Source organism: Schistocerca gregaria, chromosome 7, assembly GCF_023897955.1.
Source record: "Schistocerca gregaria isolate iqSchGreg1 chromosome 7, iqSchGreg1.2, whole genome shotgun sequence".
In the NCBI taxonomy this organism is placed as follows: Eukaryota; Metazoa; Arthropoda; class Insecta; order Orthoptera; family Acrididae; genus Schistocerca; species Schistocerca gregaria.
Genome location: NC_064926.1, coordinates 508,380,374 through 508,452,462, shown reverse-complemented (window position 1 = coordinate 508,452,462; position 72,089 = coordinate 508,380,374). Strand labels below are relative to the sequence as shown.

General features: G+C 43.0%; 1 protein-coding gene across 1 annotated transcript; it reads right to left on the bottom strand.

Moving 5' to 3' along the window:
• Window positions 1–26,757: 26,757 nt before the first annotated feature.
• Window positions 26,758–35,910, bottom strand: LOC126282452 (uncharacterized). The gene is made up of 2 exons (XM_049982108.1): window positions 35,545–35,910; window positions 26,758–27,048 (listed from the first exon to the last, which is right to left on the bottom strand). The coding sequence occupies exons 1-2, from the start codon at window positions 35,908–35,910 to the stop codon at window positions 26,758–26,760; spliced, it is 657 nt and encodes a 218-aa protein (XP_049838065.1).
• Between the last annotated feature and the right edge of the window lie 36,179 nt (window positions 35,911–72,089).

Sequence of the window (72,089 nt, the reverse complement as noted above, 5' to 3'; positions counted from 1 at the left end):
ACGTGGGCTATTTTGAAAGGATAACAATGTAGGATGTTTCGTAGGATTTTATGCACTGTTCTCGCAGCCATGTCCAACGTTTGGGCAGTTCCACGCGCAGTGCATTTTTGCACACCACTGCTCGACCTTCCTCAAGCGCTGTTGCCACATCTTTGGAAGACTCCGTATCAGCTGCTCTTCCTCCTTTGCCACGTTGCGCTTCAAATAACCCGCCTTTTCTAATTTTGTATTCATTTTCTCCAGATCCTTATCAGACACCGGACCAATGCCTTTTTTTCCATATCCTTGAGTTTCCGGCTCTTCTGCACGATGACTGATGGAAAGTCATCGCTCTTGCTTAATAACTGTACCAGCAGCGCGCGATCCTTCATGCAGACCGCCATTTTCGATGTCTCGAACGCAAACTGAGGAGCAGACGAGTGTCGCGTGTCTGTTGGTGTGCATATTCTGACGCTAGCAGCGCCACATATTGGTCAAATTTTCGCTAATTTTTATTTTATTTTATGACGTTCCCCACCCACCCACCCCCTCACCCCCGTCAATAATAAGCTGTTCAATTTTTTACGTCATTCTGAGAAGTAGTTCCCTTTCTACAGCGGTTCGAAACTGGAATTGGAATTATGGACATCCTGCATACAGCGTGTCAGTAACGAGGAATGGTGTAGTTCATGGTGTAGTTCATATCTAAATAGTTCCGAAAGAAGTAGAGTGATACACGTGTATATTGTTACTGAACACAGTTACAAGGCCACTTTGTCGTAAAAGCAACAGGTGCAGAAGTCAAATTCAGAACAACTAATCCGAACGTCACATTCCCAGTCCACGACTTTGAACAAAACAATAACTACTTCATTCTTTGGGCGAGGGTGACAGCTTTGAATTTATAGCACGACGAACTGAAAAGGCATCGGACAACTCTACGATCATTTTCCATTCAGTCAACTACGAACTACCTACGAATTTCCATTTCCTCAAGTGCAAGGGCACTGGTGCACTTCTTATCGTGGAGTAATCGTGAGCAAGCAATGCAGAGATAATCTAACCACTTTACCGAAGCCTTACCATGGCATGTGGCTGAAATGGACTCACCCACTTCTCCCAACAGGCAGGTTTTTTTCCCAAGTCGGAACAATGGACAAGACTCACTAACTTCAGAACATGACTGCAAAATGACGAATTCCATTAGAAACAGACCCTGTCTAGTATCTTGCAACCGCGAAAGTTTCCCGTTGGACGAAACAAATTGACTCTCGAAAGATGAGAAATCACATAGAGGTATGGCGCAAAGAGATTGCTCACGGCGCTTATATGGTTTAAACGAAGCTGAAAATAGCATATACACATAAGGTGCAGGAAATATAAATGTCGCGATCTGCTAAAAACAAAATATAATGGGCAGAAAAGAAAATGCACAACTGAAAAGGCAACTTTCAATATCCCTATCAAAAGTTATGGTTTGGTGGAAAAAGATTGCTCCAACAGTTCGTGTTGTATTACTTGCTCACCACACTCCTATCTACACAACATATAAATGCTCTTGTTATAACTGTTGAGGATTTTCAGAACTACAACGTCGATTAATCCGTGAGCTCACGTACCTTGATAAACGCAACGCTACTTCATCAGATGAAAAGGTCATTTCAAGACAAACCTCTCCACCATCCACTAGCAGTCAGTCGCAGCGCTGAGGTCTCAGCTGCCCAGTCGCTGTTTGTGCTGATGCACAGCTCCATAGAGAATTGCTTCGTACATGAAACACATTACCGTACAAGATACGCAGGGAGTTTAATAAGTAATGCAACAAACATGTTTTTCTCGCCCTATTTCTGTTGATAAAATGCAGTATTTGCTGTAGGACATAGTGGAATATTTCCGCTTCAGTCCCTGTAGTTAGACTCTGTGTTGTTCCGATAGATGACGGCGCTTTACGCAGCCTTCAAAACAGCGTCTGTACGTAGGTTCGTTCCAATTAGAGATCTTTCAGTAAATTTCTTTTGGGGAAAACCAGGGCATCGTGGATATTCATACACACTTGTAAAATGTCTGTGGAGACCTGGCAGTGAACAAAATCACGGTAAGTCGTAGGGCGACGAGTCTGTCATCACCGCAACAACGTCGCGCAGACCTGTCCGATCTTACGCGTGCCTTCCGACTGTACAGAGCTGTGACCCCTGCAGTGTTGGAACGTGAGGACACTCTCATCGAGATACTCGACGGATCACAAACAAACACCTTGCTGCTCAATTGGACATCTCTGTAGGTAATGCTGACATTATTGTCCACCAGCTTGAGTACTCAAAGGTATGTGCTCGATGGTTTCGTCGCCGCCTGTCGGAAGACCACAAAGAGCACCATGGACCATCTGCGCGGAATTGCTTGCACGTTACGACACTGCTCGTGACATTTTTTTGTCGAACATCGTAACAGGCAATGAAACGTGGGTTCATCACTTCGAACCGGAAACAGAGCGGCAACCCGTAGAGTGCCGCCGCTCCATCTCTCCTCCGAAGAAAAAGTTCAGAACCGCACCCTCAGCCGGTAAAGTCATACTGAGTGTCTTTGGAAACTGTGAAGGGGTTTTCTGTTTGACCTCCTCCCTCATGGTGAAACAATCAACTATGAAGTGGATTGTGCTACCCTCAGGAAATTAAAGAGTTGACTTCAGCGTGTTCGTCGCCTCAGTAATGCAAACGAATTTCTTCTTCTCCATGACAACGCAAGGACTCACGCCATTCTGCGCACCCGAAAGGAGCCCTCAAAACTTCGTTAGACTGTTATTCCTCACACACCCTACAGCCCTGATTTTCAACTTCCCGGCTTCTATCTGCTTGGCCCAATCAAGGTTGCACTCCCCGGGAAGCAGTACGTGGATGACAGAAAGGTTACTGGTGCAGCAAGACGGTGGCTCCGACATCGACCACTAGCGTGGTACCTAGTGGGCACATCTGACCTGCCAGTAAGGTGGCGTAAGGCCGACGCATTGAAAGGGGATTATGTTGATAAAAAGGGCTTTGTAGCTAAAAGAGTGACGATAATATTGCGAACTGGAGTCCCGAATGAAACCAAACTGATGTCGGGAAAAGAAAGGGTTGCATTACATACTAAATACTCATAACGGCGTTACAACGGAATGTTCATACCTGAGCATTGAAGGCAAGGGGACAGTACTTGCTAAAGAGGGGTGGCAGTATGTCGAAACATTCACAGTGGAGTGTCGAGAGGAAGGAAGCTATATTCGCTGAATACGAGGATTGCCCAGAAAGAAATGCACCACATTTCTTTTTCTCAGCCGAAAACAATGCTACAAGTGCGAAACGTTAAGCCTAGTTTACACGACGACATTGGGTTGCGCCACTCGTTGCGTGAAACGAGTTGCACGCAAATGCTTTCATATTTGACTGTAAACACGGCTACAATAATATACACTTCAGTGTCGTCGTTTTTTGGGTCCCCGACTCGTGTGTGAAATGAAAGTTTTGGCCGCTGGACGTCGCACGAGTTGTGATGGAGCTTAAGCTTACTGCATCGAATAGCTGCATAAGGGAAAAAAAAGAAACAAAACGTGTTTCGGTTCGTCACTGGATGAAGAAAAGACGTCAGTTCAGTGACTCAGCCTTTTGCTGAAATAATTTATAACGGAAGACCCAAAAAGTTCTTTTAATTATCTTAGAATGTCGGCAGAACTGTTCACGTTTCTTCCAAATACAGTTAATTATGCGATAAGTAGTAAAGGTACTCTAACGTATGAAGCACTGACACCAGAACTGAAATCACACATTATATTGTGCGTACATTACAATCGAGAACACTCGGGGTGCTATAAGATGAGATTTTAATTGGTGATGCCGCTTTTTCATTAACACCATTAATTATTAATTAACGGTGATAATTATTAACATTAACAGCAATAATTATTCAAATCAGGCGGCATTAAGAAGAGAATTGTTTGTAGACTACTCTCTTGAAGATAGATCTGTACGGTATCAATATTTCAAAATTCTAACATATGTGGATGGGGATCACTGCTGCAGCGTTTTAAATAGGTGAATATTGAATTAAAAATGCAGCTTCTTGGTTTGTATAGCTCCTCCTTTCTACATGTAACGTTCCCTCTTTCTGTTTATTTAGGTTTGATTTGTTTGATTGTTATTCTTTATTTCTATTATTCGGAATCTTTTTTTTTATTAAATTGAGCCTGAAACTTACGTATTAAATACTTCGCGTGAAGTACGATTTGCAGCATAAACAAAAATTAATTTCGGAAATGTAATCCACTGAATATTAAAAGTAAAGCTTTTGAACAACGTGCGTGACTGACCAGATACATTCAGAGGGTACGTACATTCGCGTGCGAGTGGTTGCGGTCTGATGAGAAATTTTCATTGTGAAATAATTTCGTCGTAACACATTCGGAGATTGCGAACGTACATTCAGAGTAGAGGCACGTACGTTCTATCATTCCCCGTGGCCTGGGTAAAAGAATGGCAATTATTTAAATCTAAGAGTATTTCTTTTTCATCGGACTAGTATTTTTATAAGAAAAAGAAGATTGCAGGTTCTGAATATCTCGGCAAAACGAATCGGAAGTAATTTTAGCGGCCACGAAAGGAAAGTAGAGAGCACAATCACGTACCTCTATTGTTGAGCAGCGCCGTTTTGAAGATCTTCGGTTCCATCTAAAACCCGCCTTCTCTGCTTAACATAAATACTCCATAGGCATGGGAATAAGGCTTGTTGTGCGATGAAAATAATATAAAACACATCTTGCGTCTTTTAACTCATTCATTTACCACACACACACACACTAGTAATTAGACAGTACGACATCCCACCAGCCCATCAGAACAAAAAGTAGTCGTTCATACAAGAAATAAAAAACGAAGGGCGAAATTATTTCTATGTCTCTCAAAGATAAAAAGTTTACCAGATATTTCTCTGGTGTGTCACTGGAACAATTTTTCAGCACCTCTGCGATTAAATCACAATATTTTCAGTTCCTTTACATCCAATATTCCTTAACAAAGAGTCGGCCAACTCGTACGATGGGATGTCAGTCTTGTAGACGAGAGAATTGCCGCAGCTAGAATTACATTTGCTTTTATTTTTCTGAATTTGAATGTATATGCGTTCCTAACTCAATAAATTTTGCTCTACAACTCATATATTGTCAAACCATCTATGCTCTGATCGTACATGACGGTCTCCGCAGCAGCAATATGTTGCTTATTTTTGTAATCAGCATCACTGAAATTCCACAAACACCTATGCAAAGCATAGATATTCAAAAAGCGAACATTATTCTTAGTTCCCCACTTCACACTTCAGTTTTTCTACACTCTACTAACACACATAATATCAAAACTGGCCGGTAGCGTAGTTGCCTGCAACTTAGCGTCGTCGTGTAAACTAGGCTACGTATCTGAAGTCTCCTGAGTGAGCGCAGCCAAGTTTCCGTCACTTCCGACAGATAGTGTAGCTGCACGACAGTTTCATAATGGCGTCTGACGGTGATGTGCGTTACAAGCGAAGTGCCGTCATTGAATTTCTCACAGCAGAGAAAGAAACTGTGTAGAATATTCACAAACGGTCGTGCAAAGTCCATGGAGCATCTGCTGTCAACAGAAATACAATTAGTCGCTGGGCAGGGAGGGTGACGTCATCAAAAGGCAGCTCGTCGGAGCTTCACGATTTGCAGCGGTCGGGGAGACCATCAAATGGTTCAAATCGCTCTGAGCACTATGGGACTTAACATCTGAGGTCATCAGTCCCCTAGATCTTAGAACTACTTAAACCTAGCGAACCTAAGGACATCACACACATCCATGCCCGAGGAAGGATTCGAACCTGCGACCGTAGCGGTCGAACGTCTCCAGACTGAAGTGCCTAGAACCGCTCTGCCACTCCGGCCGGCCGGGAAGGGGGGGGGGGGGGGGAGAGAGGCAGACCATCCACGGCTGTCACACCTGACATGTTGCAGCGAACTGATGTTGTCAGTATTGGTACACGCCCTTGTCTCGCTCTGGAGAAGGACATTGAACGGGATGGAGATTACGTGGAAAAAAAGAGCGTGTGTGGATAAAACACCATTCTTTCGTGTAATGAGAATTATGTTCAATAAAGAATTGTTGAAGAAAGAAACTGTGCATTAATTTCTGGGCAACCCTTATGACAGTGTCTTACTGCTAAGTAGAACGAACGCATTATTTCACATACACTGATAAAGTCTTTTAGAACTTTTTCGGTTTTGGCCTGGATATAATATTTATTCAAAACTTGTAAATGAAATGATCGAAATCCGCAGTGCAAACATAGAACACATTAAATGCGGGAGAGGTGACTGTTCAAAGATACGTGATCTTGCTCCTCGTTAAAAAACTAGATGATCTGTTCGTGTGATGTATCACACCGAGTCCTTTCTTATTTATTCACCATACGGAATTCAGCTGATGTTAATGACTATGGCTTATAAACATATACGGTGCGTGTTTCTCGACATGTTCCCTGGATTTAGCGGAAATGTAACCGGATTCAGTGTATAGTAGTCAGACCAGTTATAGGGACAACTTCTGGTCAGTAACGTGAGAATTATTTCCTTAGACATTACATGCTTACTTAGATCAGTCCGGCGCGATCCACTTGCAGAAAATAAGAATAGCTTAGCAGACTGTGTGGTTTCCCACTGAGAGCAAAGCAAAAGGCGTACACGGAGCGAAATTGAGAAACACCAGTGTATATTTGTCAAAATGAAAAATAAGTTCACTGACTGGAAATTAAATATTACGCTCTGCTCGAAAGCAACATATTGTAAGATTCAAGGAACAAGAATCGTATTACGAAGTTCAGAGCGCAATTAACCCCTCTCCACTTCGTCACTGACAATCTGCTATTAATTTTTTTCTCAACTAGTTTCGCGCATAGTTTCCCAATGACGCCACTTTATCATATTGCATTATAAACTCTCTCTGAAAACCAGTGAACTTTTTGTGCAATGCTTCACGCAACAAAACAGACTCACAGGTATTATCTGATAAATGAGGGTCAGGTTCGCGGTAAAAGCTTGATGTAGCTCACTCGCACTGCCGCACAAACTAGCATCGGATTGCCGGTGAACAGCAGGGTCACCAACTTAGATATATCACTGAACTATAAGAAATTGTTGGCCGTACCGCACCCTTTCGGAAGAAATTATCGATGATACTCGACTGAATACCCTGTCGGTGTCCTTTTTCAGCTTCTTGATAGCATATTCGGACAACACATACTTATCGCGGATCTTCATCTGAACCTTAGGGCTATAGTTTCTCAATAAAATATTTTCACAACAGCTAGCTTTGATCTCCTGAGGGAAATATCTGATATCTGCCAGCGCCGCACGGGATAGCCGTGCGGTCTTAGGCGTCTTATCACGGTTCGCGCTGCTCCCCCCGTCAGAGGTTCGAGTCATTCTTCGGGTATGGGTGTGTATGTTGTCCTTAGCGTAAGTTAATGTTAGATTAAGTAGTGCGTAAGCCTAGCGACGAACGACCCCAGCAGTTAGATCCCATTGGAACTTACCACAAATTTCCAAATATTTGCAAGTGAATGCTAGATGCGGCCATGGCGGTGTCATTCAGGATTACCGATGCCACCTAACCCATATGCCGACTTTAATTTGAGACAGAACTTGATTTCTCAGTGTGTGGTTTGCTACAGCACAGACATCTATTTTATTTAAGCGTATGGGTAACATTCCCGACATTCATGGTTATGCCCCGTTATGGCTAACGTAAGATCACTGAGCAAAAACTAGCCATGCTGATACGAATTTCTGGTGTCTGTTAATAGATTCTAACAAGGTAAACTGGAAGGTTATCTGCATCTCGAGCACCGACTACATCTCCATCTACATACTTCACTGATTCCAAAGGGAGGACGGAATCCACTTTCACCTGAAAATTACGAGCAGCGTAGTAGTTCAGAGAATACGGAATTCGGATCGGCGCTGTTCTATTAAAGCAGGTCACTGCTTTGTGTGTGGCAGAGGGTAATTCCTCTTGTACCAGTTATTATGCTCTTTGGTCTTTTCCCTTTCGCTTTCCGCGCGGGGTAGCCGCTTGGTCTAGGCCATCTTGTCACGGTCTGGGCAGCTCCACCTGTCGCCGGTTCGAGTCCTCTCTCGGGCATGGCGGTGTGTGTGTGTTTTTTGTCCTTAGTGTAAGTTAGATTAAGTAGTACGCAAGCATAGGGACCGATGACCTCAGAAGTTTGGTCCCATAAGACCTTACCACAAATTTCCAAATTCCATTTCGATTCTCGTGTGGCGTGAGAATAATATTAGCTGCCTCTTTGCGTGCTGTAATTTGATATTGACCTCACGATGCCTACCGGGGCGATGCTTAGAAGTGTGTAGTACATTCCTAGAGTCATCATTTAAATCCTGTTCTTGACGTTTTTCAAGTAACCCCTTCGGGATAAGTCACGTCTGTCTTCAAAAGCCTGTCAATTCAGTTTCTTTCACTTTTTCTGTGACACTCTTCCACAAATCACACAAATATGTGACCATTCGCTCTGCCCTCCTCTGAATACGTTCAACATGCCCGGTGAGTCCTATTTGGTACGTGTCCTACACAATTGAGCAGTGTTTTTGAGTGGGTCGCACCAGAGATCTGTAAACTATCTCCTTTGTAGGCAGATTGCATTTCCCCAGTATTCTATCAATCAAACGAAGTATACCATCTGCTTTACCCACGACTATGCCTTTGTTACTACTCCATTTCATACATCTACAAAATGTTGCACGCCGGTATTTGTATCAGTCGACCGATTCAAACTGTGACGCATTGATGTCACAGCCATGGGATACTACATATTTTCGTTTTGCGAAATATACAATTTTCATTCCTACACTATTTTAATTCCTAAACTCCAAGGAGGTGCTATTAGTCTGTTATTTAGCTCATTGGACAATCTATTAGCCATCCACCCCCCTTAAAAAGAATACCTTTGAAACTATGAGACGCTGTAGACAATGTAGAATTGTTACCAGTCGGTCATGTGGCCGTTATTATCGCTGTCAGAAGGTTCAGCTTTACTTCCATCACTCGCATCTGCAAAAAGGCGGTAACGTGACCCGTCGCCGAGGAAGGTCATAGGATTGACGTTGTGTGTATGTGTCAATAGGTTGTATCGAATCAGCGCAGTAAGAAGGCTCGTCGTGGGGAAGTGACAGAGGAGGACGTGCTCATAGCCGTACCGTGACTGACGGTGTCCGATTTGTCGGCGATTAAACGTGGCCTCTTCACCGTGCCAGCAAGGAATTGTTAACTGAAACTCGTTAGGAGGAGATTTGACCAATGGAGGACAAAGAACGCGCTTAACTGCACATCTAATCATTTGTTGTAATTTTCTGAACCACATAATTAACGTTGGACCATGGCCAAGCAGAGTAGTAAATTTCATTAAACAGCAGCTATCTGACGACTTGCCGTCAACATTAGAGACTTGCGGAAGGACTGTTAAAAATTATGATGGGGAGAGGTACAGTTTCCAATCACTGATCTCGTGGCTTATCAGCAACACCAGAAAACGTAGATCGGAAAAAAAATCTGCAGCAAAAGAACATAAAACATTTAAATTAGTAGGTCACGTCGCAATAATGAGAATAGCAAATTCTATTGTGAGTCGCTCTTAGCTCGAACTTTCCTAATAACGAATTGTCAAATAAATAAAGAGAAAAGAAAATTAAGATGTGCAAGGCCTGTCAACCACACAGGCATATATAGTGCTTCCGTGATGATGTTACAAATTTTCAAGGATGATGAAGAAGGGTAAGGGACCTCGGTCCGGAAGCGACTGCGCCGAAAGTTATGAGCGACAATTGTTCTGCTACTTCTGACAGTGGAATACACATCAGTGGAAATCAGTACGAAGGTATGGATATTTGTAGAAAACCTAATATTATGGACTGGAATAATATTGTGCACAGAGTACATGCAGTACTATACCGACATATACAATCAAATGACATCTCATTTGATGTTAGTAGTACAATGTATAACCAGATATCGACGCTTCGATGTTAGAGAGTGGAACTTTGTATAAACCTAGTCGGCTCTTCGTGGAGTTAGTGTGTGCGTGTGCGACTCTGCTGCAGACAGGAGACAGACGACATTAGTGACAGTGGCCGTCGTGTATATAAACAATGACTATGACAACGCCACGCGGAAAACAGCTGAAGTCAAAAAGCAAAAATCATTGCGTACGTGGAAATGGCATGAGTGGTGAAAATAAAAGACGGCTAGAGCTAACCATGAAGACCTGTGTGCGTTACACCTGCAACATTCGTCGATATGATCATGTTAGTGCTTCATACATCCAGATAGGGTGGCTGCTTCACCGACTCCTCGTCCCGCAAGCACGCCAGTACCTTTCTTCAGAGATTAAACACCTTTCATACCATCATAATCGCAACACGAGGTCAGTCTTATTTGGTATCCTAACTGTGCCCACTTACAAAACAAAAACTTATGCAAACTCCTTCTCAGTTGCCGCTGTCCGCCTCTGGAACAAACTGCCCCTTACCTTGCGCATAATTCAATCCCCTTCTGCTTTTAACAAAGAGTTGAAGCATTTCCTACTATCATCCTCATAATGTTTTCCACTAAATTAATGTACAAGGCCAAACCTCTCCTCTGTCAAATAGCAAAGCTAGTTTCTCCTATCCTGCTCCTTTCTCTTCTTCCTCTTCGTCTATCTCTATTAGCCACGCAATCTCCTTTTTCTTTATGTTTCCTTAATTATGTTTCATCATGTCTCTATTCTTCTCCTCCCTTCACCATCAGTCTCCCTCCTTCTCCGTGTTGCTAGCACTTCGATCCAAAAAGTGTCTCCATCATAATGTCTAATTATAACAGTACTTATCATCTATGAATATAAACTCCATATGTATGTATTTTTCCAAGTGTGCCTTTGTAATTGTTTTTTTCCACTTTTATTTGTACTAGATGTAATTTAACATGCTTACTAAAACATATGAACGTAAAATAACTAGAATGCCTGGTTAGATGTAATAGAGGGCCTGATGGCCCTAATCTTACCAGGTTAAATAAATCAACAAATAAAATAAAAAAAATAAAAAATGGGACTCTAATCGTCAAATCGCTAAGAATTTGAACTGTTCAAGTACAATGATTATAATTTCGTTAGTTTGGGAACGCGATATGGACTGAACGTAAAATGTGGGCTAAACAGAAAATTATTTGAAGTATCGAAAGCAGAAAGCGAGTGGAAAAAACCATTTTCTTCTCAATTTGTTTGTGTTTTACATTTGTCATAACTGCCAAACGTGTACGATAAATTTTGTCAAATGAAACGTCTTGCATTCAAGAAATTACTGCAGAGGTCTGTAAGACCCAAACATAAGCAGGCTAGATTGGAGTTTGCTGAAAAACGTATGTCACGGACTTTAGAATGGGATAAAGTGATCCTCTCTGATGTCGAGAAGTTTAATTTAAATGTGCCAGATGGACTGAAATATTATTGGCATGATCTGAGAACAGAGGAGCAAGTAAGAATGAGTAGAAATTTTGGTGGTGGAAGATTTATGATTTGGGCAACATTCTACGCTGAAGGTAAATCAGGCATTGCTTTTCAGAGCGCTACAATGAACTCTAATATGTACGTTGAGATGCTAGAGACAGAACTGGTTAGAATGTATGAGTACCTAGGAACGAAAGTCTAATGTTTCACCAAAATAATGCATTTGTGCATGCTTTTGCTACAACCAGAAAGTGGTTTGAAGATATCAATACCTTGGCCCGGTCTGCACCTAGCCCGGATATGAACCACCTGGGAAACCTATGGGAAATCTTTGCAAGACTTGTTTATCACTATGAAAGGCAGTTTGAGGTCGCATGTGAGCTTAAAAGTGCTATACGAGAGGAATGTCGACAGTTTCACTGCAAGAACTACAGACCCTAACGAAATCAATGCCGAAGAGATTATTTGAGGTAATTAACAACAACGGAGGATGTAAAAAGTACTAACAATGCTATAACGCAACACGACACTTAGTGCTTTTATACCAATTCCACAGAGGAACTGAAAACGCCTTATTTTGGTACCGTGTTATGAGGTAAATTATTTAGTTCCATCACGATTGCTTATGTCTTCTATGTGAGTGATATATGTGAGTCGAAAGATGTTAAGAAAATCGTTCTGATAGCTACTACTTTCATAACAAATTCGATATGCTACAGATATTATACCATGCTGATTTCCACTGCTGTATGCTGTATATGCGGGTACTGTTATTCTATAGTCTGTAAGGCAGGTAACTTTTAGAGGTGGTTGTATGGACCAAAACAAGAAAAATTGTGCGGTAAATATGAGCTCTAAAATTCATGTCTTATGATCTGTGAGAACTTGGTCATCTTCGCTAGTGTGTAACCCATCTATTCAACTGAACAAGTGCCCATAGCTCTCAGGGTCTTAAGGTACGAAGTTTAAACCCCACATTTACTGGACATTTTTTCTTGTTTTGGTCTATATCTCTGAAAGTTGCCTATCCAGCGATCTTAGCAACAACAGTACCGGTACACACAGTGGTACAAGAAAGATTTTCGCTCTTAACTTTCGACTCGGCCGTTTCCGGAGCAGGGTCTTTCATCTCAAACTGATAGTCTAGTGACGCATTTTAGAATCAGATGAAGGATTGTGCACCAGAGACCACCATAAGCAGTATCCTCCATTTTCTACAGTTTTTGTTGGACATGAGGCTGTGTTTATTGCAGAATTTGTGTATAACTCGCGGTCTACACATTCAAGTGCAGTGTAATATTAAATTAAAGCATTTCGTGGTCATGTTACAAACTTTCAAGGAAGATGAAGTTCGGTAAATGTATCAATCTAAGGTAACGGGCCATGGTCCGGAAGCGTGTGAGTCGAAAGTTGCTAGGGAAATCGTTTTGACAGCTCTGGCAGTGGAATAAATGTAACCCCAGTACTGTTGCTGCTACGAGTATAGGGTAGGCAACTATGGGAGGTGGTGTAATGGTCCCAGACAAGAAAAAAATGTACAGTAGCCATGGGTAAAGTGCATAGCTTAAGGGCTATGGGCACCTTTTTTTCAGTAGAAGGGATATGCTTCACAGTATTGAAGACGAACAAGTGCTCTTAACTGTTAAGGTGTTCATTTTAAGTTCATGTCTACTTTTGATCCATGCTACCGCTTCTGGAACTTGTCTGTCGTAAAATCTTAAGAAGTAGAATACCGGTACACGTATCCCATTGTCAGAAGTATTACAACGATTTTCCTTATAACTTTCGACTCGGCTGCTTACAGACCGTATCTTTCCATATCATCCCTGAAAGTTTGTAAGATCAAAACGGAATCACTGTGAACACATTGGTGCAGCTTAGACGTATTTAGCCGGTCATACTCCGTTCTGTACCTTTAAACAGAAGGTCTTCATAAATGGAACATGTGATACGTGCAAATGGAATGATTTTCTACAGTGTCTTAACAATTTTACTTGCCTTCAAAAATGGTCATTTGTATTAGTTTCCTAGAGCTTCCGTTTCAAAGTGTATTTAGCTTGTAATTCGATTTTGATAATACTTCTGCTTAATTTGGTTTCATTTACTGATTTATGATGTTAAGCAACGTAATAATATAAAAAATAGACCATTAAATACAATGATTACCAGATTTTCTAACTGAAACGCTTTCAAATTTCAATCGAGGTTAAAGTCTGTAAAGCGTACCAGGTACACGTTCTGAAAGCAGGAAACTGACATCCCAAGCACATTTCGATAACGGTAGAGTGTCTGTATGAGAGAAAATACCGATCGTGGAAGTTGAAAACCCACGTCGATTGATTCTGAAGCTCTGTTTCCCCAGGATGCCGTCTACTTCCCAGCCATCAGGAGAAATGCAGTCAATTGGATTAAAGGAATGGTAGCTTGAATGACAATTATGTCAGTCTGATTAGAAAAAATGAGTTATACTTGTATGAGGCTTAGTCCTAAATTGCCAAGGGTCCTGCCGGACTTGTACGCGATTAGACCTCAGTACCTGAACAACTTATCAACTACTTTTGATGAAAAATGTTTACTTGGTCACATCACGAAATCTGTAGTTTTTAGATCAGTGTGATACATTTTTATGGACGGTACTTATACAAGCTGATCTTCCATTTTTAAAGAAACGTTGGTGATAAACATACGTACCGTTATTTTATACTTTCTTAGCAACTAAGTCCCTTGACACTGCCCTTCAGCATCTAACTAGTCATTTTCTAGTAAATTTTTTCTCCGAGGTCTCCTTACGTCGACTTTGAACTGGCTATTAATTCTGTTGCTCTCGCTATTTTGCCAGATACATCCCTCAAATAACGTCGTTTCCACCTGGGTCAGACATGGTTAAGCAAAATACAATCTTCGAGTTATGTAAACTAATACATTATCCAGTGTGACATCTCATACTTCCCGTAGACTTTTTTGTGGTTCCTTTACTCTCACCTGGCGCGGTAGACGACTATTTCGTAAGTGATATCATGGCTAGACGATGAAGTAGCTCGTCAGTTTTCAGGTTATGTGCTGAAACAGTACATCAGGCCCGAATGTAAATTTCCACCATTACTATGGGCAGAATTCTCCTCTTCTCTGACACGATCGACGAATGCAAGAGAATGTTTTTATTCGAAGCTGAACGGTATGTTCTGTCATTCGCATCCCATCATGTTTCAATTATTGGAAGCCATCAGTGAGACAGAAACAACCACTTACGTAAAAATGAACAGTGTGAATTTGGAATACATTAGACAAAATACGAAACACTAGAAGAAGGATTTTTTACGACAGAGTATGATCCAGTTTAGACTGAGAGAAATAAGCGGACCACAGTATGTCAGTGCTCTAGCTTACACATTTCTGCCGTCGTTAAAAACAGAAAATGATGCTGTACACGAGAAAGTAGCAAACGATTTTGCGGTATGTGTTACAACACTCGGTATTCAAATTTTTAGACACGCCCACCAAGCCGTAGCGCATTTGGTGAGCAGTACTCATTTATGCTTAAGTCATAAGGAGCAGGTCCGTCACTGAACTCGGATATCTCAGTGCCGATGGTGGTATGCAACTCGGGTATCTGATAAATACCACGGGCGTGCAATTAGCCCGCACCGTTCTTGACGGTGTTGCCATTTCTTCCACAAATTCATGATGAGTGCTCTGTAGGCGCTTTCGCCTTCCAATACCACGAACGCCATGTTCAAATGTCTGCACGTGTGCGTCCCTGTGTTGACAAGCACCAGCCACCTTGTCACAAGTGACCCGATGGTTGCACAGCCAATATTTGTGACGCACCACGAAGGAACTATCCCAATAGGTTGGAAATCGGTAGAAGTGATGCACATATACAGACAAACAAATGTTACAGAAAAACTGGATGATTCATTTAGGAGATATAAGAAAATGGAGCTACCACGATAACCGAACTATAATTGTAGGAGCATTGTCCCCTAAGATAGCACGTGCTACACTGCTGGCCATTAAAATTGCTACACCACGACGATGACGTGCTACAGAAGCGAAATTAAACCGACAGGAAGAAGATGCTGTGATAAGCAAATGATTAGCTATTCAGAGCATGCACACAATGTTGGCGCTGGTGGCGACACCTACAACGTGCTGACATGAGGAAAGTTTTCAACCAATTTCTCATACACACACAGCAGTTTACCGGCGTTCCCTGGTGAAACGTTGTTGTGATTCCTTGTGTAAGGAGGAGCAATATAGCGACGTTGCTGTTCACGTTGGCCGAGATCCAATGACTATTAGCAGAACATGGAATAGGTGGGTTCAGAAGGGTAATACGGAATGCCGTGCTGGATCCCAACGGTCTCGTATCACTAGCAGTCGAGATGACAGGCATCTTATCCGCATGGCTGTAACGGATCGTGCACCCACGTCTCGATCCCTGAGTCAACAGATGAAGACGTTTGCAAGACAACAACCATCTGCACGAACAGTCCGGCGACGTTTGCAGCAGCATGGACCATCAGCTCGGAGATCATGGCTGCGGTTATCCCTGACGCTGCATCACAGACAGGAGCGCCTGCGATGATGTACTCAACGACGAACCCGGGTGCACCAATGGCAAAACGTCATTTTTTCGGATGAATCCAGGTTCTGTTTACAGCATCATGATGGTCGCATCCTTGGTTGGCGACATCGCGGTGAACGCACATTGGAAGCGTGTATTCGTCATCGCCATACTGGCGTATCACTCAGCGTGATGATATGGAGTGCCACTGGTTACACGTCTCGGTCACCTCTTCTTCGCATGGACGGCACTTTGAACAATGGACGTTACATTTCAGATGTGTTACGACCATGGCTCTACCCAGCGGAATAACATGTCGCTACTCAACTACTGTTAGAAACACTCGGAGCAGAGTCTGGAAAGCTTTTGTACTTTGGAGTACTTAGTGACCGCATAAACTAAACATTTTAGCGGAGCGGTCAGATACGGGTGTGGTCTCAGTGACGGCCCAAAAGCTACCCTCTGTATGGAGCGCACAGACCCCTAAGCGGGCAACCCCTCCACCGTATCTTTACCTGCGCGCCGATGAGTAATCGGGCAGTCTCTTAATTTAGAAGCTAGATGAGAGAATATGAAATGTGAGAGAGAAAATCGTTTTCTCAAATATTGTCCTGAACTATCTTCTTTAGGTAATTACTAAACTACATTTTTCTTAACCTGAGGACTAAGATGAATAGAGACGATTTTGTCTCGATGACGATAAATCACAGTCATACAGGTGCTCTCCGCAAAGATATGAATCCCGCTCGCTTTCTTGCTACCGGAAAGGTATTCCTGGTCTGGATTTCTTATAAAAGCTACTAAAAGCTTTGTACTTTCCGGTGCACTTGGCACCCCCCACTATTTCCGGCCACGTCAACCAGTGTGCTACATGTGATGCGAGGCTTCTACCCAGATCGTTACAAAGTACGCCTGCCCAATGTCACCGGAGTACTCTCGTTTACATTTTTTCGAACAATGAAGCATATAAAGCAATTCATGTCGGCTTATGGAAGGGGGGGGGGGGGGAGTGAATAGTTTCTGTTTAACTGTGCATTTATTATTATAAATATTATTCCTGAAATTTGTAAATTAAATTGAAAGTGAAAAAATAGAGGAGGCTACGTTACATAGTCCTTCGTCGTGGGCAAGCGTGTAGAAATCAGATAATCCAGTAAATAACTATCATCCACGAGGAAGGTCCTATTGTGATTGAACGGGGCCGTGATACGAGCGACAGTGACTGGATGGTGCAGTATTTGAGGGACCACCATCAGTCACGGAATCTGTGGGATGACTTGCTCAGAATGCCATATCGGTGTATCGTTCCAAAAAGCAGCGTCCGCTTCCGTTTGTGACACTGGTCTGACCTACGCCGCCTTCATGTGAGCGCAATGTCAACGAATTTTAAAAACAAGTTACAAAACATCCAAATGCAACTTCTAGCTTCGTAGCAGTCATAATGGGCATACGCAGGGCGTGGGCGAAATGGTTTACTTCTGGACCTAAATAGACATTAATATACCTTGCCCACTGGAACATGTCCATCCTGTGTAGAATCTGGCGTCGCATCAGTGCACGTATTTGTTGTTACAACCGAAGATATGTGACCGCTTTAGTACGTTTAATATGACCATGGACCATAAACGTTTGATCGAGTGTGCTTCATGATGGGCACTTTGTTTCCCAGGGCCAACGCCCTGCTCATATCCATATACTTCGCCTTCCGCAGATTAGTGATACTGCCCGCAGCAGTATAGTACTGTTGGAGCCATTGAGCCCTGCACTGGTAAGGAATACAATTTCATCGGCATATGAACATCTGAACCTCGCGGTCCCATCACAAACCCCTTACAATCGTCGGCGAATACCATGCACGGCTTGCTCGAGGGCTGTTGCAAATAAAACGGCGGACAAGGGGCATTCCTGCATCACGGAACGCTCGATAGAAATGGGTCCCGATCGATAAATGTTCACTGTCACCATCGAATGTGCTCCGTGACTCAAGCGCAGGACTACATCGACAAACACGCGAGGGAAGCCCATGCGCTCCATGACCGCATGCAGAAAACCATGATCGACGAGGTCGAATGCGTCGTCGAAATTCACCCCTCGGAGGCAGCAGGCGGACATCTGTCCGATTACGTCCCTATACGATGGGAACGCCCAGTGAACATTGCACTTTACACCACAGCACGTAGGATCGGCATGGACTGAATCCTTAACTATGAGTTCCACCCGGGTACGGAGGATGGATGTATACTGAATTGCCAAAGAAACGGGCACACATGCCTAATATCGAGTAGGGCCCCCGCGAGCACACAGAAGTGCCGCAACACGACGCGTCAAGGACTCGACTAATGTCTGAAGTAGTGCTGGAGGGAACTGACACCATGAATCCTGCAGGATTGCCCATAAATCCGTAGAGTACGAGCAGGTGGAGATCTCTTCTGAACAGCACGTTGCAAGGCGTCCCTGATATGCTCAGTACTGTTCATGGTTTGGGAGTCTGATGGCCAGCTGAAGTGTTTAAACTCAGAACTCTGTAGCAATTCTTGACGTGCGGGGTGTCGCATTGTCCTGCTGGAATTTTCCAAGTCCGTCGCAATGCACAGTGGATGCAGGTGATCAGGCAGGATGCTTATTTACGTGTCACCTGTGACAGTCGTATCTACACGTATCAGGAGTCCCATATCACTCCACCTGAACGCGCCCCACACCAATACAGAGCCTCCACCAGCTTGAACAGTCCCTTGCTGATATGCAGCTTCCGTGGGTTCATAAGGTTGCCGCCATACCCGTATATGTCCATCTGCTCCTTACAATTTGAAACGAGGCTCGTCCGACGAGGCTACATGTTTCCAGCCACCAACAGTACAATGTCGGTGTCGACGGGCCCAGGCGAGGCGTAAAACTTTGTGTCGCGCAGTCATCAAGGGTACACGAGTGGGCCTTCGGCTATGAAAGCCCATAGCCATGATGTTTCGTTGAATGGTTCGCACGCTGACACATGTTGATGGCCCAGCATTGAAACCTGCAGCAATTTGCGGAAGGGTTGCACTTGTGTCACGTTGAACGATTCTCTTCATTCATCGTTGGTCCCGTTATTGCAAAATCTTTTACCAGCCGCAGCTTTGTCGGAGATTTGATGTTTTACCGGATTCCTTATATTCACGGTACACACGTGGAATGGTTGTACGGGAAAATCCCCACTTCATCGCTACCTCGGAGCTGCTGTGTCCCATCGCTCGTGCACCGACTATAACACCACGCTGAAACTCACGTAAATCTTGATAAACTGCCATTGCTTCAGCAGTAACCGATCTAACAACTGCGCCAGACACTTATTGTCTTATATAAGTGTTTCCCACTGCAGCGCCGTATCTGCCTGTTGTCTGTATTCGAATGCGCATGCTTATGCCAGTTTCTTTGGCGCTTGAGTGTAAAAGCTTGTAGTCGGCGTTTAACAAACACTGGAGTTGGTAGACCTGCGGCCGCTGCCCACCGCCAGGTTTAGGTAGAGGGATTACGATGCCTTCCGTAAATTCGTTGACGACTTCGAAGGTGGACGTTGTAAGTTCTTCATACGTTCAGATCCATGCTGCTCGCATCATACCCGAGAAAGAGCACAAAATCTCAACAGGGAGCCCTCAGTACCAGGTGATTTGTTCAAGGCACAACTCTTCAAGACCATATCCAGTTCGTCCCGGGTAATGTCCTCAATAAGCGCGTCGTCGCCTTGCACATCTACAGCACCCCGGCATAGTGTCTTACACAGCTGTGCGGACTACCCTCGACCAATCCCCTCCGTAATACTAGCTACACTCCACACCTCGGCTTATCTTGATTATAGTCTTAAATCGTCAGTATTGCTGACGGTGTCCGATATTGGAATAGCACCGCAGCTTTGGGGAAATCCTGCCTGTACATCAGGTGTATGTGACTTATTGATCTGACGGAGTTACATTTTCCTAGAGATATACTGAGTCTCAACTTTATCTTCAGTTCAAAAAGAGGAAAAAGAAGATGGGTTGGGATGTGGTCTGAAGTTGGTGTTAGAGAGGGCACTAGAGTAGTCCACGCGGTAACGATAGCTACAGTGCCGTGGTGCTGTAATATATAACACTTATACCTAGCATGCCCGGGTTCAAGTCCTAGGCTTGACACAAATATTAATTCATAACTTCAGCTTCTATCCTTATCGAAGATAAAGTAGAGCCTCAGTATGTCTCCAGGCAAATGTGATTATATCAGATGGAAAGTAATTATGTTGCTCATAAATGTCAACATTATGCTTCATTACTGTGCAATGTGCACTCTGTCAATTCTATCTCTTTGGATTATGTTCTAAATTAATGGTGCAATGGGTTCTTCGATACATGATGAAAATTACATTACAGACTGCATTACCGAAATCGGATTAGGAAACAGGGGAGGTGAGGATATGATGGAAATTTGGAAATTTTTGGTAATTTCCTGTGGAACCAAATCGCTGAGGTCATGGGACCCTGTGCTTACACACTGCTTAGTGTAACTTAAACTTACGTTAAGGGCAACACAGACACATCCATGCGCGAGGGAGGACACGAACCTCCTACGGGGGCAGCCCCACGAACCGTGGCAAGGCGCTTAAGACGGCGCGGCTATTACGCGTGGCTGGAAAAAATGTGTTTACTACATGACGCCTTCTTTAAAATGCAGATGATGGGAGTTTAAGAGTCGAGGAGCATGAAAGAGAAGCAGTGGTTGAGAAGGGAGTGAGACAGGGTTGTAGCATATCCCCGATGTTATTCAGTCTGTATATTGAGCAAACAGTAAAGGAAACAAAAGAAAAATTGGAGTAGGTATTAAAATCCAGGGAGAAGAAATAAAAACTTCGAGGTTCGCCGGTGACATAGTAATTCTGTTAGAGACAGCAAAGGACTTGGAAGAGCAGTTGAACGTAATGGACAGTGTCTTGAAAGAAGCGCATAAGATGAACATCAGCAAAAGAAAACGAGGATAATGGAATGTAGTCGAATTAAATCGGGTGATGCTCAGGGAATTAGATTGGGAAATGAGACACTTAAAGTAGTAAAGGAGTTTTGCTATTTGGAGAGAAAAATAACTGATGATGGTCGAAGTAGAGAGGGTTTAAAATGTAGACTGGCTACTGCAAGGAAAGCGGTTCTGAAGAAGAGAAATTTGTTAATACCGAGTATAGATTAAAAACCTCCCCCATGAACCATGGACCTTGCCGTTGGTGCGGAGGCTTGCGTGCCTCAGCGATACAGATGGCCGTACCGTAGGTGCAACCACAACGGAGGGGTATCAGTTGAGAGGCCAGACAAACGTGTGGTTCCTGAAGAGGGGCAGCAGCCTTTTCAGTAGTTGCAGGGGCAACAGTCTGGATGATTGACTGATCTGGCCTTGCAACATTAACCAAAACGGCCTTGCTGTGCTGGTACTGCGAACGGCTGAAAGCAAGGGGAAACTACAGCCGTAATTTTTCCCGAGGACATGCAGCTTGACTGTATGATTAAATGATGATGGCATCCTCTTGGGTAAAATATTCCCGAGGTAAAATAGTCCCCCATTCGGATCTCCGGGCGGGGACTACTCAGGAGGATGTCGTTATCAGGAGAAAGAAAACTGGCGTTCTACGGATCGGAGCGTGGAATGTCAGATCCCTTACTCGGGTAGGTATGTTAGAAAATTTAAAAAGGGAAATGGACAGGTTAAAGTTAGATATAGTGGGAATTAGTGAAGTTCGGTGGCAGGAGGAACAAGACTTCTGGTCAGGTGACTACAGGGTTATAAATACAAAATCAAATAGGGGTAATGCAGGAGTAGGTTTCATAATGAATAGGAAAATAGGAATGCGGGTAAGCTACTACAAACAGCATAGTGAACGCATTATTGTGGCCAAGATAGATACGAAGCCCACACCTACTACAGTAGTACAAGTTTATATGCCAACTAGCTCTGCAGATGATGAAGATATTGTAGAAATGTACGATGAAATAAAAGAAATTATTCAGATAGTGAAGGCAGACGAAAATTTAATAGTAATGGGTGACTGGAATTCGAGTGTAGGAAAAGGGAGGGAAGGAAACATAGTAGGTGAATATGGATTGGGGCTAAGAAATGAAAGAGGAAGCCGCCTAGTAGAATTTTGCACAGAGCACAACTTAATCATAGCTAACACTTGGTTTAAGAATCATGAAAGAAGGTTGTATACGTGGAAGAACCCTGGAGATACTAAAAGGTATCAGATAGATTATATAATGGTAAGACAGAGATTTAGGAACCAGGTTTTAAGTTGTAAGACATTTCCAGGGGCAGATGTGGACTCTGACCACAATCTATTGGTTATGACCTGTAGATTAAAACTGAAGAAACTGCAAAAATGTGGGAAATTAAGGAGATGGGACCTGGATAAACTGAAAGAACCAGAGGTTGTTCAGAGTTTCAGGGAGAGCATAAGGGAACAATTGACAGGAATAGGGGAAAGAAATACAGTAGAAGAAGAATGGGTAGCTCTGAGGGATGTAGTAGTGAAGGCAACAGAGGATAAAGTAGGTACAAAGACGAGGGCTGCTAGAAATCCTTGAGTAACAGAAGAAATATTGAATTTAATTGATGAAAGGAGAAAATATAAAAATGCAGTAAATGAAGCAGGCAAAAAGGAATACAAACGTCTCAAAAATGAGATCGATAGGAAGTGCAAAATGGCTAAACAGGGATGGCTAGAGGACAAATGTAAGGATGTAGAAGCTTATCTCACTAGGGGTAAGAGAGATACTGCCTACAGGAAAATTAAAGAGACCTTTGGAGAGAAGAGAACTAAGCGTATGAATATCAAGAGCTCAGATGGCAGCCCAGTTCTAAGCAAAGAAGGGAAGGCAGAAAGGTGGAAGGAGTATGTAGAAGGTTTATACAAGGGCGATGTACTTGAGGACAATATTATGGAAATGGAAGAGGATGTAGACGAAGACGAAATGGGAGATACGATACTGCGTGAAGAGTTTGACAGAGCACTGAAAGACCTGAGTCGAAACAAGGCCCCGGGAGTAGACAACATTCCATTGGAACTTCTGACGGCCTTGGGAGAGCCCGTACTGACAAAACCATCTAGTGAGCAAGATGTGTGAGACAGGTGAAATACCCTCAGACTTCAAGAAGAATATAATAATTCCAATCCCAAAGAAAGCAGGTGCTGACAGATGTGAAAATTACCGAAAAATCAGTTTAATAAGTCACAGCTGCAAAATACTAAGGCGAATTCTTTACAGACGAATGGAAAAACTGGTAGATGCAGACCTCGGGGAGGATCAGTTTGGATTCCGTCGAAATGTTGGAACACGTGAGGCAATACTGACCTTACGACTTATCTTAGAAGAAAGATTAAGAAAAGGCAAACCTACGTTTCTAGCATTTGTAGACTTAGAGAAAGCTTTTGACAATGTTGACTGGAATACTCTTTTTCAAATTCTAAAGGTGGCAGGGGTAAAATACAGGGAGGGAAAGGCTATTTATAATTTGTACAGAAACCAGATGGCAGTCATAAGAGTCGAGGGGCATGAAAGGGAAGCAGTGGTTGGGAAAGGAGTGAGACAGGGTTGTAGCCTCTTCCCGATGTTATTCAATCTGTATATTGAGCAAGCAGTAAAGGAACCAAAAGCAAAATTTGGAGTAGGTATTAAAACTCATGGAGACGAAGTAAAAACTTTGAGGTTCGCCGATGACATTGTAATTCTGTCAGAGACGGCAAAGGACTTGGAAGAGCAGTTGAACGGAATGGACAGTGTCTTGAAAGGAGGATATAAGATGAACATTAACAAAAGCAAAACGAGGATAATGGAATGTAGTCAAATTAAATCGGGTGATGCTGAGGGAATTAGATTAGGAAATGAGACACTTAAAGTAGTAAAGGAGTTTTGCTATTTAGGAAGTAAAATAACTGATGATGGTCGAAGTAGAGAGGATGTAAAATGTAGACTGGCAATGGCAAGGAAAGCGTTTCTGAAGAAGAAAAATTTGTTAACATCGAATATAGATTTATATATCAGGAAGTCGTTTCTGAAAGTATTTGTATGGAGTGTAGCCATGTATGGAAGGGAAACATGGACGATAAATAGTTTAGACAAGAAGAGAACAGAAGCTTTCGAAGTGTGGTGCTGCAGAAGAATGCTGAAGAGTAGATGGGTAGATCACATAACTAATGAGGAGGTATTGAATAGAATTGGGGAGAAGAGGAGTTTGTGGCATAACTTGAACAGAAGAAGGGATCGGTTGGTAGGACATGTCCTGAGGCATCAAGGGATCACCAATATGGTACTGGAGGACTGCGTGGAGGGTAAAAATCGTAGAGGGAGACCGAGAGATGAGTACACTAAGCAGATTCAGAAGGATGTAGGTTGCAGTAGGTACTGGGAGATGAAGAAGCTTGCACAGGATAGAGTAGCATGGAGAGCTGCATCAAACCAGTCTCAGGACTGAAGACAACAACAACAACAGATTAAAGTGTCAGGAAGTCGTTCCTGAAAGTGTTTGCATGGAGTGTAGCCATGTATGGAAGTGAAACATGGACGATAAATAGTTGCGACAAGAAGAGAACAGAAGCTTTTGAAATGTGATGCTACAGAAGAGTGCTGAAGATTAGATGGGTAGTTCACATAACTAATGAGGAGGTACTGAATATGGTTGAAGAGAAGAGGAGTTTGTGGAACAACTTGATAAAAAGAAGGAACCGGTTAGTAGGACATGTTCTGAGGCATCAAGGAATCACAAATTTAGCATTGGAGGGCAGCGTGGAGGGTAAAACTCGTAGAGGGAGACCAATAGATGAATACACTAAGCAGATTCAAAAGGATGTGGGTTGTAGTAAGTACTGGGAGATGAAGAAGCTTGCACAGGATAGAGTAGCATGGATTGCTGCGTCAAACCAGTCTCAGGACTGAAGACCACAACAACAACAACAACAACAACATACCAGTATCCTTGGCTCTTGAGTGTAAGAGCTTATAGTCGGCATTTAACAAAGTCTGGACTCGGTAGTCCTTCGTCCGCCACTTACCGCCAGGTTTAGGCACAGGGATGACGATGCCTTCCGTAAATTCGTTGACGTCTAGAATGATGGGCGTCGTAAGTTTTTCATACGTTCGGATCAACGTTACGTGCATCATATCCGGGAAAGAGCGGTAAATCTCAACAGGACTCGATCAGCACCAGGTGATTTGTTCGACCCACAACTCTTCAAGGCCATATCCATTTCGTCCCGGGTAATGTCCTCCATAAAGGTGTCGTCGCTTTGCATATCTTTACACTACCATCCCGGCATAGTGTCTTAGTGTGCGGACTACCCTATATCAATGCTCTCCGTAATACTACCTTCACTCTGCACCTTGACTTGTGTTGATTTTCCCCTTCTTAAATCGTCAGTATTGCTGACGCTGTCCGATACTGGTATAGCACCGCGGCTTTTGGGAAATCCTGCCTGTACCTCAGGTGTACGTGACCTATCGATCTGACGGAATTACATTTTCCTAGAGACATACTGAATCTCAACGTTATCTCCAATTTAAAAAGAGGAAAATGAAGATGGGTTGAGATTTAAATTGAAGTCGCTGTTAGAGAGGGCACTGGACTTGAATGGTCCAAGCGGCAAAGTTAGCTACAGTGCCGTGGTTTTGTAGTAGATAACACTTCTGCCTAGCATGTTAGAGACTCGGGTCCAAGTCCTGGCTTTGACGCAAAAATTTATTTAAATCTTCAGCTTCTGTCGTTATCGAGGATAAAGTAGAGCCTCATTATGTCTCCAGCAAAATATCAGATGAAAGTTAATTATGTTGCTCCTAAGATGCCAACATTATGCTGCATCATTGTGCGTATAGATAAAAATTATAGGAAATGTGCAGTCTGTCAATCTCTTTGGATTATGTTCTAAATTATAGTGTGTCGGGCTCTTCGATCTGTGTCGAAAAATTCCATTACAGAGTCGATTACCGAACCCAGACTAGCAAACCTGGGCGGTCAGGAAATGATGGAAATTTTTGGTTTGTTCCTATGCAACCAAATGGCTGAGATCATCGGACCCTAGGCTTACACACTACGTAATTTAACTTAAAATTACTCTAAGGACATCACACACACACACACACACACACACACACACACACACACACACACACACACACACACATGCCCGAGGGAGGACTCGACCCTCCGACGGAGGGAACCGCTCGAAGGCGCCTAAGACCTTGCGGCTAACCCGCGTGGCAGGAAATGATGTGTTTACTATATGTCCGCCATCTTTTAAATGCAGATGACGGCAGTGGAACAAACTCCTTTGATAGCGGAAATATTGGAATACTTTAGCGGCACAAAGGAGGGCAACGGTCTGGCCGCAGTGGATACACCGGTTCCCGTGAGATCACCGAAGTTAAGCGCTGTTGGGCGAGGCCGGCACTTGGATGAGTGACCATCCAGCCGTCATGCGCTGTTGCCATTTTTCAGGGTGCACTCCGCCTCGTGATGGCAATTAAGGAGCTACTCGACCGAATAGTAGCGGCTTCGGTCAAGAATACAATCATAACGACCAGGAGAGCGGTGTGCTGACCCCAAGCCCCTCCTATCCGCAACCTCCTCGGAGGATGACACGGCGGTCGGATGGTCCCGGTAAGCCACTCGAGGCCTGAAGACGGAGCGCTTTCTTAGCGACACAAAACTGAAGGTGGAGACGGGCGCGGCTGGCCTCGGTGTTCAGCGGGCAGCCGGCCACGCGCCCCGGACCTCACTGGCTCGCCAGCGGGCTGTGACGTGGCGCGACCCGAGCGGCCCCCTGGGGCGGCGGCTGTCAGCGCGGAGACGTCGGGGGAGCGCGCGGGACCGGGCCGTTCCATGCCGCAGCGGCAGCGCTTGCCGCTCGCCCGCTCCTTTATTTTCCCCAGGAAACACTGGACGCTGCGCTCCACACGCCCCGAGAGGACGGGCCGTCGCCACGGCTACACTTCCCGGGCCAGCGGGGTCGCACGTTTTTGTGAACGCGAGGGCAGCAGCGGCGGGACGGACGAGGCTTAGCGCTGTCATCTCCAGCACTGGCCTAGTCTGCCTTTCCAAAGGCTGTTTATGTATAAATGTCACGCTGCGCATGTACGCTTTATCTAGAGAGTGACTGAGCGAGAGAGAGAGAGAGAGAGAGACAGAAACAAGGGAAGCAGAGAATGTACACTACAGGCCATTAAAATTGCTACACCACGAAGATGTGCTACAGACGCGAAATTTAACGGACAGGAAGAAGATGCTGTGATATGCAAATTATTAGCTTTTCACAGCATTCACACCGTGGTTGGCACCGGTGGCGACACCTACAACGTGCTGACATGAGGAAAGTTTCCAACCGATTTCTCATACACAAACAGCAGTTGACCGGCGTCGCCTGGTGAAACGTTTTTGTGATGCCTCGTGTAAGGAGAAATGCGTACCATCACGTTTCCGACTTTGGTAAAGGTCGGATTGTAGCCTATCGCGATTGCGGTTTACCGTATCGCGACATTGCTGCTCGCACTGGTCGAGAACCAAGAACTGTTAGCAGGATATGGAATCTGTGTGTTCAGAAGGGTAATACGGAACGCCGTGCTGGATCCCAACGGCCTTGTATCACTAGCAGTCGAGATGACAGGCATCTTATCCGCATGGCTGTAACGGATCGTTCGACTGCTACCCTGGCCAGCACATTTTCCACATCTCTACCAATTGAAAACGTCTGGTCAATGGTGGCCGAGCAACTGGCTCGTCACAATACGCCAGTCACTACTCGTGATGAACTGTGGTATCATGTTGAAGCTGCATGGGCAGCTGTACCCGTACACGCCATCCAAGCTCTGACTCAATGGCCAGGTGTATCAAGGCCGTTACTACGGCCAGAGGTGGTTGTTCTGGGTACTGATTTCTCAGGATCTATGCACCCAAATTGCGTGAAAATGTAATCACATGTCAGTTCTAGTATAATATATTTTTTGAATGAATACCCGTTTATCATCTGCATTTCTTCTTTCTGTAGTAATTTTAATGGCCAGTAGTGTATTTACAAACACAAATATGGACAAGGAGAAGACAGGAGCAAGACGAATGGTGCGATGTACAACATGAAGGTCTGTGGTTTGCCACAGTTCATTATTCCATGCAGAGTTTTAGCCCTGATAATTACCCCTAGTGACAAGGTTCATATAATCAAACCAAAGAAAAAATACTCCTCTTGGAGCACCAAAAACACTACTGTGCTCCTCTTTATTAAAAGACACTTACTGAAAGTGAGGTACTAGCTGTCCCATTCCATCTTCGTCAACGCCTTTAAAAATTGTCGCAATAATGTTGACATTCGAAAATATTCGCCCTCTTTTTAACACGCAGGTCATCTCTTTCTCCCACAAGCTGTGCTAACTGTAACCCGTTGACATCCGCTAATTCATCTCTACAAGTCTCTCATGCCCATCGACTCCCAATTGACCATTCAAACTCACTCATTCGGCCCAACTCTTTGTCATTACTTTTTTGTGCCTCTCTGTCATTGTCTCGTGTTTCACAACCACAGGCACCTTCGTCCTGTTCTACTACTACTGTCTCCTCTCACTCTTACTGTCCCCCTACTGTTTTCTCTTAGTGCTACTGTCTCTTTCGTCCCTTTCTGCGACTGCTGTCTCTTCTAGCAGCCAATATCTTTCTCTTCCTCACTGTCATTGTCATAGATTGTGTTTCACATTATCACTGGTTCCCATCCACTTACACTTACTCTTTCTCTTTATTCCTCTCTCACTGACACTGTCTCCTTCACTCGTTCCCTAGCACTGTTCTCTAACTGTCTACTATGTTCCATTGCCACTGTGTCTCTCTTTTTCACACGCACTGAAATTGTCTCCTCTATTTCTACGTGTAACACAAGCACTGTCTGACAACTTCCAGTATTTTCAACTTCTCCGTCTCTTTCCTGCTTCCACTGCTTCCTTCTCGCTTAGCATGAAAAATTGCTAATATACTAGCACGGCAATAATTTGCGAAATTTTTAACGGTTATGAGCATGGTAACAGCTGGTACCCCACTTTTCAGTCAGTCTGTTGATAAAGAAGATCATATTTCTCCTCTGGTACCCTCCTTTGCTCTGTCACAGCAGGCATGTCACTCATATGAAAAGTACTTCATGGGTCAGTAAAATTTTGATAATTTGGTTATCTGAAATTGAAATAACACTAAACTAATGTTGCACCTCTGATCCGATTTTACGTTCACGAAAATTTTGCATGTTATTCAGTACTACAACATGGAGTTCGCAAAACCCTTATGCTGATAACGGAGACACTTCACATCATATTTGTCCGTGCTACGTCATTTTATAAACTACGTCTTCGCAACACAACGCAATTTACGTGCCTGTTTTCCGTGCACCAGTAAGGTAAGTTTGATCCTCTGTAGATCGAAAGCGGATAAAAATATGTAGAAAATTTACCAGTCTCTTCAAGATCGGAATCTTAGGATTATATTGTGAAAATTTCAGCCATTATCTGTGTGTAGGCATCCTGGAATCCGGGAAATGCTGACGGCGACTAAATGGCGAAAGACGGCTTTTTTTGGGGTTTGCTCAGGAACAGCCAATGAATTTACGAAAACGCTTCATTCATTCATTCATTCACAGATGCAGCCGTCAGTTTACATATTTCAAGGGTTTATCGAGGCTATGCCCATCATAAATCAATCTGTTTAATTTTTACTTGCATATTTTACGTGTTTGAATAGGGTAACATTGAAATTATGTATCTGGGAAAGAGATAAAAATATCAAGATGAGTTTCAGTGTTGTTTTGCTTGGGGATCTTGGGAATATATCGTAAAAATTTCGAACAGTGACTGTGCATATCTATCTTGGAATCTGCGCATGGGTTTTGGTCTACTGGAGACGACGAAAATACAGTAAAAATCGCTTTTTTGGGATTTTCTAAGAAACCGCCCATGAGCCAGTCCTGTCCCAATAAGTCCCGTCAAGCTCACCGTAGACATCGAACGCAAAAAGTACGAACCAGTTCGTCTAAGCAGCAAGAAATGTATAATCTTCATACTTCGACCATGTACTGTAGGGCAGTGACACTGAGATGATTCTTCTGTTGGGTGTACAAATGGTCCCTAGCCCAAGTGCTATCAAAAACACGTGACCCTACCTTTTTATAACCAATAGAATACGAGGTATGAACACCGGAATATCTCGATTTTGTGTACTGCGTTTTGGATCGTATTGGTAAGCACGCTGTCGCATTCATACCGCTTTTGAACCAAAAAAATCCTCGAATTCATTCATTTGCATTATCCAGTATTTGTTGACACAAGGCGTTTGAGTGCCATGCTGCTATCATCAGGAGCCTATCTCTTATGTGTACATCAGTTATTAGTTGCGAATGATTGTGAAGTGAGGAAGAGATGTTTTGGTGCGTTTTAAAGTGAGGCTGTGTTCCGAATGTTATTGTCCCTTACCAGAAAGATTAATTTACTTTAGTGCATGTCAAAATACTCAGTGGCCAGCTGCCTAAAAGCATTTTAATTACCTTAATCAATTTCTGGCACTCAGTATCCTCCTTCAGAAGGTTGTACAGAAATATATACCATAAATAAGTTAGATAAGAATATTAAAATGAAGAATGAAAGCTCAAAAATTTTAAGAAATTTGAACATAAGAAACTGTACACAGTTATAACTATAGCATTATTGGCGGAAGTCAACAATAAGATGGACCACTGCAGATCACTCGTTTCGAGACATCGACTGTCCTCTGCCGTCGCTCTTCACACCACCTCAAGCGGCGCTCAGCACTGACTACTAAAACGTGTGGCTTATCGGGAGCTGCCCGAAATTATGCCCCACCCTTTTGTAACTAGCTACATACAGTCATTGTCCTATCTGGACTGCTGATAGTATTTTTTAAGTCACGAGTGATTACTTAGAGTTATTTCATGCGATCTTTTCAACCACCCTCCTCAGTAAATAAAGGAAACGCACCACCACAGCCGTATAATAAAAGGACGACTAGATTCAGCGCAACGCTGACGCCATCTTCAGGCCCACTATAAACCAAAAAAGTACTTTCATTCCTCGGCCCATGTATTTTAGAACCCTTAAAATACCAGTTGAGGTGGACTGCGTGCATCAGTGTGTATCCCCCACAAAGTGTTGTCACCATAGTGACAGTGGTGACAACACGTTGTAGACTGGAATGAGGTTTTCACTCTGCAGCGGAGTGTGCGCTGATATGAAACTTCCTGGCAGATTAAAACTGTGTGCTTTAATCTGCCAGGAAGCTTCATATCAGCGCACACTCCGCTGCAGAGTGAAAATCTCATTCTGGAAACATCCTCCAGGCTCTGGCTAAGCCATGTCACGGCAATATCCTTTCTTTCAGGAGAGCTAGTTCTGCAAGGTTCGCAGGAGAGCTTCTGTAAAGTTTGGAAGGTAGGAGACGAGATACTGACAGAAGTAAAGATGTGAGACCGGCCGTGAGTCGTGCTTCGGTAGCTCAGATTGTAGAGCACTTGCCGCGAAAGGCAAAGGTCCCGAGTTCGAGTCTCGGTCGGGCACACAGTGTTAATCTGAAAGGAAGTTTCATATCAGCGCACACTCCACTGCAGAGTGAAAATCTCATTCTGGAAACATCTCCCAGGCTGTGGCTAAGCCATGTCTCCGCAATATCCTTTCTTTCAGGAGTGCTAGTTCTGCAAGGTTCGCAGGAGAGCTTCTGTAAAGTTTGGAAGGTAGGAGACAAGATACTGGCAGGAGTAAAGCTCTGAGACCGGGCGTGAGTCGTGCTTCGGTAGCTCAGATTGTAGAGCACTTGCCCGCGAGAGGCAAAGGTCCCGAGTTCGAGTCTCGGTCGGGCACACGGTTTTAATCTGCCAGGAAGTTTCGTTGTAGACTATGCGATTCTGACGTATGTAATGGGTAACAACTGGTGTTTTTTGAGTTCTACAGTACATGGTACAAGGAATGAAAGTATTCTTTCGGTTTATAGTGGACCTGAAGATGGCGTAAGTGTTCTGTGGAAATTAGTAGATTCCAATAAATCCCTTTCAAGATACGGCTGTGGTAGCGTGTTTCTTTTACTTATTATACATCATCAGCCGCTGTCCTGCGTCCACGAAAACGATGGACATCTACAACCCTCCACAAAGGCTGACTATCCCTGGCCGTCAGTGTATGAGCTCTTCCTGATCTCCGTTTGGATGGGGTTTTTGTTTCACGTTTTCAAGAAAATGGTTCAAATGGCTCTGTGGACTATGAGACTTAACTGCTGAGGGTATCAGTCCCCTAGAACTTAGAACTACTTAAACCTAACTAACCTAAGGACGTCACACACATCCATGCCCGAGGCAGGCTTCGAACATGCGGCCGTAGCAGTCACGCGGTTCCAGACGGTAGCGCATAGAACTGCTCGGCCACTCCGGCTACAGAACAGAGGCATCAGTCGGCCAGTGCAGCTTTGGAAGTGTTGAAAGGCCCCTGATGGACTTGTTACTCGGGGGCCAACAAATGTCTAGTCCACACTCAAACCACAACTGTTGGGGACGGCAAAAACGGGCGCGGTCGGCAGTCGGAGCATCCGCGACTGTAGGGGTCCGTTGAAGCCGAGTCTGGCGGGCGCGGACCACAGATGGAACACTCGACCCGGCGCGGACCGATGACGAAACACCCAGCTCCTTCCAGGCATAAATACTGGACTCGATCGACCCAAGGACCAGTCTCAGGTAGCACCTGAAGAAGACAGCGAGGCACGCTGTTGAAATATCGTGCGTCAACGACGTGAATATCCGGCTGTATTCCAGAATATCCAAGATATTCTACTGTTGTTACTCCTCTATTGACAACACTGTAGTCCCCGCCTACCTTCACAGTGACATCAAATGGCAAATTCCGTATTACGTGCGGATGTCCCGTAACTTTTGATGAGATTTATGTATTGTTTTATTTCATTAACAGTACAGGGTAACCCACCGCCTTCAAAAGTAAGGTGGGTGGATGCTTATGAATCTAACAGCAAAGACTTACAATCTTGTTAGCGTACATTTGTTAATGTTTTTAAAAAAATGAGATAATGCAAGTACACGGAGCAGTTTGTCCCCTGGGGCAGCAGGTTCTTCGCAACACGCCCGGTCTACTTCACCCTGAGACTGGCGGTGCGGGCTGAGGCAACACCGACTCAAAGGGAGGCCTCGGCGCTTGTTGGTGACGTCACGTGAGCTAGGCACGGCGAACGCCAGGTCTGTTGCAGGCATACTCATAATGGTGGTGTCTCCCTCCATGACACAGGAAAATGTGAAACTATTGGCTGTACTTGACTAACACACATTGTTCTGAGAGATTTCTGCAATCAATTAATTGTGCAATTCATTACACTTCTTAACAATTAGTGTACTCCTGAACTTAAATTTCCACCTGTTTTAAGGATTGACATACAAAAACAGCTTCATGGTCCAGCAGCAACAGAATTTGTGCTTCTTTACCTTATTTGTAAATCTGACGAAGTTACGTTTGTACTGGGTTGCTTTTACAAGAAACTGTGAACATATTGGCGCTCTTCTTTAGGTATCTTGGTTGACTATGGGATGAGGAGCACTGAATGTTAATGAAATATCTTGCGATTGTATACGTTGGGGGAGGGGGTGGGGGGACAGAAGAAGATGCAAAAGTAAGGTACTTGTTTTATTAAATAAATTTTTTTATCTTATAAAGTTTCTCCTTTCAGTTTCAAGAAGGGAATTTTAATCTTTTCTAATGTGCATGTTTAAAAAAGTTTAAGATCACGAGTATTTTCGATGTATGAAGCTATTTTGTTTCCTGTTTAGAATTCTTTTCGTTGAAAACGACTGTAATCTAATGACTGGCAACAGTTGGACATTTACACATGTAAATTAGCTCACATTTCCAGTGACGATGTCAAACGAAAATAAATAAATAAATAAAAGAAACGAATTTAATTGTAAGGGGGTTGGGATAAGTTTCGATAGCAAAATGGATCAAGTAAATATAGTTATTTGAATGTAAAATTTCCCGAAGCTTGCAATGGGGCAAAGCGTCTTCTCATATTGATCTACGTTTGTTTCGACAGGATTTAGTAATACAGAACTGTGATCTTCATTTGTAGCTTTACGATAGTAAGAAAATCTTTCATGTAAATAAAACTGTAGAATCCAAAACAATACCAAACATTTTGTCCAAAAATAAGAGATTTATAGTGATAAGCAAAGTCCTAACGCGAGTTCTTTACAAACGAATGGAAAAACTAGTAGAAGCCGACCTAGGGGAAGATCAGTTTGGATTCCGTAGACATATTGAAAGACGTGAGGCAATACTGACCCTACGACGTATCTTAGAAAAAAGATTAAGGAGAGGCAAACCTACGTTTCTAGCATTCGTAGACTTACAGAAAGCTTTTGACAATGTTGACTGGAATACTCTCTTTCAAAATCTGAAGGTCTCAGGGGTAAAATATAGGGAGCCAAAGGCTATTTACAATTTGTATAGAAACCAATTGGCAGTTATAAGAGTCGAGGGGTATGAAAGGGAAGCAGTGGTTGGGAAGGGAGTGAGACAGGGTTGTAGCCTCTCCCCCATGCTATTCAATCTGTATATTGAGCGAGCAATAAAGGAAACAAAAGAAAAATTCGGAGTCGGTATTAAAATCCATGGAGAAGAAATAAAAACTTCGAGGTTCGCCGATGGCATGAACAGTGTCTTGAAAGGAGGGTATAAAATGAACATCAAAAAAAGCAAAACGAGGATAATGTATTGTAGTCGAATTAAGTCGGGTGATGCTGAGGGAATTAGATTAGGAAATGAGACACTTGAAGTATTAAAGGAGTTTTTGTATGTGGGGAGCAAAATAACTGATGATGGTCGAAGTAGAGAGGATATAAAACGTAGACTGGCAATGGGAAGGAAAGCGTTCCTGAAGAAGAGAAATTTATTAACATCGAGTATAGATTTAAGCGTCAGGAAGTTGTTTCTGAAAGTATTTGTATGGAGTTTAGCCATGTATGGAAGGGAATCGTAGACGATAAATAGTTTGGACAAAAAGAGAATAGAAGCTATCGAAATGTGGTGCTACAGAAAAATGCTGAAGATTAGATGGGTAGATCACATAACTAATGGGGAAGTATTGAAGAGGATTGGGGAAAAGAGACTCTTGTGGCACAACTTGACTAGAAGAAGGGATCGGTTGGTAGGACATGTTCTGAGGCATCAAGGGATCACCAATTTAGTACTGGAGGGAAGTGTGGAGGGTAAAAATCCTAGAGGGAGACCAAGAGATGAATACACGAAGCAGATTCAGAAGGAAGTAGGTTGCAGTAGGTACTGGGAGATGAAGAAGCCTGCACAGGATAGAGTAGCATGGAGAGCTGCATCAAACCAGTCTCAGGACTCAAGACCACAACAACAACAGTGATAAGCACGCCCAGGCGTTTCTGCCTTCAACAGACCTGGCGTTCGCCGAGGCCTTCCTTTGAGTCGGTGCGGGCTGAGGAAGGGCGGCCGGGCGCGCTTGCTCGGCGCGTCGGCAGCCGCCACCTCTGTCGTACGCGGCGACCCATTTATCGCGTGGCGCACGGGGTCAGGGGTCGGCGCCTCGAAACAAAGGCGCCCGCGAGGCAGCGCGAGGCGAGGCGAGGCGAGGCGAGGCGAGGCCTGGCTGCCCACGCCGCTCACCGCCGGGAATACCTGCTTGCCCGGCCGCACTCGCGGCTCGCCATCAATAACCGTCGTCGAGGTTTGCGCAAGCGTGCGAGGCGGCGCGCCGGGCGTCGCTTCCTTTGATGGCGAATACCTGCGCCGCATTTGTGTCTGGAGGCGGAGGTCGCGTTCCCGGTGACCCCGTCCTGTCCGTCGTGGGGCGGGCCGTATTGACAGAGCCACAGTGCCTGCCTGCCCGCCGCGCATAGAGACCGCGCTCACGTAACGGGACGTATGTTCCGCACCGCGTGCTCCTTCCGTAAAAAGTGTTCCGCAAGGATAACACCTCTCAGCGCTACAGCGTTTCCCTCAGTTCTTCTTCTTCTTGTTGTCTTGTCCAGATACTCCTATCACGCAGCTTCTAGCGTTGCAGTCCTCCCCATGCAGCTGAACCAAAATGAATGTTTCCCATCCGCTTCGAGGCTGCAGAATGGTAACGAAGGTACAGGCACACGGAATGAGCTACCAGATATATGAGGAGTTCGAAGACTTCTGAAGAAATAGCCGGCCGGAGTGGCCGAGCGGTTCTAAGCGATACAGTCTGCCACCAAGCGACCGCTACGGTCGCAGGTTCGAATCCTGCCTCGGGCATGAATGTCTGTAAGGTCCTTAGGTTAGTTAGGTTTAAGTAGTTCTAAGTTCTAGGGGACTGATGACCTCAGAAGTTAAGTCCCATAGTGCTCAGAGCCATCTGAACCATTTGAAGTAATAGAATCCTGTACGTTGCAGTCGACAGTGAATGTTCATCCAATGACAGTTCCGCTGGGAACTGTGATAGCACCATTCTTAATCTCCATATCCGTATGCATACGACAGCATGCTTACCTAATATGTTCCAAAACGCTGCGCATAAAAACGGGAGTACCCGGTGCTCTTACAGCGGGTTCTATTGGTGATGCACAGCTTGCCCAGACGGGAAGGAAAGAGGGTTTACGGTCTTGTATGTTAGCGACGGACAAATAAGCTTACAAGATTTAGTGTATTTTAGGTGTCAAAATAAGGTAACTTTTGACCTCTGTGTCTCTGAAACGAATAAAGATAAGGAGAAAAGTTTCAAGGTTGGCCTGGACTGGGATCTTAGAAATACATCGTAAAAATGACAGGCAATTGTTTTGAACATTCGTCTCGATAGACGCTGCTTGGTTTTGGCACCCAAAAGATAAGCTTTTGCAGCGTTCCTCGATAACAGATGGAAATGGGAAGATAGTACATCTCAATAACTGCTTAAAGAAAATAACGTTAAATTTTGAGCAATTTGCTGTGGTTATTTACTTTTTAGATTTCACCTCATGCCAGACCCTACTTGGAGAAGCAGGGTAAATTTGAACTTTTGTATCTTGGAAACGGATAAATATATCAAGAAAATGTTCAAGCCTGTTCAAGATTGCTAACTTCTAAGAATTTCAGCAATTTTGTGTTCACAACAGACTTGCAATCCTTGGCTGAGTTTTGTTCCGCTGGTGCCGGTCAAAATATAGTAAAAAAGCTTTTCTTGAGGTTTTGCGAGGAATCTCGCATGAGCTAATTGTGCCTCCTTAAGCTCCATTAAGTCACCCGTAGACCACATCAAATGCAAAAAGAACCAACAGAACTGTTCCGTTTGCCAAAGCTGGAGGAAGTTTGTAGTATTCAATCTTTTACCCTGTACTGTAGGATAGTGACGCTAAGAAGATAGTTCCGTTACGTTGTTAGTCAAACAGCGGTCAGGTGCCAAATAGTTTTATCTTGTGACTGCGGTTTAACTTATCTTATGGAAAAGAATGACCATGAGAGCAGTTTTTTTTCAATGATTTTACATCAGCTTGCCTGACTCATGTGTCATTATATGCAAATGGTTTATAAATGTTAATCTACATTCAAATCCGATGGTGGCACCTTTAGTGTGTTGAAACCGGTTATCCAGTAAGCAATATTTAAGCGACCTTGGCTTTTGAACTATTTCCATCCAAAATACTTGACCCTATCTTTTTATCACCAATAGAACCCGCTGTAAGAGCACCGGGTAATCCCGTTTTTATGCGCAGCATTTTGAAACATATTAGGTAAGCATGCTGTCGTATGCATACGGATATGGAGATTAAGAATGGTCCTATCACAGTTCCCAGCGGAACTGTCATTGGATGAACATTCACTGTCGACTGCAACGTACAGGATTCTATTAGTTCAAATGGTTCAGATGACTCTGAGCTCTATGGGACTTAACTTCTGAGGTCATCAGTCCCCTAGAACTTAGAACTACTTAAACCTAACTAACCTAAGGACCTTACACACATTCATGCGCGAGGCAGGATTCGAACCTGCGACCGTAGCGGTCGCTCGGCTCCAGACTGTAGCGCCAAGAACCGCACGGCCACTCCGACCGGCTTTTATGCTTCGAAGGGAGCATTTTCCTCTGGTTCATAAATGACCTGACGGAAAGAGTGAGCAGCAATCAGCCGCTGTTTGCTAATGACGCTGTGGTGCACAGGAGGGTGAGTAACTGTTGGAAGCCCGCCCGGTTGGCCGTGCGGTCTGACGCACGGCCTTCCGGGCGGGAAGGAGCGCCGCTCCCCGTCACTAATCCGCCCGGCAGATTTATGTCGAGGTCCGGTGAGCCGGCCAGTCTGTGGATGGCTTTTAGGCGGTTTTCCATCTCCCTCGGCAAATGCGGACTGGTTCCCCTTATTCTGCCTCAGCTAAACTATGTCGGCGATTGCTGCGCACACAAGTTCCCCACGTACGCGTACACCATCATCACTCTACCACGCAAACATAGGGGTTACATTCGTCTGGTGTGATACGTTCCCTGGGGGGGGGGTCCAACGGGTGCCGAAGCGCACAATAACCCTGGGTTCGGTGTGGGGCGGTGGAGGGGTGAAGTGGACTGCGGTAGTCGTCGTGGGGTTGCGGATCACTGCGGCTGGAACGGAGCGTCGCTGTCGTTTCTAGGTCCCCAGTTAACATAACATAACTATTGGGAAACACTAGACTACTTTGCGGAAATTTCTATACTCCCGCAACCTCAGGAAATCTCTTCCAGTTACCTTTCTTTCGCCACTCGCGGAGTCACTAAGAGGGCGCGCAAAATCTCGGACACCCCTGTATTATGTCACTTGGCGGAAACACTGGCCAGTGCCCCTCGGGGCAGGTAGTGCCTAACAAAGGGACAAACCAGTCTGCCACCCTACTCCAGGCTGTTCAGCGGAACGCGTCAGAGCTTGTAGCAGCTCACTGCAACATTCAGTCTTTACCTGCGCTTTACGAAGAACTTAGCCTCCTCTTCAACCAACTAAACTACCACGTAATCCTCTTATCCGAAACGTGGTTGAAACCACACATATCCTCTGCATCTATTCATCTCCCAGGGTAAACATTTCTTAGGGTAGACAGATCAAAAAAGCGAGGTGGCGGGGTCGGTGCGTATATACGAACAGATCTCAAAGCGAAAGCCTTATGTACGTCAAATCCTGCTGAAGAAAAAGAGGCTGAATTCATGTTCATTGAAATAAATATACAAAGTCGGAAATTCTTGACTGGCGTCGTGTACAAGCCGCCAAAAATAAGCTCAATGAGTTCCTCCAGTCGGAATTACATTCACTTCAGTGTCAATACGAACATGTCATCGTAATGGGTGACTTGAACATAGACCTGCTAAGAGACACTCCCTTCGCAATAAACCTAAGAAGATTGTTTAGTTGCAATAGCACGAACATTCTTCCATTACAACCTACACACCATACGGCACACAGTCATACTCTTATAGGCGTGATCGAAACGAAACAGACTGCAAAGTAACAGATGTTGGTCAATCATCGGCCCCTGGCCTCTCAGCACATGATGTAATATTCCTGGCATACTCTGTGCAGCCCCCAAGGATCAAATCGCGTTACATAACTTGTAGGAACATGAAACGTATTGACCTTGACGCTCTAACAGCCGATTGCTCAGAAATCTCATGGCATCAAATAATAAGAGAACCTACAATCGACGGCAAAATTAATGAACTTGGTGATAAACTCACTGCCCTCTATGACAAACATGCACCTGTGCGCACAGTCCGTGTAAGATAATCTCCTGCTCCATGGCTGACAGCTGAATTACGTCAAATGATGACTAATAGGGATGCTGTCCACAGGCGTTTCAAGGCAGATCCGAAACCCGAGCGTTTCGAAGAATATAGAAAGCTATGGAACAGAGTGAAACAATGCATTCGCAATGCCAAAATCAGGCACGATCGCTCCCTTGTATGCAGCGATCTGACACCTGACACCCACGACTCTATGGAAGAATCTCCGTAGCTTGGGGATCGGAAAGGCAAAATCGGAAACTACTTTTCATGTGTCAGCTAACGAATTAAATTAATTCTTCTCTGCACCTCTGAATACCAGCACGGCTGATAATTACCGTCCACAAGAATCCCCAAACAGGATAACTAACAACGATACCTTCCATCTAAAACATGTAACAACAAATACGGCAAGAAAAGCAATAATGAGAATCTCTTCTGATGCAATAGGCAACGACAGTATCGGTATAACCACGATTAAGAATGTTGCCGATATCTTAGTACCTGTCTTAACTGACATATTTAATTTTTCCCTCGTGAACGGAATATACCCCACTGCATGGAAAAGATACATAATTCGACCCATCCCTAAGATCGAAAACCCGCAACTGCCTAGTGATTACCGACCAATTAGCGTACTGCCTGCTGTTTCCAAAGCACTTAAATATATTGTTCATGACCAAATCACTGAACACTTGCATGAATTCAGTCTATATGACAAATTTCAATCCGGTTTCCGTAAACACCACAGCACAAACACTGCTCTAATTAAAGTAAGTGATGACCTGAAATATGCCATTGACAATCGAAACGCAACAATATTGACGCTACTGGACTTCTGCAAAGCTTTTGATACTGTTAACTTTGACTAATTGCTCAGAAAAATGCAACAGCTTGATTTCTCTGATAGTGCAATGAAATGGTTTGAAAGCTACTTGAAAGACAGACAGCAATGTGTTGTCTGCGTAAATGAAAAATCTTCCTGGAAACATGTTTCTTCGGGAGTGCCACAAGGATCAGTCTGAGGACCACTTTTGTTTTCTTTATATGTCAACGATATTTCGTCGGTTTTGTCCTCCTGTAAATATCATTTCTATGCCGACGACCTCCAGCTCTACCTAAGCGTCAGACCTGAAGATGTAAACACTGGAATCGCTCTGATGAATGATGATCTGTCTTCAGTAGTGACATGGGCGAAAAACCTGGGGCTTAAATTAAATGCAAAAAAGACGCAAGTAATCTTAATAGCCCATCAGATATTAATAAGTTCAGATTTCCGCGAACGACTACCTCCTATTCTGCTCGAAGGTACTCCAACACCATATCAGAAAACAGTGAAGAACTTGGGTGTAACTTTAGACGAGCATCTCAACTGGGCGGAGAATACAGTCGCAGTGTGCCGAAAGACGTCTGCTTGTCTCTATGTTCTCAAAACGTTTCGGAACATATTTCCACAGGTCTTGAAACGCCAGCTCGTGCAAGCACTCGTTCTACCGAACCTCCACTATTGTGATGTGATTCAACAAGGCATGAGTAGTGAAAACAAAAGACGGCTAGAGCTAACCATGAATGCCTGTGTGTGTTACACCTGCAACATTCGCCGATATGATCATGTTAGTGCTTCATACTCCGAGCTAGGGTGGCTGCGGCCGGACAAACTGCGTGACTACCACACTCTATGTCTACTTCACCGACTCCTCGTCGCGCAAGCACCCCAGTACCTTGCTTCAGAGATTAGACACCTTTCATGCCATCATAATCGAAACACGAGGTCACTCTTATCTGGTATCTTAACTGTGCCCACTCACAAAACAAAAACTTTTGCAAACTCCTTCTCAGTTTCCGCTGTCCGCCTCTGGAACAAACTGCCCCTTACCTTGAGGAAAATTCAATCTCCTGTTGCTTTTAAGCAGAAGTTGAAGCATTTCATACTATCATCCTCATAAAGTTCTCCACAAAATTAATGTGCAAGGCCAATCCTCTCATCTGTAAAATAGTAAAGCTAGCGTCTCCTATCTTGCTCCTGAGATGCCTTCTTCTTAATCTATCTCTATTAGCGACGCAGTCTTCTTTTCCTTTATATTTCCTTAATTATGTTTCATCATGTCTCTCTATTCTTCTCCTCCCTTCACCATGAATCTCCCTCATACTCCCTGCTGCCAGTACTCCTATCTAAAATCTTTCTCTTCAATAATGTATTTTTCCAGGTGTACCTTTCTAATTGTTTATTTCACTTTTTCTATTAGATGTAGTTTAACATGCCTACTAAAACATATGAATGTAAAATAAGTAGAATGCCTGGTTATATGTAAGAGAGGGCCTGACGGCCCTAATCTTGCCAGGTTAAATAAATAAATAAAATGAATGGCAGCTTGCCCTAGACGTAGAAAAACGTAAGTTAATGTAGGAATGAAAAAGGATACCGTCAAGTTCGAGTACAGCATTAGCAATGTGCACCTTGTCACACTCACGGCGACTAAATATCTAGGCGTAACTTTCTAAGGCGATATGAAACATGAATGGTCGATTTCGGTTTATTTCAGTGCAATGTGTTCTTGAATATTGTTCTTGAGTTTGGGATACTCACCAGATTGTATTTGCACTAGGTTCGATCAGCACGAGAGTATTACGGAGACACTTTGTGAACTGAAATGGGAATTCCTGGCGGGAAAGCAACGTACTTTTCACGAAAAACTATTGAGAAAGTTTACAGTACTTAAATGTTAAGTCGACTGCAGAAATAATCTGTTGTCAACAACGTACATTTCCTGCATGGCAAACGAAGGTCAGATAAGTGGCAATAGACAATCATTTTTCCCTCGCGTTGTCTGCGAATGGAGCAGGAAAGGACGTGACTAGTAATGATACAAAGTAACGTCATCCATGTCCCATACTGTGGCTTGCGAAGTATGTATATAGCTGTAGGTGTAGCTGGATGGCCATAAATTGTCTCGTTCTTGGTTTTTTAGAGGAGCGACCACACACAGTGGCCCTTGGTTCCGTTGGAGCTGGAGGCACGTGCTTCCAACAGCAGTTTTTGTTAAAATATAGAAGATATGTAACCAACAGCTCTAGGCGACGGGGGAGAATTTTTTTGATCAACAGAATTCCGCCATGACAGTCGGCAGTCCTGTGACCGCTGTGGGCTCACGAGTGCCCAGACCAGCACAAGGGTGCGAGTGGGTGGGGGTACAACTCTGTTGCTGTTCAGCACTGTAAATTAAGGTGAACACTGTCAACATTTAACTTGTCACCCTAAAGTAATTAAATTTGGCAAAACTGTACGAAAATTCTGCTAAGACCAACGTGATATGCCGCCGAAATAATTCAGAGTTTGGTGCCATGACACACTGATTTTCACTGACGAGGGAATATTCCCAAGTGTCAATAAATGATCATGATGAAACTTGTACAGGAAGTGAATTAATGCAGTAAGTTTTTTTGTGACCAATTTCACTTTTAAGGGATAAAACACAACCCGAAAAGTAATTTGGCACATAAAATTTGGGAATAATATCTTCGAAACGATGATACATATTAAAAACATCTCTCACATGAAAGTTGACATGTAATTAACTTTCTTGAAAACTTTGTAATCAATTATTGTCATTTCATCAGCATCAACTATTTTGGAAAAATGAAAACTTTTGTTACAACCTAAATTGGGGAACCTTCAAGTAAAATAAAACTGATTTCTGAAATATCAGTTTTGAAAATAACCTGTACACAAATAGGCCGTTAGAGTATTTTCAACATATCTAATTAAACTATCTAAAATTCATCATTGATCTAGTTATTTATTTTATTTATATTTGTTTTACGTTTTAAGTTGCTTTCTTATGTTTTACATCTTTTTTTGTTTATTTAGTTGTTAGTTTCCTGTTATGATACGTCCCCTTTGAACAATTATACATGACTGCGCTTAAAGTGACACACAGTATTTTTTAGCGCAACGCAATCTGACTTTCAATAATCCCTACAAAAGAATGCCCCCGACTAAATTAACCTAGACGTTTCATAAATCACTTACCTCACAAAAATCTTCGTTACTCGAACGACTGCAATACAGCGAGCGCCACTACTGCCAGCTAAATAAAAGATTCAAACTACGGAAGGCACTAACTACTGATAAGCATAGTTAGCAAATGAAAGTTTTTAATAGAGAACAAACAATGTATTTACCTCAATAGTGTTCAAAAGTCATAATGTATATAGCAGTTCATGACATTCAGTCTTACAAATTTCAAAACTCCACCATCTCTCTCCCCACATCCACCATCGCTGGCGGCTCACCTCCAACTGCGCAACGCTACGCGCTGTTAACATCCAGCTGCCCAACACTGCAATGACAGACCACAATGCAAACTAGCCACAGACTGCACATAGCACAGCCAGTGATTTTCATACAGAGCGCTACGTGGCGTTACCAATATAAAAACCTAGCCAGCCTACTTACACTGTTTACCATACATATATTTTCTATCTAGCTATCTATATCCGGATCCCGCTCCAGCTACTGCCGGGTCTGAGTGCTGACGAGTCCTCTCCATTTGGCTCGGTCCTCCCACCACTTTTCTTGTGCCACTTGCTGCCAGGTCACACCTCATTCTCACTCCCGTTTTCTACCGTATTCTTGGGTGCCCTCTGGGTCTTTTTCCATCCATCTTTAGTTCTTGCGTAATTTCGGGAAGTCTCTGCCCACGTATCCTCTTAACATGCCAGTGCGTTCTAAATCTCTTTTTTTTTTTCAATTTATTCTCTCATACTCTCTTGTTTAAGGTCCTTTCTAATATCTGCGTTCCTTACTCTGCCTATTCTTGTTTTTCTCTTAACTGCTCTGAGAAATTTCATTTCTCCGGCTTGCAGTCTGCTCCAGTCCCTTTCTGTCATTGTCCATGTTTCTCCTCCATAGGTCACAATAGGGAAGTAATAACTCTTATACTTATACATAAGGAGTTTTGCTTTTCCTGAAACTTCCTTATTCGAAATTAGGTGTTTTATTGTTTCGTAGAAATTTCTTCTGTAACCTCCTATTAATTTCGTTGGTTATTCTTCCATCACTAGATACTTCACTCCCTAAATAAATGAAACTGTCAACCACTTTGAGGGGTTCTCTTCCAAATACCGCTAGTTCATTCTTATCTTTTTTTATTCTTAATCCATACATTTTCGTTATTTTCTTCCACGCATCAAGTTGTAATTGTACATCCACCTCTTTATCGCCCCATATTACCATACCATCTGCAAAAATCATGATTCGCCTTTTTCTGTTACTACATCTTTAACTGCCCTATTCATTACCTCCATGACAACATTAAAAGGTGCAGGAGACAGAATACTTCATTGTTTAAGTCCTTTTCTTGTTTTGAAGTATTCAGAGTTCCCCAATGGTGTTCTTATTCTACAATTGTGTCCTCTGTACACTGTCTTTATTACATTAATGTATCCATCTTCTATATCTATCTTCTTCATTTTTTTCGTAGTCTTTCCCGTTAACTGAGTCACATACCTTATCTATGTCTATAAAAACCATTATCACCCTTTTGTTATACCCTCAACTTTTTTCCATCATTTGGAGGATAGAAAATATCAGGTCGATAGTGCTGCTTCCTTTCCTAAACCCATGCTGTACTTCACTCAGCTCCTTTTCTGTCTTATCACTTATTCGAAATAGTAAAATTCTTTCAAAAATCTTGGCTTTATGATTCATAAGGGTTATAGTTCTGTAGTTTTTACAAAGTCTTTTATTGCCTTTTTTGAAGATTAGAACAATGTCTTTTTCTCCATATATTTTGTTAGTTGAAAATAATTAGTAGCTCATTACTATGATGCAAAAACATTACAATAACATAAAATGTAAATAAGTGTTTAAAAAATAACGTTTTGTTTACCATGCGCATGAAATGCACGACATTTCTCCGCCTAATGTACCTGACGGGAAACACGACATAAAACTAATTTCAAGAGGATTTTAAACTATCTTGGGTGATACTCTAAATATCCTCATTAGTATCAGGCATATTTGAATACAATGGTAAGCCGTGGTGAAAAGAATTGGTTACGTACTAATGACTGCAGCTTAATTTTCAAGTGGAGACTGACATCAAAATCGTTCAACAGAACTAGATCTGAAAATCTTTTCGCTAAGTTTTTCCAACATCAAAAGCCATATACATACCACGTCTGCACCAGTGGTCGAATACTTTCGCATCACCAGGTTAACAGGATTCTTGTCCTGAGGTATGATGTTCAAAATAGTTTTTTCTCACTTACCTCCCGCGCTTTCATAGTTTTAAGAAAAAGTAATGGTGAATTTACAAAGCGAATTCGAAAATTTCTTTTCGAAGTCCCGTATGTCCTTGTGACAGCATCGAAATCTGGTGTACAATGTCCGACCAAGTCAACAGATATTTTCCCAATGAGAAAGAAAAATCTATATTATTGTTAGATTCTTAGAGCTGTGAATGTGAAAGAACCGTATAGAGCATCGTACCTGATGGCAAAGAACTTGCTCGTCTGGTGATGCCAGAGGACTCGACAGCATAGATACAGCCGTGAGATATATACAGCTTTTGATATTTGAAGAACATTTTGAGAAGATTTTGAGATGTAGTTATCTTGAATGATATTAACATTAATCTCAACTTTAGAAATAATATAATGATGCTGCAATTACTAGTATATAATCAAGTATTTTTGTTGCTTACCAGTCTATCGCAGTACGCCTGATACAAATCAGGATAATCAGAGAATTACCCGCGACAGTTTTAAATCTTGTTGAATTTTGTTTTATATCGCCTTCTCCGTCATGTATTTTCAGTTAAGAAGTTTCGTTTATTTTGTGTGCATAGTGTAAGAAAACCCTATGTTTTAAGCATTAACTTATGGATTATTATTACTGTAATGATTTTATATCATTATAATGAGTTACTTGATTTTTTCTGTTAACAAAATAAATGTATGTGAAATAGTAAATCAGAAAAGAAAAGAACAAATGCAAGACTTATAATAACATTTTAAAACATAAATGAAATGTAAGTAAAATAAATAATTAGGCTAATAATGAATGTTTATTCTGATTAAGTATGCTGAATATACTCTGACAACAGGTTATTTTCCAGAAACGGTATATCAAACATTAATTTTATTACACAGGGGTGTATGAAGCTTGAGGTGTCTTTAATTCATGTTGTGACGAAAGTTTTCATTTTTCAAAATTAATTAATGTTGGTGGGCTATCACACTATTCGATCACTCAGTTTTCATGAACATTAATTATGCAACAAATTTTCTATGATGTTTTTCATATATCATCGTTTCGAAGATATCCCTTCCAAACCTAACTCGCCAAATTACCTTTCGGAGTGTATTTTATCCCTTAAAAGCGAAAATGGTCAGAAACAAAAAAACATATTGCATTATTTTACCCCATTTACACATTCAAGTTCCATCCAGATAATTTACTGACTCTTGGGGATGCGCACCTACACCTACACCTAATTGTAAAAAGTTCTACGTTGATTTATGCTAGTTGAAACACTACCTATTAAACCCGCCGTTATTGACTTATAACCTAACAGTTTAAAATAGTTTGACCGTGAACAACTGATAAAGGCTGATCAGTTAATATCTGCATGGAAGTTGTTTCGTAACAAGTCCAGCAAAGCTAATTAGGGGGTCAGGTAGCAATAATCGATACATACTTTGTTGTTAGTGTTCTACATCTTTTGTGTAAAACGTACGATTGAGGCAGTTACTCCCATCGCCTGACAAAATAATAACGGTTAACTCATCAGAGGTCATCTTTTAAGGTCGCCACACTCCATTGTTCTTCATGTGGCACTCAATACACAGTCGTCATTGAAATCCAAATCGTTGGTGTCTGGCGCGATTGTCTCGTAATCACAGTGGACAAATGAACACTTAAATACGTCAAACAAATCACTCAGTGAACGCCATGTACGTATTTGCAGGAGGTCATGTCCACGGCTTTGGGCGACACACACAGCCAATAAAGCCGCGCGGGGTGGCCCCGCGGTTTGAGACACTATGTCACGGATTGTGCGGCCCCTCCCGCCGAAGGTTCGAGTCCTCCTCGAGCGTTGGTGTGTGTGTGTAGTCCTCAGCGTAAGTTAGTTTAAGTAGTGTGTAAATCTAGGGACTGATGACCTCAGCAGTTTTCTCCCTTATAAATTCACACACACTTGAACAGCCATTAAAGAATTGTAAACGCGGTCGGCCGTCCTGGCGAAATCAGTCCTGCTCGCTTAGCAGCCAACCACTTACTTGCTCGGAGCCTCAACATTGACTCTGTAGCACTGGACCCTCGACTATCGATAGACATACTGCAACCTGCGTGAGGCAAAGGTGCATTGTTCTCAATACGAAAGGGGTGGTTGACCCCTTACACAGACTAGTTTCTTCTCCGTAGCTTCCACTAAACTTGCCGACTCATATAACACAGGAATCCCACTTGGTTCACAAAATGACCCTCATTATGTCCGTCCACTCCCTATATGCCCGTTCTTCCACGCTGCCTCTTAATTCCATACTTTTACTGACCAAATAAAAAAAATCGGAAGACAGAAGTTACGCGCAAGCCAACAATCACCTCACCGTAATCCAGAACGAAACCGTCAGTGTGCCCATGTCATTACCTAAAGACATAGGTTCTATGCCAAATAGATCAGCACAGCCTGACGGCACCAGGTTGAAAAACAATTTGTGTCCTATGCCCGTTTACCATGATGCCATAAAAACCGATTCTGCCACCAAGACTTCCCAATGGCTGGCACACCTCAAAGTTTATAGGATTTGGTAAAACAGGCCTTACAGTTTCCACCTAAGGACAAGCTATCTAGCAGACGCATAAGCGAATACAGTTTTTTTGAGACCGACAAGCCCTTGCTGCAGCGTACATGAATACACGGCACCAAATCTGTCAAACAGTTGAATTTCAGATTACACACAAGAAGTTATATTAATGGGGAACTCGTATGAAGAACACACACTATTTAAAAGATGCATCAAATCCACAGTTTTGAAGATAAGGCAAGGACATTTTGTACAATGTTTCACATTAAATAAATACATTTCCTCTTAAGATCCTTGGATTATGGATATTTAACTTTCTATGGAATTTTAAAATTTTATTTTCAAAAATAGTTTATGTACCTTTCAGTCAGAAACAATTCAAGAGATTTCTATAAAATTTTCTCTGTTTAATCTCTTTGGATATGGTAAGCTTCTCTCATGAGGTTTTTTGAATATATAGATCAGAAAATTTTTATGATTTTTTAAATTATAGTTCTGTAAGTATAATACAGAATTCATGGAAAATTCCAAGCATTTTGCTCCATATTTCAACTTATGTTTACTCTTGAGACAACATTTCTTAGATTTATAGAAATAAGTTGTAAAACTTCATAATTTTAGCCTTCATAGCTCTTCCGGAAAAGGTACATAAAGTTTCAAAATCGTGATTTTCAGAAAATGCAATTTAAAGTTCTACCTAACATTTTTTTCTTATGTTACCTCGCTAGAAGTCCCCAGATTTGTAATCATGGTGCTCTTTCCATTCAAGGCCTCTCTCTTCTGGTTTCTTCTTTTCTGCTTTCCCTCCTTTACCAGGTCTTCAAGTGACATTTCAGCCGCAGAGAAGTGCTGTGAACCCATTTTTCTCAAGACATCTTACTGAAATTTCTATCTTAAAGCCCATTATCTATAATACTGTCATTCTCCCTAAGTTACCCTCATTAATACAAGAACTGCAGCATAAGTTGCAATACTGGCTGCTGCAGCAGATGGAAATGTGGGTTTAAGGCATCGTTTCCATGTGAATGAAGTTTGAGACTCATTTCAGTTCTGGGTCTTGCAAAATGCAAACTTCTTAGAAATTCAGGATTGACCAGGAACCTGTAAGTTCGCTTGACAACATCAGGATACAATTTGGAAGCCTCCTCTTCAGAATGTAGGGTTTGTTATCCCTCTGAACCTGAAGTTTGCTTTTGTGCATCTATTGGTTCCTCAACATCACTCTGTATCCCCCCACCTCGTCTGTCAATACCTTTTCAAACTCGTAGACTCCACTATCGATTCCCTCTATTTTCTAGTTGTATTTTTAATCTTACTTTCAATATACCAGATAATGTGGCACAGATGGTGTATGGGATGTTCATCTCTTGACACTATGTGGAAATGTGTAGCCCATACTACACTTTTCATGTCGCTTACACTGGATAGGTTGTGTCTGACAGCCTTACTATAATACTCTTGAAGAGTTTCTATCATCTTGAATGAGATTTTCACTCTGCAGCGGAGTGTGCGCTGATATGAAACTTCCTGGAAGGTTAAAACTGTGTGCCGGACCGAGACTTGAAGTCAGGACCTTTGCCTTTCGTGGGCAAGTGTCCTTTCCATCTTCCAGTCGAACAGTCACGGATGATCTATAAAACAAAAGAGTCTGTATCACAATTTTCTAGATGAACCCCGTTCACGTTTGGTTATAATTTATCCAAGGAATCGTGCACGGAGCTAGTACTGATGTGATGTTTCAAGAAGGGGGCGTGGCAGGAAGGTCGCGTCACTCATTGGATTATTTTTTAGGCACTTCGGATGCGATTACATCAATGAATGTTTTAGCAATTATTTTCCGTGGGTTCTACTAATAAATTGAAGATAATCTACCGTTTTCGGCAAATTTCATGAACGTCCCACTTTAAAGGTAGTTGCAGTGTCTACTCATTCCGTACTTTGTGAGCAATTCGATCATTTAGTGTGAGTAAGAACGCTGATGCAGTATTATCTCTGAGTGCTCAGCCAGTTAGTGCCTCAGAGGAAATCTGATGGTATGTATTCGGTGTTCAGATCAAGTAAGGTGAACAATGTACTGCCCTTTACTCTATGGGGTGTAAGGGTCATTGTTGCACGCATGAGCATCAGCTTATCTCTGTCCTTGGACAGCGACTGGGAAGACGGAAAGAGGGACAGAGAGAAGGAGAGAGAGAAAAGTTGTCCTCGCACAGCGAATCTAATAAATTAGATCCGCCTCATAAGCCACGGCCGACACGCAAGTAATGGACGCGAAATGAAAGCCGAGCGTTACCGTTCGGCCTTTCCGACCCATTCCTCAGTGTCAGTCCGTGCAGGCATAACTGTATATCGTGCACCACTCGGCAATGTGCCGCATTTATGAACAAATCACGTGGGTATCGTCGATCAGCAACAAAACAAACTCTCGCTGATAAATTCCATACCGTTATGACGAATTCTGCTCGCGGCCGTTTCCTTCTGCTCCACAGCGCATCTACCAATAAGGAACGAGTGATGGGTCGGCTACTGCACTCTTTTGGTCAGGGTAATCTCACTACTGTTGAGAAACACTACTTTTCCTTCCGATGTAGACGTGAAATACATACTAAAGTGGTTGGTCAAGTGCAACAATTGATGGAGTTTTACTCAAAAAATAATGTCTATCATTCATTAATACCAAAGTCTTATACGTTTGTACGCAAAGCTAACAGTCACAACATCCCTGTATTTTTTCTTTCCCACTGTATACGAGACTTGTCTCGTATACAGTGAGTTGCTAATGAAATGAATAACCGAGCACACGCTCTCAGCTGCCATTTATAACAAGCACCTCTAACGTTCACTGAAGTTATGTAGTACGTGGGCATATACTGCAGTAATTATTTCATCTACTTGGTGCTACACTATCCGATCAATTAATTGCGTTTTCCATCGTATACGAGAAATAGTGATACTGTCTTGTTGGTCAGTTTGACAAGTGCTAAACAATATGGAAATGACAAAAACCTTTATGTGGAATAATGTATCTACCTATTCTTTATTTTTCTTGAAATGAAGATTGAAGAGGCATATTTATGATCCCATTCCGCGTAGCGTAAACGCATAAAGCATAAGTAACGATACACTTAATGTACGATGATTTGCACACCGCTGTTGTCTTCAGGAAGACTACTACAAGAGATGACTTCACTATAAACAAATCATGCCAACCTGTATACTGCCAAGGGCGCCAAATATGCAGATGAGCGTAGCGAACGGACGGAATGAGTTAAACCTTCTTAAGGAGATACCAGTAAACAGTGGTACGACATAAATATTGTAATTAGGATTATGCACGAGGAGGCATGAAAAGGGAAAGAGGAACGAGCTAAGCATAAAAGGAGGATACTCATCGAGGCCATATAATGGGAAAATTTCCGAGAAACTGTCGAATATGTTTTATCATACAATGAAGGCTTTCACAATCGGCAGTCTTAGCTGCTGTCAGATCTTCCACTTTGTATGGTAGTGGTCCATGAAACTGCCCGTTTTTAAAGTTTCGTCCTAAATTGCACTGATCATCTTCAGACCTCAAGAATCGGCAAAGCTCGACAAGACTACGAGGAGTCATGGGCTTCTCTGAAGATGCTCCGTGAAGTTCTGGTCAAAACATTAGGAACAGGCAAATTTTCTGGACCACGATCATACAGCCCGTAAGATTTACCAGCAGACTATATCCAAACCATACCACGTGATGCTAGTGTTGCGTGAGCAATAGTTTGTCAAGTATAGCTTAAAGAATGAAGCTGGGTGCAGACAAAGTAAACTGCAAGGAACAGGAGTTCGTAACATACAGATAAGTTATGTGACGCGACAGATAACGCATAGGGAGAACATTCTCAACTAGATCTGAAGAACATAGACACGCCTTTAGTCTAGGCAATTATGAAAAATCAGCAGTAGCCAAGCAAGAGAAGAGTGAAAGTAAACTTTCTATTCCAATAACACTAAATAGTATTCACCAGAACAGATTTGGTAAGTAGCTTAGTGAAGAAACAGGAGATTCCTGAACGATTGCACACATTAATAATATAAAATCTACCTTCTATCTTAACAACCACGAGCTTATATACATCACGATATGGTTAAAACACATTTTTATTTGCACTGGCACTCATAAATATCTGGTTCATTTGACACCATCACTCAGGGCCGGCTCGAGAGAATCTTTCCACACAAGCAACACATTATTTGGCGTCTCCCTCCATGTTTCCCTCCTGTTCTCAAACATTAGTTGCCCTTCCTTATGTTCTTAGTAAAAACTTTAAAAATAAATGTATATCCACTGAGAATGGAAATCCTTTGTTTCCACTATTACTTATGACACAAGAGACGGCTTCTGTCGCTTGTATCTTAACCCGGCCTTGCAACCCCGAGCATTACTATATCTTACACGATTTTTCAGAATTTCCGGATAAGTACTTGTACAGCAGAGTCATGCTAAACGGAGCAGCACAGCCAGAAATCTCTGCAGCTGAACTGTCATAAAATGCTCAGATAAAACCTCTTTTTTGTGTACAGGGGTCAGAGCTTTTGACTTCAACTAACGTTTTGCCATTACAGGGAATGGTAGGACTGGATTGAGCTGAGAGTGATCCGTACCGTTCAAAATTGTCATTTACTAAAATATCAAAAATAATTTCACGCTGATTTTCCACAATTTTGAAAGTGGCACCGTTCGTAATATTGCTATATTTTCTGCAACAGACTGACATCCTCTGAATCAGCTCAAAATTCGTAGATGTTACAATAAACAAGAAAAATTCAGAAACAGGTAACAGACGCCCAAGGATTCCAATATAATGTTAAAACAGCTGGAGTAACTGAATTAGACAGGACTGTCCACGATAATAAGTTCAATTAATAAAAAAATCTAAAATTCATAAGAAGCTCGAAACAAACTACTGTACCTAGGTTAGAGCACAAAATACAAGCTTCGTGTAACTGAAGAACTCCTACATGACAGCTTGCTTTACATATTGGCTCACACAGTCTGGCCAGTAAGAGAGTTATAATGTACTGACAAAATTAAGTAACAACCAATATCGAAGAAATTTGAAAATACAGTAGAATGAGCGTTCACAAGCTCTCAAAATAATTTAAACCTGCTATTCAGGGCGGTTTCGTCTCAATATTGTTAAGCATAAGAAGCAAAGCTTCGAACACAGTCACTGCAAGAGGAAACCAGGTCGAGACACAAGCACTCTAACAGGAAATATGCCAAGGTTTGTTTTAACTATATGTGCTCACATCACATTGCAACAAGTACAACATGCGTGAATCACGGGGTACTAAGGCCCAACTGCACTGCATAAACAACTCTCTGTACTCAGACACAGCCACAATTTTATAACAGGCTTGAGCATGCATGCAATAACCATTATTCGCTCTAACACTGACTGAAAACATACGTTCGTAGAAATAAATCACTCGGGTTGGACCACCCAGCATATCGGGGAAGGAGCTAACAGTCTGCACTGACAGTTCACAGAAGCACTGCATGACATACATTGTCACACAGCTCAAAGACATTGCCTCAAGTTGTGCCTTTCAGGAACCGGCAGCATGCTCAGCTCTAAGATAAACATAGCCTGACATCACTTAAATCCAGTGTGATACGAATTGCATAACCATGTCCAGTGCAAGAAGGTAATCTATAAAGTGTTTTCATTACGATAAGACTTTCGTAATTTTTGGATCTCCTTTGTTCAACTTATTCCTCTTGCAATACGAATTAATAGTTTCTTTCTTAGACTCTTCAGTCTTTTCTGTTACGCTTCCAAAGGTAAACTGTTGTTGGCACATTACTTACAAGCCGATGCCTTAACATATACAAGGAAACATCACCAACTTGACCATCTGTTAAAACAGGTCCATAAGAACCGTTTCATTATAATTACATTCTTTGAGACATGATGCATACCTATCAAGCTGATTTTCTTGTGATGTATCCAGTAACTCCACAGAGCAGTAGTCTCTGGAGAAGAAATGGAGCGACCTGTTGATTTATTTAAGTGTACATACTCTTTCCACTAGAACTACTGACGGCCTTGGGAGTGTCAGTCCTGACAAAACTCTACCATCTGGTGAGCAAGATGTATGAGACATGCGAAATACCCCCAGACTTAAAGAAAAATATAATAATTCCAATCCCAAAGAAAGCAGGTGTTAACAGTTGTGAAAATTACCGAACTATCAGTTTAGTAAGTCAACGCTGCAAAATACTAACGCGAAATCTTGACAGACGAATGAAAAAACTGGTAGAAGCCGACCTCGGTGATGATCAGTTTGGATTCCGTAGAAATATTGGAACACGTGAGGCAATATTGACTCTATGACTTTTCTTACAAAAAGATTACGGAAAGACTATCCTATTTTCTAGCATTTGTAGACTTAGAGAAAGCTTTTTGCAAAGTTGACTGGAACACTCTCTTTCAAATTCTAAAGATGGCAGGAACAAAATACAGGGAACGAAAGGCTATTTACAATTAGTACTGAAACCAGATGGCAGTTACAAGAGTCGAGCGGCATGAAAGGGAAGCAGTGGTTTGGAAGGGAGTGAGACAGGGTTGTAGCCTCTCCCTGATGTTATTCAATCTGTATATTGAGGAAGCAGTAAAGGAAACAAAAGTAAAATTCGGAGTAGGTATTCAAATCCGTGGAGAAGAAATAAAAACTTTTGTAATTCTGTGAGAGACAGCAAATGACTTCGAAGAGCAGTTGAACTGAATCGACAGTGTCTTGAAAGAAGGATATAAGATGAAAATCAACAAAAGCAAAACGAGGATAATGGAATGTAGTCGAATTAAGTCGGGTAATGCTGAGGGAATTAGATTAGGAAATGAGACACTTAAAGTAGTAAAGGAGTTTTGCTATTTTGGGAGAAAAATAACTGATGATGGTCGAAGTAGAGAATATATAAAATGTAGACTGGCAAGGGCAAGGAAAGCGTTTCTGAAGAGGAGAAATTTGTCAACATTGAGTATAGATTTAAGTATCAGAAAGTCGTTTCTGAAAGTATTTGTATGGAGTTGAGCCATGTATGGAAGTGAAACATGGACGATAAACATTTTATACAAGAAGAGAATAGAAGCTTTCGAAATGTGGTGCTACAGAAGGATGTTGAGGATTAGATGGGTAGATCACATAACTAATGAGGAGGTATTGAATAGGATTGGGGAGAATAGAAGTTTGTGGCGCAACTTGACAAGAAGAAGGGACTGGTTGGTAGGACATATTCTGAGGCATCAAGGGACCACAAATTTAGCAGTGGTGGGCAGCGTGGAGGGTAAAAATCCTAGAGGGAGACCAAGATGAATACACTAAGCAGATTCGGAATAATGTAGGTCGCAGTAATTACTGGGAGATGAAGAAGCTTCCACAGGATAGAGTAGCATGGAGAGCTGCATCAAACCAGTCTCAGGACTGTAGACCACAACAACAACTCTTTCCGGTCCTTTTTTTCCCTTGGTAGTTATGAGTGAGGGAAAATTAGTGTATCGTACGTTTGAAAGCTTGCGAAGGCAATCTAAGAGGCAAGAGCAATGTCGATCCCTTGCCAGCCTAGTTTCGTGAGCAAATTTAATAAAGAATAAAGACAGGAGGACCAGTTAATGATATGTAAGAGGTTAGTTTGGGATCACGTATCGATACCACTCTAGCAATGTTTCACAGTTGGTAACGTAATTGTCAGTTTGGAAATCTGACAACGATAATTGCCTCGTGGAATCTGATGAACCCAATGGTGCACGCTCGTTGAGCCATGCCTCGATTGGCTGTGGACTACAAGCGTCCTCTACCACCACCATGTAGGACGGTCAGCAGTAGCCACTCATTCGACCTGCACCTGAAGGCTCATCGCTGCGGCACCATCGTCCGTGCTTAGTTCAGCGAGCCTCACCCTGGTTGACATTGTCATAGATGGGCTCTGTTTCTTGCTGCCACGTTTGTATTGAGTCTTCGTATACCTGGATAAATACTACTTAAGCAAATCTTGTGTTTACTATGTTAACATGCCATCTAATCATTTCTGCTCCTGTCCAGCTTTTCTACTATACGTGACGCACCACTCTGTGTCCCACCTTTCCTTACCGCTGTGTATGAAGCCGTATGCAACAGTTATAGCTTCGACTTGCTGTAATTCGTCGCACAACTAATGGGTCCTTTCCACCCTTTCCAACCAGCACTCTTTGGAAAGGGTAGTGGTCCGGCACAGTAAGTTGACAGATATGTTCTGAATGGCTGTGGTGTCTGACAATGAGGATACAGATACCACGATGCATTAATAGTTGTTAAATCACCTAAGTATTGTTCTTTCGGTATCATTTATGTTAGGCATGTGATCGAGGTCCCCTAATTACGACTCTTTTATGATATTTCTCAGCAAGAGAGTAGTCTGATGTACACCTCTTTGTGCGAGACTGGACGATTAATACATACCAAATAATCCCAAGTCTGAAACATCTTACACTACTGGTCATTAAAATTGCTACACCAAGAAGAAGTGCAGATGATAGACGAGTATTCTTTGGACAAATATATTATACTAGAATTGACATGTGATAACATTTTCACACAATTTGGGTGCATAGATCCTGAGAAATCAGTACCCAGAACAAACACCTCTGGCCGTAACAACGGCCTTGATACACCTGGGCATTGAGTCAAACAGAGCTTGGATGGCGTGTACAGGTACAGCTGCCCATGCAGCTTCAATACGATACCACAGTTCATCAAGAGTAGTGACTGGCGCATTGTGAAGAGCAAGTTGCTCGGCCACCATTAACCAGACGTTTTCAATTGATGAGAGGTCTGGAGAATGTGCTGGCCAGGGCAGCAGTCGAACATTATCTGTATCCGGAAAGGCCCGTACAGGACCTGCAACATGCGGTCGTGCATTATCCTGCTGAAATGTAGGGTATCGCAGGGACCGAATGAATTGTAGAGCCACGGGTCGTAACACATCTGAAATTTAACGTCCACTGTTCAAAGTGCCGTCAATGCGAACAAGAGGTGACCGAGACGTGTAACCAATGGCACCCCGTACCATGTCGCTGGGTGATACGCCAGTATGGCGATGACGAATACACGCTTCCAATGTACGTTCACCGCGATGTCGCCAACCACGGATGTAACCATCATGATGCTGTAAACAGAACCTGGATTCATCCGAAAAAATGACGTTTTGCCATTCGTGCTCCCAGGTTCGTCGTTGAGTACACCATCGCAGGCACTCCTGTCTGTCATGCAGCGTCAAGGGCAACCGCAGCCATGGTCTCCTAGTTGATAGTCCATGCTGCTGCAAATGTCGTCGAACTGTTGGTGCAGATTGTTGTTGTCTTGCAAACGCCCCCATCTGTTGACTCAGGGATCGAGACGTGGCTGCACGATACGTTACAGCCACGCGGATAAGATGTCTGTCATCTCGACTGCTAGTCGGAAACGTGATGATTCCTCCTCCTTACATTAGGCATCAGAACAACGTTTCCCCAGACAACGCCGGTCAACTGCAGTTTGTGTATGAGAAATCGGTTGGAAACTTTCCTCATGTCAGCACGTTGTAGGTGTCGCCACCGGCGCCATCGTTGTGTGAATGCTCTGAAAAGCTAATTATTTGCATATCACGACATTTTCTTCCTGTAGGTTAAATTTCACGTCTGTAGCACGTCATCTTCGTGGTGTATCAATTTTAATGGCCAGTAGTGTAAATTGATAGCTTGTTATAACTTTATTCCTAGGGGGCCCACGGATGATTTAGAATGAAATGTATCCCAGTTTTGCGGTAGTTTCCTTGTGAGTGGTCAAAGACATTTGTTCACCACTGTACCACGTGGTCATGGTTCCATAACTAATGATCTACAGTTCCTTGCAATGTGTAGGGCAGTAAAATTTGTATCTAATGACTATCTGCATGCTGCGCGAATTATTACTCAGTAACCATTTATAATTATATAAGACTTTCTCGACGTACATGTGTCTTTGGTACGAGCTTCCTCCACTACCCAGTACGTCCGCTCTTTGTTTAGCTTGCTCTTAGTTGACAACAGTGACACAGTGGTTCGTCTTCATAGACTACATGAGTTCGCATGCGATTTACACGGTAATACTATCATCCAATACTGATTCGTAATGTTCTCCCGTGGGTCATAATTTTTACACCGAAATATTACTATTTCAGTTGTATGTTGAGAGAGCATCTATTATATAGCTATTTAATACGCCGATTATGTGCTGAATGTACAATAGGCGTCTGGAAAGTTTGGTTTATGGCCTCAGAGAGATAATAAGAATTAAAAAAAATATTTTAGTTGTGTTTTCAACTTTTATGAATTAGAAAATAAGCACGCTTGCAAGTTAGCAGCGCGAAATTTATCCCGTGTGCAAATGTGTGCCGTAATTCAGGTAGTCCGCAGTTACGGTCTCCTGAACATACAACTTTCAAAGGCGCGTTCTTATCGGTCGTCACTGGCTGCTCTCTACTGCAGTTGTTTAATGCCCGAGCACGAAGTACTGTAGAGTGGTGTGATTAAGAACACTGCCTTCTTCATTGTGTCAAAGAGCGCAGCTTCTAACCATTAGCTGCTGCCAGAGGTCTCTTTGATTAGAACATTTTCATTTTACGATCCACAGATGCATTTTAAATGGATAAAGGAATGTGGTGTCATTAAAAAGTGTGATCAAACAGAGTGAACCTGGTCATCAGCAAAGCTTGAGTTAAACGAGGGTAGAGAAGTGTCCTACTTAGGCTATCAGGAGCCTTCGGCACCACTCCGGTGGATGCTCGGAATATGAGCGATCGATATACAAGTTTCAGAGCTTCAAGGTAGTCGTTAAAGATGGGGAGACAAGGTAAGGTGCACACAGTGACTGGTGTACCGGTACAGAGTGCACGTCACCTTAAAAGGCGCTGGGATACATGGCAAGGTGACTGTTATATAATTGACAAGGGATGTGGACTCTACGACGTTCAAATGCTTCAAATGGCTATGTGCACTAGGGGACTTAACTGCTGAGGTCATCAGTGCCCTAGAACTTAGAACTACTTAAACCTAACTAACCTAAGGATCTCACACACATCCATGCCCGAGACAGGATTCGAACCTGCGACCGTAGCGGTCGCGCGGTTCCAGACTGAAGCCCCTAGAACCGCTCGTTCACAGCGGCCGGCCCTACGACGTTCTCCCCGACATAAGGGAGCGGTTGGGAATGAAACGTATCGATTAACACAGACCTTATCCCACGTACTGGAAACGCTTGACTGTGGCACAGAGACCTACATGTACAAGCGGGGAAGAAGGTCCCCAGAACAAGCTATTTTCTTATGCGGGCAACACGCGAACAGCAGACATACAATGCATCTAGTCTACACAGAAACGGAAACTCGTATATACACAGCAATGAAAGACCAAGAACAAAGGTCACAATTAAAAGCATTAACAAACAGAGCTCTACAAACAACACATGAAGAGTGCCTGCGGACACGACGTAACACACATACCTATAAGCAACGTAACAACAATTTCCAGAAGGTGCACAGCGACACACTCTGTGACAGTGATAACAGTGGCACTATGGAGGGTATGGATATGAAGGAAGATGAGATGTAACAGTGAATAAAAAGCTGTTATTATGAAACGGACGTAGCATCCCAAAATTTACTGACAAATTGTACATATCGGTCAAATAATATTTACGGATAGTGAGTACTACAGTAAATGTAGTGTAAGGTGCTGGCAATATAGCTGATAAAGCACCAGCGTTGTAATAGATGAATAGCTCATGTTAATGCAAAGGATTAGCAATACCATTTCTCTATTGCAAACTATGAACTACACTGACGGAGAAACGTCGCAACACCAAAAAGTAATCAGCATAGAGTAATGAAACTACTGGAACACATTTGTTCAGGTAACGTATTTAAGTGATTAACATGGTAAGATCACAGCTTAATGTAAGCGAGAGACAAGTCATTGCAAATATGAAATGTTGGTACATTAATATTCGGTGTAATCATACCTGGATACGTGCATGCATTGTGTTATACATGTCAGTTTGTGGGATGGACGCTCAATACAGGGACGGTTAATGATGACGGTGGACGACGTTGGTGCTGTAGTCCGATGATGTTCCGTATGTGCTCGATTGTGCACAGATCTGCTGATCGCGCAGGCCAAGGCACATGTAGACGCTCTGTGCAGCGTGTTCAGAACATGGTTCACAATGGCTCTGAGCACTATAGGACTTAACATCTATGGTCATCAGTCTTAGAACTAATTAAACCTAACTAACCTAAGGACTGCACACAACACCCAGTCATCACGAGGCAGAGAAAATCCCTGACCCCGCCGGGAATCTAACCCGGGAACGGGGGCGTGGGAAGCGAGAACGCTACCGCACGACCACGAGCTGCGGACGGGCAGCGTGTTGGGTTATAAATAAATATGTGGGCGAGCGTTGTCCTGTTGGTAAACACCCCCTGGAATTGTGTTCGTGAATGGCAGCACAATAGTACGAATCACCAGATTGATGTACAAATTTGCAGTCAGGTTGCGTGGGATAACCGCGAGAGCGCTCCTGCTGTCATACGAAATCGTATGCCAACCCATAGCTCCAGCCGTAGGTCCAGAGTGCGTAGCTCGCAGGCAGGTGGGTTTTAGGCGATCAACTGACCTCCTCCAAACCAACACGCGGCCATCGTTGCGCCACTGTGGTGCCAAGTGTCTCTCACATTGCTGCTGCAGATGCGGTACGACGTGCCAGGGCCACACGACGAACACGATTGTCTTCCCTCTCGATAGTACGAAGTGGCTGTCCGAAGCACATTCCTGCCAGTCTTTCAGCAATAACGCAAAAGGAATATCCAACTTCTCGTAGCACATTGACGCGACCTCGTTAAAAATCAGTGATGTGTTGTTAAAGGCATCTTTGTCACCTTAAAGGCAATCTTGACTAACATATACTCACCAGGTCCTGTCTCAAAGGCAACTAACGTTCACGACCTTTACAGCGTGTGTTTACAGCAAACCAGCATTGCATCCTTGTACTGGCGCTGCTAGAGCCACTCTTATGGGACATGTGCGAAATTTGGCAGACATCAGCTTTCAGATGTACGAACATGTCTACCAACTTCCGTTTATGTCGCACAACTCCTTCTTGGTGTTGCAGTTTTTGTTCGTCACTGTATTTTGTTGTGAGTGGCGGTCAACAGCTCGAAGAAACCACTCCGAGGTATTCGCCACGAGTAGCGAAGCGTATTGGCAGCAACTAATGTCTCCTCTAACTTATCTTTTTACGGTCTTCTCAAAAATGCAAAATTTTATTTAGACTTCAATCTCAAATTACTTGTTATTTTAAGAAAGTATTTGTTCAGTGTCAAATGTTGCAAGTAAAAACAAAACAAGCAATTACAAAAAAATTTAACAAATAAAAACTGTAATATATATGACATGTTATAAAATATCAGGTAACAGGTCTTTAAATGTGCAATTAATTGATAAATTAATTAGAGGACTAGCGTAGCGCTATTTCATTATGAACAACGCATTTGTGCGTCATTTTCTTCGGATTCTAAAGATGGTGCTGTTAAAGCGAAGTACATTCTCGGTAGATGCACTATGCTTCAACGTGATAAACATTACAATACAAAATCCCAAATCATTAACTTCATTGCATAATAATTCTTCAGTTGCTTGAATATATTCATTTTGATTTTGAGGCGTACATATAGGTCCAGAGTATCAGTACGAGAATATTGTTAAAATAATATTTAACATATGCGTGCTTGAGGATGACATGTGGCGTACTTATTATTTTTCTCGTAGAATTTCGTTCTTCACGAACAAGATTTCAAAGGACGTTGGGCATACGTGTCTACATACCCCTCTTCCAGCGCTTTTAGCATATCGCGTATACTAGAGTACGAGAGCTCTATCTGTTATTCCGCTATTCAGTACGTCTCGTTCTGGCGTTAGTGGGGGGGGGGGGGGGGGGGGGAGGGAGGCTGCAGGGGGGCGAAAAAATGACAGTCGTTGGGCTCGAAAGTATAAAAGTTGTGCTTTCAGAAGGTTATAACTTTCGATCGGGAACCATTGTTGGGGCTGATATCTTGCTAGTTGCATTTTTCTGATCAGAATGTGAGGTTGGTTTGGTGATGTTCCCTTGTTAAGCTTGCTAGGAAAACGGCTAGGTTGCACGTAATTCATATTCTTTATGTTTGGTCAGCTAATGTAAGAGGCAACTTAGCTTTTAATGTTATACACAGAGGAGGAAGCATTTTAACAGAATTTTATTTTGCATTTCTCTGGTTTCCTTGACGCAGGGTAAAGTCATTCTTTGACACAGTTGTTGATAGCAAGTGTTTGTGAAGTAATAAATTTGCGACTTTAGACTTTCTCGGCGAATATCGATGATGAAGTCTTCTCGGATTATCAGCTCTGTCAAGGCGTCGTTCGCCTGAAGATGTCAAGTACGAAACTCTTTGAAACGTTGCCGCAGAACGACGCCTTGACTCAACTGATAACCCGAGAAACTACATCATCGAGTAATCGATTTATTCACCAAATGTACCGATGTCAATATTCATGTTGAAAATGACGTTTTGTCCCATTAAATTTCATGGACACTATTTTTATTATATTTACTTTGCTTTAGATGGATGTAATAGAAAAAAATATCGGTAGTATTGTCATGGCATTATAGTGAGATTTCAGTTATTTGCTTTCGCTTGTATGTGTGCTGAGCGACAATCAAAGAACTGTGTAACTCATGAATCCATATATCAGATCCGTCTGTCTTAACACGCACCAGAGGCAATTTTCGGGTCAACAAAATCTTATAAATTTTACGTCGATCGTCTTAGGATACATTGAAATAAGCTTCCCCCCCCCCCCCCCCGCCCCCTCTTCCAGACAAATTAGTTTACGCCTTGAGGCAAACGTGTGCATCACCACCGAAACGTGTTAATTTAGCATTTTTAATATTCTATAAGACGTCGCGAGAAGTATTTCATTGAGCTGATAGGTCATTTCATGGTCTCGAGCTGGCCATTCGCCGGGATTACGGCGAGTGAGAAGGACTTCTGAGGCCACGAAGCAGCTACGGTTCCAGGGAGTGCGTCGTTGTGGCAGGCGGACGTGTGAAACATTACTAACACGGCGCTCGGAGGATCATGACCGAGAGCGACACAGATTGCAGCGGACGCCCTCCGTGGCAGAGACGGCTGTGACAGAGCAAAGTGGCTGTGTGGTAGTGGCGACCCTGACCGGCGAGGTGTGGGAGACGCCGCCCCTAGCGTGGGCTGCACTGGCCCGGTACAGACGACTGCGTGTCGCACGCCTACGCGCTTTTCCCATCGCTTCGCAGCCGCGCAGGCGGCAGTGGCCAATGCTACTGTGTGCAGCTAAGGCGGCCGATGATAAACGCACAACGTGTACACAGGAAACAGCTGTAGCGCCTCCCTCATCTGAAAAATTTATTAGGATGGTGCGAAAACGACAGTTATTGAACGTAAATTACTTACAAACTACGGCGTGAACACACTTTATTCAACATGTAAAAGTCACTATAGATATTCGGATTTAGGTTACGACATGTTCGATATGCCTTCCATCAAATGGCTCTGAGCACTATGGGACTTAACATCAGAGGTCATCAGTCCCCTAGAACTTAGAACTACTTAAACCTAACTAACCTAAGGACATCACACACATCCATGCCCGAGGCAGGATTCGAGCCTGCGACCGTAGCAGCAGCGCGGTTCTGGACTGAAGCGCCTAGAACCGCTCGGCCACAGCGGCCGGCGATGAATGCCATCATTGGCGATGATGTTGCGCAGACGAGTAGCGAAATTTTGCATGACTCTGTGAAGTGTCGGAACATCGGTACTGTCGATGGTCTCCTGAGTGGCTGTTTTCAGCTCAGAAACAGTTTTGCGGTTATTGATGTACACCTTGTCTTTAATACAGTCCCCAAAAAGAAGTCGCTTGTGTTCAGATCCGCAGAATATGGCGTCTAATCGAGGGGCATGCCAGTGGTCTCTGGGTACAAAATGTGGTCCCCAAAGTGCTCCTCCAGGACATTACTCTCCTGCTTCGATTGGGTTGAGCTCCGTCTTGCATGAACCACATCTTGTCCAAATCAGGGTCACTTTGGATGACGGGAATTAAATCATCTTGACGTACCGTTTGGTAGTCACCGTGCCATGAAGGAATATCGCACCTCACAAAGTCATCCGCTGAGGGTGAAGAGCCATCTCGATCGCGGAGTGCGGATTCTCAGTCCCCTAAATGGGCCAGTTTTCCTTATTGACGAACCCAACCAAATGAAAGTGTGCCAAACCAAACCACGACCATACTAATTCCCATCGTAGCCCGCGGCCAACCGTACTTTCTGAACGTCCTAACGCAAACCGTTCACAAGTTACGACGATATTATTTCAAATAGTTCAGTAATTGTCACCCTGTTACAGAGACTTCTCTCGTCAACAATATATTCTGCTTTACTATTTACAACGGTCTGCCGACGCTATGGTAACTGTTAGATTGCGCGGCTATAGATATCACGTGGTTCTGAAGCAAAGAACTCGTCGGGTCACGTTCGGAACCCATTTTCATCCGGAAGGCAGGTTGCTTGACGGTTATTCGATACACAGCGGGAAAGGTGAAAATCTGAGGGTGTAACATTAGGTGAGTATGGTGGCTGAGGAATGACTTTTTTTTTTTGGTCGGTCTACCAGCGTGGAGTAGCATCACTTCACGCCGTCTTCCTGGTCGCTGTTCTTGGATTGCGTCTGCAAGACGTCTCAGTTAGCACTAAATGTCAGCAGTGATGGTTTCACCTCGGGGAAGCATTCCGTAGTACATCACACTGTCGTTGTTCCACCAGCTGCAGAAAATTGTCTCTCAGGTCTTAATATGGTGACTTGCTGATTTGTTTGGGCTCAGACATCCCTTTTTTCCGTGTTTCAACATCAGGACATCATTTCTCGTCACCAGTAATGATAAAGAACAGGAATGGTCGGTATTGTTCACGAGTCAATTGATGACGAGCAAGCAGAGATGTGCATTTGACGACCCACTGAGTTTTGCGATTTTTGCTTAGGACGTGGCATACCTGCACACCCGATTTTCGAAACTTCCTCATAGTATGCAAATGTCGCACGATGGTGGAATGATCGCAGTTCATCACGTATTTCAGTTCTCGTGGATCATGGCGGATTAATGCATCAGTCTTCATCAAACCACGAAGGTGTTCTCGAACGTGTTCATTAATGTCAAGACGATCCTCCTTGAAACGAGAAAGCAATTTTCTTGCCGTGCTCGGTCCTGCGGCGTTATACCGATTGGCGGCGCAAATGTTTCTGGCTGTCCCTGCTGCTGTCACCAATCTGAACTCAAACAGATTAATACGTGGAAAATGTTCCTATTACTCCACTTGCCACTCCATTTTCTAGCGTCCACAGCTCCTCTCCTGTCACTATTTCCAAACGACGAAATAGCGGTATCTAAACTCAAATAGCAACAATGAACTACAAATAAAAAATTATGATCGATAAATAAATCTCTAGCAAACCAGAACAGCACAGTCCAAAACAAAACCTCTACGAACTAAGGCACCATCTTATAACAGTAAACCAGAGCTAAAATTTCAGGATTGAATGATTTTAGCTAGCTCTCTCAGATGAGCCGGCGCTTTGGGGCCAAAACAATGTCTCGTGAAAGTATTAATTAACCATAATTAAAGTCATGGATGTGGGCCTAGAATACATATCTAACTACGCGAATAATGTTCCACACTCTGGGCATCTCTGAACTCCAAAGAAGGTTACATGTTAAAGCATGGAATAAATAAATGCCATAATTCCACACAGAAATAACTTATCAAAACTGCACACTGCACTCAAATGAAAACAAAATAATTAACACTTCTTTTTTCAGTTTGAAAAAGCAATACAGTTTTCCATTCCAAACTGTGGGTTCTTTGACTGATTTGGGAGAAGACTGATCACAACTGCAACGTATGAAACGTTAGTTCACTTAATTACATAAGTGTGAAAAAGGTGTACTTAACTTTATACAATCCGTTGCTATAGGAATGAGCCAAATATTTACAAATGTATTTGAATAGTAAAGCACCACTTGATACAGACACAAACTCTTCTCTTGATTTACAAAAGTAGAGTTTCACATGAAACTCGAATAGCACTGTCTCCTAATCAGATGCTGTTGACTGCAACCTGGGACTGAGCGAGTCCGTGCTCAGCTCCATAGTAACCTCTGTGTGATGGCACTGTCTGTGGTCTCGGTGGGCATTGCCGACTTTTGTGTGGCGCTGCGATCTTTGGAGGATACCACAAAGGGTAATGATGAACTAGTGAGAACAAATAAAAATATATATTATTTAAAGAAAATTAAAGGCAACCTGCCTCGTATTATTGATTGCTAAATACATTTAAAAAGAGGTCTATTAATATTAACTGCAGTAATCCTAGCTTGACACAATCATAAGTATGTCAGATCAAAACGGATACAAATCTACTATTAACGAATCTTTGGAACAAAAAAAAAATGTTTCTATAGCGACAATGGGACTTTGTGGACTGACGCTCTTAGGTAAGACGTTCGCGCTTATGCCACTTTCATAGCTGTCATCTGGGTACTGCTTTCAGCGGAGCTTGAAGCTGGGTGACACATGGGAAGCTGGTTGACGATCGTATGAATAAGATTTTTGCCACTAATATTAGTAAAAGAATTTTTCCCAGTAGTCGCCCTTCTCCCATCGCGCAGCAACAATAGAAAATTCATTTCTTTCTTTACTGAAATTAGTATTTTGCCGTGGGATTGTAAGTAGGCTGTTTAGGTTTTTATATTGGTAACGCCACGTAGCGCTCTGTATGAACATCACTGGCTTTGCTGTGTGCAGTCTGTGGCTGGTTTGCATTGTTGTTGGCCATTGAAGTGTTGGGCAGCTGGATGTAAACAGTGCATAGCGTTGCGAAGTTGGAGGTGAGCCGCCAGCAGTGGTGGATGTGGGGAGAGAGATGGCGGAGTTTTGAAATTTGTAAGACTGGATGTCATAAACTGCTATATATATTATGACTTTTGAACACTATTAAGGTAAATAAATTGTTTGTTCTCTATTAAAATCTTTCATTTGCTAACTACGCCTATCAGTAGTTAGTGCCTTCCGTAGTTTGAATATTTTATTTAGCTGGCAGTAGTGGCGCTCGCTGTATTGCAGTAGTTCGAGTAACCAAGATTTTTGTGAGGTAAGTGATTTGTGAAACGTATAGGTTAATTTAGTCAGGGCCATTCTCTTGTAGGGATTATTGAAAGTCAGATTGCATTGCGCTAAAAAATATTGTGTGTCAGTTTAAGCACAGACATGTATAATTTTTCAAAGGGACGTTTCATAGGATATAAAAACGTTTATAAATGGGCTGTCACACAATAGTGAGTCACAATATCTTCACCATCTGCTTAATAACGCGATGGTCGACAATCTTTTTTTTCTGCTCCTCCTTCTCCCTTCATTGTTTAAGTGATTTCTTCTACTCCACTCGACAAAGTATATCCATCTCTACGTGGCTCTTCACCCGTGTCGTCGCTCTAGATTTGTAGTCTAGCATTTTTTGGAAGTCTTTTTTCATGTATTCCATCTACATGGTACCACAAACTATTACTGGTTACATCTGTTTTCAACCATATTGAACTATAAAATCATGTAAGTCCTTGGCAGGTATCTCACACACGTTTTCACTCTGCAGCGGAGTGTGCGCTGATATGAAACTTCCAGGCAGATTAAAAATGACTGAGACTCGAACTCGGGACCTTTGTCTTTCGCGGGCAAGTGCTCTTCCAACTTTTTTTAAAATCTCATTTTGTTCGATTTTGTTCATTGCATCTGCTCGGGGCGGTCGTCGTAAGACATCCGTTTAAGTTCGTTGTTGATCGATTAACTCAGTTTTTTTTATTGCGGAGGGCAGCTAATTCTCTGACCGAACACGCTGAGCTACCGTTCCGGCATCCAACTAAGCTACCGTAGCACGACTCACGCCCCGTCATCGCAGCTTTACATCTAATAGTACGTCGTGTCCGGCGAACCAGGAGAGGTTCTGTAAAGTTTGGAAGGTAGGAGACGAGGTACTGGTAGAAGTACAGCCGTGAGGACAGGGCGTGAGTCGTGCTTCGGTAGCTCAGTTGGTAGAGCACTTGCCCGCGAAAGGCAAAGGTCCCGAGTTCGAATCTCGATCCGGCACACAGTTTTAATCTGCCAGGAAATTTCATATCAGCGCACACTCTGCTGCAGAGTGATAATCTCATTCTGAAGACACCACAATGACTTCATTACCCTGCTCCAAAAACGACCGTAGCATGATCCTGGTGTTCTACCATTGACAGTTATCCCAATACAAAATGCCATCGTCGTCTGGGAACATTGTCAAGTATGAAAGGATGCATGTGGCCAGTAATATTGTTCGGGTACTCCACAGCTGTCACGGTGCCTTCGATTGCTACCACATGGTCCATGGAAGGCAAGGTGATTTCTCTCTCCCTGCTCCCCCCCCCCCTATCCCCACTAGCCACTCCCTCCCCTTCCCCAGCCGAACTGTATCCATGGCGCGATGCATGCTGTGGCGGTTCAACTTTCTTGCTGAATGACTGAGTTTAATTGCACCAGTTTCAGTCTTCACTTACGGGGAGTACCGTAAAAAATTAACTGTTTTTTGTCGAGTGAACCAGTCTGTTACAGTCCTAAGATGAAATTTGCCTAATATAAATGTTTCAGTCGGAACGTCTTCCTGACACGGCCAACAATATGCGAAGCTACCTGATTTTAAAATGAAAACCATCAGCTTCTACTATTTCGCAACCTGGCACAAATAAAATAAATGTCAATCGGAAATCGTTGCAGATCAAAGACGGATGAATACGAGTTAAACAATTAGTCTTCGTTCGTCAGGAAACAGCAACTGGTTATCGTCTTGTCTCTTGTTGCATAAGCATTGTTCTACGCTGGACTTAACGGGTACTCAGTCCTCCGGATTGTGATACTGTTTGGCGGTTCGTGCATTTATCAACACAAGTATGCATTTACCGTTGGGGACCAAGCCTACCCTTCACAGCTTGCAGTGAACGTGTCTCCACCAAACTACGGGACAACTCGACCAGGGTCTTCGCCACATGTACCCTCAACCGAGAAATCTTGGGCAGCTGGTCATGGAACTGGAGTCAACATGGGTCTAAATCCATGCCTGTGCTTTCCAGAACCTCACCGACTCTCTTCATGAATGTCTCGCAGCGGTTCACGCTGCAGAGAGCGTTTGACAAATGGTCACATTAATGTGACCGGACTGTGTATTCTCGGGAAATTTTTCAAATGTTATTCTTCGCCTGAGAAAGAACTTCTCCTAATATATTGAGTCATACATATTGTTTCTTTTTCCTCGATTAATATTATATGTTTTCTACAATATGTAAATTTATACTGACTTAAATGTTGTACATGTACATTTTTTGTTGGATGGGTGCCATGCCATGCCCAGAGAGATTGATATCTGCGTACAACCAGAGGAACAACCAGCTGAAGGTAATTGAACAATGGGAAAAAGAAGGTTTGGCTCAAGATATTTTTGACACTAAAGGTCTGAAAACGAAGATCTGAACGATTTAGGGATCAACAGGTAGTGACAGAAGAGTATAAAGATCGAGTGGAGGATATGTGATTTAAGTAATTACAGTTGTTGAAATTTTGCAAGGGGCTTATGAGCATAGAACAGCTGATGTGTAAACTGTAAACGACGGAAGAATGTGGCTCTATATTGATTGCAGTTAACGGTGACTGGCTGATTGAAAATAATTTTGTGAGAGGCATAGCAAAATGGCATATCTAATTTCTTTATGAACCTTTTCTGGTTAATAAATGATTTCGATCCTATAATTATACTGGGTGATTATAATTAACGTGCTGTTACTCTTAGAGGTCCAGTGTGGACTGCAATTATGGTAGCGAATCTTGGTAGCTATGCTAAAGCGCTAATGAAAAACCGGTTTACGATGCAAAACAAATTAGTTCCAGTTATGGCCACCGGGTGCAAATCTGGTTCTGTGCATTGCTTCTACGACCGGTATGACATCCACAGTGTCATCGATAAGCCATAACATGGTTGATGGCTATCAAGAAAAGAGAGACTGTGGACTGTTGGTGAAGCTGCTTTATATGAACGGCAGCAGGTACAGTGCTGCATTGAGAGAGTGTCGCCGACTGAAAGGTATGAGGAGTGGCCTGATGTCATTAAATGGTTTACAGAAGGTGTTAATGAAGTTGGAAAAAATGGTGGACTTGGTGTGGCAGCTGATAGAGGAAGGCGTGCTATCGCGTTGGAAGATATTGACGATGTTGCTGTTACTGTGACTTACAATGTAGCACGTGTCCCGTATAGTGGTTGTGCTCGTGTAGTGGCACGACAATCATCCATCCCACGGTAGAGTTTTGCGGTCCATTTTAGACTGGTACCTGTACAATATCCAGACGGTGCAGCAATTGAAACCTCGTGATCCACAGCAACAAACTGAATTAACTCTGGTATGACGCCGGGCAATATTCGATGGAGTCACGAGGCACATTTAACACTACAGGTTGCACTGAATACACAGACTGCCGAATTTCGGGTACTGTTAAACTGCTTGTTGCGCAAGAAGAACCGTTGCACTAGCTGTTTGTGGCTGTGTGGTGGGGATTCACAAGGATCTTTATTCTCGGTTCTTTGATGAAAATACACTCAGAGGGCCTGTCAGGAGTGGGGTGAGGCCTGCACATAATGAAGATCTCATTGTATAGGATGTGCTTCCTGCTTTGGAACTGAGAAGCTATGTGGAAAACACTGTTTTCATGCACGATGGGGAACACTTCAAGATGCTCACCCAGCGAAATATCTCCTTAATGCAACTTTACACGAACGTGTTATCTCAAGAGCTTTTCCATGTGTATGGCCTGCAAGATCACCTGAACTGAACCCACGTGATTTTTGGCCCTGGGGGTGTCTAAAAGGATGCGTTTACCAGCGACACGTTCGGTCTCTACCTGATCTGAAGGGCAACATACAGGAACACGTTCCTAATATTCCATCAGAACTGCTGCGAGCAACTTTTGATCACGTCGTTTTAGGATGTAGCATCTCCTCGACGTATCCGGTACTCATATCGATCAAACTGTGTAAGTGGCGGTTTCGGTAAAATCAACATTATGCCTTTCTCAGTTGTTTGATCTTTTCTGCCCAATCCCCCTCTTTGTCCATTAATATGAAAACATTTAGATGTAATACGATATTGCAGTGCCAGTGTTATTCTGATTACGATGCGAAATTCCTTTCTGCATGCTTGCATGTACAAAG

Excerpts from the sequence above, each read along its gene's own strand:
- LOC126282452 (XM_049982108.1), bottom strand. The coding sequence starts at position 35,910 with ATGCGGCGCAGGTATTCGCCATCAAAGGAAGCGACGCCCGGCGCGCCG. Across the intron at positions 27,049-35,544 it reads GAACGCCAGGTCTGTTGAAG|CCGTGGCGACGGCCCGTCCT; the intron begins GCAGAAACGCCT and ends CGGGAAGTGTAG.